This window comes from Tigriopus californicus, chromosome 9 (genome assembly GCF_007210705.1).
Source record: "Tigriopus californicus strain San Diego chromosome 9, Tcal_SD_v2.1, whole genome shotgun sequence".
Classification (NCBI taxonomy): Eukaryota; Metazoa; Arthropoda; class Copepoda; order Harpacticoida; family Harpacticidae; genus Tigriopus; species Tigriopus californicus.
Window position 1 is genome coordinate 8321321 of NC_081448.1, and position 61848 is coordinate 8383168.

At 42.0% G+C, this 61848-nt stretch overlaps 4 protein-coding genes across 7 annotated transcripts; 2 read left to right on the forward strand and 2 right to left on the reverse strand.

Annotated features, from left to right (window-relative positions):
* Window positions 1-19239: 19239 nt before the first annotated feature.
* On the forward strand, window positions 19240-22979 carry LOC131887395 (uncharacterized). Its single transcript, XM_059235990.1, has 5 exons — window positions 19240-21269; window positions 21342-21465; window positions 21697-22031; window positions 22088-22400; window positions 22482-22979. The coding sequence occupies exons 1-5, from the start codon at window positions 19515-19517 to the stop codon at window positions 22685-22687; spliced, it is 2733 nt and encodes a 910-aa protein (XP_059091973.1). The 5' UTR covers window positions 19240-19514; the 3' UTR covers window positions 22688-22979.
* Window positions 22965-27870, reverse strand: LOC131887396 (syntaxin-1A-like). Of its 2 annotated transcripts, none has more exons than XM_059235992.1 (7): window positions 27506-27870; window positions 25296-25379; window positions 25126-25225; window positions 24957-25031; window positions 24496-24890; window positions 24242-24352; window positions 22965-23512 (listed from the first exon to the last, which is right to left on the reverse strand). In XM_059235992.1, the coding sequence occupies exons 1-7, from the start codon at window positions 27536-27538 to the stop codon at window positions 23429-23431; spliced, it is 882 nt and encodes a 293-aa protein (XP_059091975.1). In that variant the 5' UTR covers window positions 27539-27870; the 3' UTR covers window positions 22965-23428. The 2 variants fall into 2 exon arrangements, with proteins under 2 accessions (XP_059091975.1, XP_059091974.1); XM_059235991.1 differs by lacking the exon at window positions 22965-23512 and adding an exon at window positions 23714-24098 and having other exon boundaries at window positions 27506-27866.
* A 1820-nt stretch (window positions 27871-29690) lies between these two features.
* LOC131887393 (uncharacterized) lies at window positions 29691-38124 on the forward strand. Of its 2 annotated transcripts, XM_059235988.1 has the most exons (14): window positions 29691-30974; window positions 32252-32365; window positions 32533-32808; window positions 32880-33009; window positions 33069-33199; window positions 33779-34036; window positions 34638-34899; window positions 34970-35343; window positions 35462-35941; window positions 36233-36297; window positions 36385-36592; window positions 36669-36823; window positions 36885-37010; window positions 37374-38124. In XM_059235988.1, the coding sequence occupies exons 1-14, from the start codon at window positions 30608-30610 to the stop codon at window positions 37584-37586; spliced, it is 3159 nt and encodes a 1052-aa protein (XP_059091971.1). In that variant the 5' UTR covers window positions 29691-30607; the 3' UTR covers window positions 37587-38124. The 2 variants fall into 2 exon arrangements, with proteins under 2 accessions (XP_059091971.1, XP_059091972.1); XM_059235989.1 differs by lacking the exon at window positions 33779-34036 and having other exon boundaries at window positions 29692-30974.
* Window positions 38125-48214: 10090 nt separating this feature from the next.
* LOC131886925 (RNA-binding protein Musashi homolog Rbp6-like) lies at window positions 48215-57616 on the reverse strand. 2 transcript variants are annotated; one of them, XM_059235387.1, is made up of 10 exons: window positions 57307-57616; window positions 57056-57096; window positions 56882-56963; window positions 56697-56781; window positions 56561-56602; window positions 56200-56292; window positions 54601-54732; window positions 54296-54395; window positions 48650-48781; window positions 48215-48543 (listed from the first exon to the last, which is right to left on the reverse strand). In XM_059235387.1, the coding sequence occupies exons 1-10, from the start codon at window positions 57384-57386 to the stop codon at window positions 48458-48460; spliced, it is 873 nt and encodes a 290-aa protein (XP_059091370.1). In that variant the 5' UTR covers window positions 57387-57616; the 3' UTR covers window positions 48215-48457. The 2 variants fall into 2 exon arrangements, with proteins under 2 accessions (XP_059091370.1, XP_059091369.1); XM_059235386.1 differs by lacking the exons at window positions 48215-48543; window positions 48650-48781 and having other exon boundaries at window positions 51937-54395.
* Between the last annotated feature and the right edge of the window lie 4232 nt (window positions 57617-61848).

The window sequence follows — 61848 nt, forward strand, 5'->3', positions numbered from 1 at the left end:
TAATGAGTAAATTTATAATGGTCCTATTTCCTAATGCACCATCTTCAATTAGATCAATCAATTGGGAGCTAAATTCAATGTTTTTGTCAAACCTCCAGCAGGTTACCCTGTCAGACCATTGCAAACATCATGAAACACCCGGTAGATAGCGCAGCCATCAACCTGTCGTATTAGAAAAAAATAGAGGGCTAGTCAGAAAAGCGACACACAGAAGATTTCCGAGATTTTTTTTGGCCCCCTCGCGGCTGCCTGGTGTGTACAATGGGGATCGGCTTTGAACACATTTAGCTGCGTGATTCCCAAAGTCAAGTTCCGAATTCAGGGAGCCGGTTAGTTGATGGCTCGTTTGACAAGCCCTCTAGTTGAAACTGAGTAACGCAAGAGAAGTCGATCAGCCCGACACCCTGCTGCCCAACTACCAAAATGTGTTCAAAGCAGTCTCAAGTGGCTTGGTTGGCGTGACTTTTCTCTGACAAGCCCTCTAGAAAAAATTACCGTGTCATAGTTCCTTGTTTTTGCTAATAGATGGCCAAGCTGCAGTAAAAAAAAACATATCAAACTTATTTTTACGCTTCTTCAATGCTATTAGGCATGCTGTGGCAACTATTTCCAACGGAGAGAATTTGGAAAACAAAAGAAAAAGTTGATAATCTATGTGTGGGTGTAACTTAGTGTTGAAGGTCAGCTTTCAAATCCAAATCTAAGACGTACTGAATTAGCCATCTGTTCTATTTTGAAACTGTCTTGCTCAACACCATCAAATCGAATCGGCCCACACCACGCCTATCTCCGAGCCTGGCCCTCAGGGTCGGACCAACATCATTTAGGAGACCCGAAGCCCTCTCTGACCACCATGGCCCATCCAATTGTCAAATTCAATATCGTTCGTTTGAGGGAGTTGAATCCGTGCCCAAATGAAGGGATGGTTTCACTCAATTGGGCGTCCCTGAACAATTCTGATGGGCCGACGACGGATGATACACAACGGACGAGCTGGAGATAACGTTCACTGATTGACCCACCCACCTACCCGTCTTTATGTGTTCGTATTTCCCAAGCTGAGAGAGGTCCAAGAGATGGGCATTAAAGGGAATCCGAAAATCCCTTGACGAACTTAAATTCATATGCTTTTACTTCGAGTCATCTTCGTCCCGGGGACCAAATTGAATCCCGTCCAATAACAATCCGCTTTTTAAAACACATTCTAGAAACTGCCTGAAATGTCCATGTCTAAGAACACCTGAATATGGAACGAGTTGCTATACCCTAACATTTCGTTATTCCTTTGATGCAGTTATTCTTGCGCTATGGAATCGTTGAATTTTTCTCGATTATCTGAGATTTCAAGGTATTTAGTGTGGGGTAAAACGGAGTTGGGAATTTCCGGATATTTTTATCATGGGTCCCATGGGCCCATCATGAATTCAAAAGACTTCCAAAAGACCAAGTGGTCTGTAAGGATCAAAAGAAGACAATTTATTTTTAATGCATTCATACTGAATTGATTATATTCAACAAATATTGACAGACGTTGTACTAGGGAGCTATTTGAGTATGCGCGATGGATCGCAAGTACGCGAGCTTGTCGTTTTGGTCTCCAAATGTTGCTACCTTTTGGGCGAGCCGTTCAGCCACACGATCGTACTTGAGTCTTGGAGCAACCAATCTTCCAACACCAGCATTCGCAATTGTTAGGCGATGTAACGAAATGTCCCGTCTGATCCCATCCAAAAGTTTCCATATTGTTGGATGCTTGCAAGAAAACATACCTTGCAACGAGTTATGAAAACCTTCTGTTGCATTTGTTGTTTTGGGAGAGCATGTCAAGGCATCCGCTGTGTGGTTCCACAGTTCCAATGGAAACCCGGGGTTTCTTGGCCTATTCCCAATCTGGACGCCCATCACGTACGTGGAACTGAAGTAAGCGATAAGCTCGTTGCAGTTGGGGTTGTCAGGAAATTGGTCGATGAGTTGCCCAAAAACATCTTCCACGTGAGGGATTGGAACAAATGCCAATGCCGGCAAAGACTTGACGAGCAGGTTGAAGTCTGGATTTGTCTCATATTCCCTCGTCAAGCCAACTGAATTTATTTTCCGTAAGACGGCTTGACTAAGATGGAAAAAGCATGCATAAATCTTGGCGTCCGGAAACTCCAATTTAAAGGCATTCATGGCTGCGATTTCAAAATCCGCAAAATTTGAAGAGGTCTTAGGCCTGGAGTCAGTTGCTTCAAAGCCTGCAGTATTCGCTTATACGTTTCCTCTGTTTTATTCAGAAGAAGGAAGTAAATTGCTGGAGGATAGCTGTTGCCTATCTTGAAATGAATGGTGTACAACTGAAAAAACATCTTCGGGACCACGTCAAAAGTTCCATCACCTAACAAAAGATCTGCGGTTATTGCGTCGAGAACTCGTCGATCTCCAAGGCCCAAGATCCTCCTCGGATCTGCTTCTCCTGAATCGTATAGAACTAGGCCGTAGTGCTCTATTGGGATTTGGAAATTGACGGATCAGGGAATTTGAACGTTTGCATAAGTATTGCGTCGGATGGCTCGCACGCTGTTTGCGATATTAGTTTTTTTCTGGTAGTCTAGCAAGTACATCGGCAGGTACCTCGTATAACTCCCGACCGAGAACATTCCTGGCAGACTCTTGTGTTTGTTTTGACCTTTCACGAATATTTGAGAGGATTCTGTTGGCCTCGGATGCAATTGGGTCGCCTTCATGGCAATGGATTTCTGGAGGCTGTGTGATAATGTTCCCCTCAGTCATCAATCCAGCTTTGCAATGAACTTGTCTCGCTTTGCGGCAACGCCAAACCAATATTTGATCGTCCCGTTCTCCTTCATTTGGATTTCGGAGCAAGTATTCGTGGCCTTCGTAAATGAGAACTTTGTTCCCTCGTTGAGACTTGGAGAGCCAAAACATTTCTCAAGAGGTGTGGCTGGCTAAGTCACGAATGTATCCAAAACTAAATTAAGTAAACTGAATACTCAAATCAAATTCTTCCAATAATCGTATCTTGAGTAGATTACTAAATGTAAACAAGCACAAGCTCAGCCAACTCGCTCTTCAACTGGTTTAACAACCATCTGCTCACTACTGACGCAAGCATATGGTCATAAGTCATAAAACTCAAAAATGATAGTGTTGAGAGTAGGGCTGGGCAAGTCCGAGTGCACTGGGATTTTGTTTACTCAATCCTTGAGAAACTAGGCGGATTCGAGGCTTTTAAGAAAGACTCGAGTCCGAAAACGTCATAAAGAAATTCTGCTGAAGATCAGACACTTTCGCTTTTCAGCTTTCTATTTCCTACGTCTAGTATCACATTCTTATATATTCTCTTAATGCATACATGCTTTCGTTATTTTTTCATCGTTTTGTCTGTTTATTTTCTGGTTTTTTTTGTTCTATTCAATCGCATTTTCAATCCAAATGAGGTCTTTTTTCTGTGAACTTTTTGCAAAATGTGCCTTGCCGCAATTCATCAGACTATTGATAGGATTTTTCATCACTAAATTATCACAACCATCTCTTGAGAAGTAAATCAACTATCGCCGCAATGCGATATCAAAACTAGGCATGAACTACATTTGAATATGAAGTTTACTTTGTTTTTTAATAAGTATCCATCTTTCTTTCCATGTAGTCAAAATCTCACACCGATTATGTTATGCAGGTTTCAAATTCTCGATTTTGGTCCAGTTTGAGAGATATCGTCAGATCCATCCCAAAGATGTGAAAATATCCTATGAAAAGATGTTACTTAGTGAATGACTTAGAATTCAATAAATATTTTTTAAGAAACTTCGCTTTCAAGTGGAAAAAAATCCACTTTGAACTGTCAGAAAAATTGATGAACTAGAAAGATACTTGGGATAAGTTACTAATGATTTTTTAAGTCTTGCAAATTTAAGTAAAACACATTTTGAAAAACATTCCAGTGAACAATGAGTCCTTTGAAGTCACATCACTTCGTTGCTGCTCAATAAATGTTTGCATAATTTGGTTTGAAAGGACATTATATCATTTTTGCTCTGTTTGGTGCTTGTTTCAAAATGCATCATTTAGGTTTCATGGCCGTTAACGTACTTGAACTTAATGAGCATTTGTGCAGACTACTTAACACATGCCTGAACTGGTTTCAAAAGTTTTTGGATCTTAAAGTCAATTACGTCGGCCCAAAACCTCCATTTGCCCCCAGAGCCTTGTCTAACTCGTTAAGGGACCTGAGTTAGTGCAGTGCCCTTATACGCCAAGCACCTCAGTGAGCTTGAACTTGTCAGTAACAGCTTAGACAGCGAAACTGCCAGGAACATTTCAGAGGCCAAGGCCTTAATGGCTAAGGACAGCTTGAAGACGGACTTGGCCTTTATTGAGAAACACTTTTGCCAGATCCATCACTCAGCTTGGGCTGACTCTGCACAACTCCCTTTCTATTGTCTCCATGACTCAAGACAAGATTAACAGCATTCCAGGATCCAAAGGCAACATTTTTAACGAGAAATTAGTGAGAGTTTTGGCAAAGAACCCTGGGCTCAAGATGTTGAAGGAAGTCGATTTGGTGATCCAGGGGCAACTACAGACCCTTCCTGCTGGCATTGAACTTGCCACTGTTGCTGCAATTGCTGCAATTTTGTCCTATGGTCTCAGTTGATGTTGAGTGCTCCTTCAGTCAGTTCAAACACGTATTTTCGGACCGCCGGTAGGGTTTTAAGGAGGATAATTGGGCACAAACTGTGATTGCAAACTATCATTTCTCTCGTCGTCAATAAACACAAAAGAGTTTGGCCTGCTTACGTATTTCGGTTTTAAATACATTCTAAATATTGGCAGTTTTTTGCGATTAAATATAATTTAAACATGTTTACTCTACCATTGGTATGGGCACGTGGCAGCGATGCCATTTTCTGCCACCATTTTCTGCCACCTGGTCAAAAATGGTTTTTAATGATTTCTCATCCCTGTTTTGAGTCCTATCTGGATCTTGAGATATGATGTTTTCAAACGTAGAACAGATGATCAGAGGATATTGGATTTGATATCTTCAATGGCTCTAATCCAGTGTGAGGGGACGGGTCAGGTTGGCCAACTTCTTGAAATGGTTTGACAAAATGGTAGTGAGGTCAACCCAAGGGCGGGTCATTGAACAGAAGTCGCACACAATGATTTGTAAGCGGATTTCACCTCAGATTTCGTTGGGTCAAAGCACGGTCGCTTCAAATTTAGCCCTTTCAATGTCTCGGAACTGTTGATTTTTAGGGTGAGTATGTGTCCAGGGTAGAGCCGTCCTTGGTTGGATCTAACCCTTGTGGCAGATGGAGCTCAACTGCAGCTCTCTTTTTTGCTGACTTTTCCAAAAAGAAAACAGAGCGATGAATATGATATGGCTTTGAGAAGTGTTAAGAAAAATTCTGTTTAGGAAAATTTGTCATGACCAAGTTTAATTGTCTGAGTGTCATTGCCAAAAGACTTCTTGATGGCAAGATCTTGTTTTGAAACATCCCCTGACGTGGGCTACATAACTGGAAGAGAACAAGATTGCGTCTATGGTTATCAATTTGTTCTAGCATTTGATGAAGAAGTGACAAGTTAATGACAATGAAGTCAATGAAATTCCTCCAGATTGGTTTTGACTGGCGTAATGGCCAAAAGACCAAAATATTCTACTTCTTAGTCCAAAACACTATTTGATGGCCTCTGCCTGGTTCGTGATTGAGTTGGTATTTTCTGTGTCCCTCCTCTTGTGGGTGTAACAATGTAATAGATTGGTTCATACATTCGATCTGTTTCCTCGCCATCCTTACTTCGAATCGGGCATGGCATGAGGAACCAACAATGGTAGAATAGTTGGTATTTGCTAGAAATATGCGTGTCAGGAGAGCGACTTCCAATGGGACAAAGGTCTCGAGAAAATCAATGTCAAAGATGACAAACAAATTGTCGATCCCATTTTGCTGTCGGCCTCCATGTAACAACCATTAACTTCCGTTTGCTTTTGTATGTAGGTATGTGCTGTCCGGACCAGTTCAAAGAGCAAAACAAACAGGATCGAGAAGGAGGAAAGAGAGTTGAAAAGACGGAAAGTGAAGAAGAGGAGAAGTTGAGGTTGAACCATCAACTTCAGATGGATAAGAGAAAGAGGGGCTGTGACTGCACCCGCTGCCGTTAAGCCAGATATGTGGCCAGAGAAAGAAAGAGGAAGAGAATCCCCCCTTTGCAGAACGTTCTCAAATGGTGCGGGAAAAGTGGTGCCTTCACATCAAGTAGTACCACGGCTCTCGTTCCCTACGTATGGACATACTACAGTGTGACGATAGGAGCTTGATCCATAAAGCTGAAGGAAAAGCAACCAGGGGTGGAGAAAGAAGGCTTTCTATTCCCTTTGGGAACGGGACTTGGCGGTCCATGTGGGATTGGGTACATGAAGGAAGGGAGGATAAAAGGAAGGAAGGAAGGAAGGAAGAAAGGGAGGGAGGGAGGAAGGAAAGAAGGGAGGGCTGGTTCATACGTATTGTTGTGAGCTGCAACGTTGAAGAATGTGTGAGCGGCTCTAATCAATACTTTCTTTTTGGGATGCACCTTTCCTCGCCTCATTCAAACAGTTGCGAGAAGAAACTCAATCCAAGAGTTCCAGTCTGTTCTATTCTCAGCTTTGCATTCGGTTTCTTTGAAATGAAAGCCGGGAAAGGACATCTTGGGAATCTTTACCACATCTAATAATAGTTGGCAAGTTAACAGTGCTTCGTTCTTTTCATTTTGATCATGTCAACCAGGTGGGCACTCAGGTCTTTACGGTTGGAGAACGTTTGCAATTTCTGCCTTCCGTTTCTTTGACAATTTTCCGTAATGAACTATGATGATCCCCCCCCCCCTCCTCTGCCTGAACTAAATAAGGCCATTGTTACTCTTACGCCAAACTGCAGCTTTAATCTTCTCTTGTGGAACAACCCCAAGCCCGAGTTTGAATTCTTGCAATAAGCCTGGAATTAGTGCGAAAAAAAACCAGATCAATTCCTTGCAAGTAGTTTAAAAAGTGTCTATTTGTGCACAACATTTTTACGTTCTAACTGATCCATAGAAAGGGAGCTTTTACGTATTGTAAGTATCTTTTGGTTTGGTATTCTGTTTGCAGGTGAGCGCTATCCCTATCAGTTTAGGATATGAGTTTTGTTGATCCACAAGTCTGATTTTTATCTTATAATTTACTTTCTGATTCTCGTGCTTTTTTCATCTACTAAAATCTGCTAATATTCAAGGGCTAGCCAGATCCGCCAACTCGATCAAATACAGTGGCACCTGCATGTAGGTATCGTCTCCGCTTATAACGTCAGTTCACTTATATCGTCGTTTTCTCAAAGTCCCACTTAATTCTTACACTTTTTTTAATTGAATTGACTCCGTTTATAGCGTCGTGTCACTCCGGATGTATCGTCATTTTAAGACAAACTTTTATGGACTAGTTTTGTTGCAAAGAACTTTCATTTCTGATTACACACCACAACTGGATAAGCTTGTTGCTTGAACTTTTGAAAAAGATTAGCTGGTCTTGTCAATTCGATCTTGAAAACAGAAACAAAACACATAAAATATGATCAACCTGTCGGCTCATTTGGCTGCTAACCAAGCCGAATTCAACTTGGTCAGGAATTTCAATGTGCCTGCGAAACGAAACAGTCTTTCTGTCAAACGAAGGAAGCTATTATTCAAGCCTAGAATGATCTTCCAAAGATGCCATTGTGCACAGCTCAGAAACCTCTATTCCCAAGAAATTGACGCTGCAGTGTCATCGGTTAGACTAGGCTCACTCAAACTGAAGTAAGCAACACTATGGTTTAGACATGGAAGCAAAGTGTCCTTGAGAGTTTCCTCGGAAATCAAAATGAAGGTTTCTAAAACTGCAGCCTCATTTGAGTTAAATATCGTTTAAGCACTCGTGTTTTAAAATTTATTTGCTTATTTTTTATTTTTTTTGTGCGGACTTTCTTACCGCTACCGGGATTGGAATCCCAGCAGTTCAAGACGAGAAGATTATTTATTTTACTTGACTTTTATTTATATATATTATTTGATCGACCAACGAATTGGAGTTGGCTGATCTGGCTAATCCTTGAATATAACGTTGATCCGGAATTTTAGTCAAAAACTTGTCCAAGTCTGACTTAAATCTTGCTACTGGATCAACCCCTACATAAACCCTACGAATATTTGAGGGCAGCAAATTGAACAATGAAGGAGCCCGAGAAAGAAGAGAGTTGGACTTCATTGTTTTAACTAGCCTGGATTCTCCAGGGCTTGAAGGTGCTCTCAAAACGCACGTTAAGCCTCTACGGTCACTAGAATTGACCCTAAATCCTGGGTTGGGACAAAGCTCATGAATGCTTTTGAAAACGTACAATATCAGATACCTTTCGTACCTTCTCTGAGTACTGTACAATCCCAACCTTTCTAACCTCTCCCAATACGAGAGCTCTCTCATATCCTCAATGTTCCTAGTAAAACATCTTTGGACCTGCTCGAGCTTTTGCAAACCTTCTGAACTAATTGGAGCCCAAATGGGAGAGGCATATTCAAGATGGGGCTGGACAATCGACTTGTACAGAGTTAGCATCGTGACACTATCTCTGGACTTAAACGTGCGATATATCCAACCACATGTTTGAAAAGCCTTACCAACTTTCAACTGGATATGCTCATCGAACTTTCCATTATCTTGGAGGACTACACCTAAATCCTTCATGGATGAGACCTGCTCAATGTCCTTACCTTCATCATCTAATAGTGGAGTGTCTAATGGCGTCGACCCAAAGGTCATTGAGCGGAATTTCATTCCATTCAGTGCCATGTTACTCGCAGCAACCCAGGAGTAGATTTGATCTAGGACCTCTAACAGACAACCGGAGTTCTGACCATTCCTACCAACTACCAATTTTGTGTCATCAGCATAAGAAGAGATACTGACATTACAACTACCAAGCTTCTGAAGCGGAGCAATGAAGATAATGAAAAGGAGAGGACCCAAAATGGAGCCCTGAGGGACATCCGACTTGACATCATGTATGTCATTAAGGGATCCCTCAACCTTAACTAATTGTTTCCTACCACAAATGAAACTTCTTAGCCAATTGAGAACCTTGCCTTGGATCTCAATCTCATGGAGCTTGTTAACTAAAAGACCATGATCTACCTTGTCAAAGGCCTTGGCAAAGTCGAGATAAACTACATCAACTGATTCATGGCTCTCTAGTCCCTCAATAACCCGCTCAATATGTTCAATCAGTTGGGTAACCGTGCTAAAATGTGCTCGGAACCCGTGCTGGCTAGGTGGAAGGACTTCATGGATATCAAGAAATTCAACAAGTTTGAACTTCATGATCTTCTCAAACACCTTCGCAATATTCGAAGTGAGAGAAATCGGCCTGTAGTTATTGGGAGTAACTTATCTCCCCCTTTGAAAATTGGAACAATATGAGCTACCTTCAGAGAAGAGGGGAACTTGCCCTGATCCAAGATGCAACGCATCAAGAACCTGTGAGCATCTCATCAGAAACTGAGATGTCACCCCATCAGGGCCAGGGGAGCTTGTGAGTCTCAAGTCCCTGATGGCCTCTAAAGCATCCTGATCTGTGACTATAAGATCATCTAAATGCTCAGCTTGACAAGCCTTGCCAGTCCCAACAAACTCATCAATAGAGCAATGGACTGTTGCTCCTAAACTCAGTGGAGTTGAAAACACACTAGAGAACTGGTCTCCAAGTATGTTGGCTATAGCCCCTACATTGTCTATGGCTTCCCCATCGACCTCAAAAGGCCCTACAGGGTGTTTGATCTTTCTCTTAGTGTAGCGGCCGAAATCAAACAACACAAATCCTTAATGATTCACTCATATTTTCGTTCAACTATCGATCAGAAAGGTCAAAGATGCAAAAAAACGTAAACACGGTTGGGGGAATTATCTGTTCTTGCGTCGTAGATTTCAAACATCACATCTATCCGGTTTGGTGCGCTCCCTATCAACGGCGTCCTGAACTAAGTTTGGGCGGGAAAATGGAACCATGAAAGCTCTGTAACACTTAGAATTTACATAAGAGATAAACGCCTTCGGATTCGACCTCACCTCTTGAACAACTCTACTTTCCTTTTTCAACTGATCGGTCTCAATGGAGGCCTTAATTCTACCCTGGATTAAATCCAACTCTCTTTCAAGGCTAGCCACAACTACTGGATTCAAAGTGCTCTGGAGCCTTTTTGCTAATTTGCAACTCCTTTTAAACAATTGCTTCCTATACTTCGGAATTTTAGACTCTGCCCCGCCCTGCGCAACACATTCAGAGATTGCTAGAGTGGAACAGACGTCCTCAAAAACTAGAATCATTTTGTCTAAGGCTACATCTATGGACGATTCTTTTTTCAGCATTGAAATAAGCTCAAGCTCCCCTAACCTTTCTATAATCAACGGGCAATGTTCATCTTTGAATTTGAACTTAGCCAGACCGACCTTTTTGGCCGGTCTTACACTAGAGCACGCCGGCTTTTGAGTAATGGTCGACCCTATCTCAAGACCATGATGATCTGACAGATTACTAGGTGTCACATGTACATACTGAATGAGATCAGGGTCATTGGAAAAGACCAAATCCAGAATGTTATTTGCTCTGGTGGCTACACCAACATGCTGGGAGAAATTGCGCATGATCGCAAACTCCTCCAGCTTTTCGAACGACTGAGACGTCGATTTCGATACGGGAGTATACACATCTGGACTAGCTTTCCACTCTACAACGCTAGCCGGAAAATTGAAGTCCCCTACAAAGAAAACCTTTGAGCAAACTGACTGGTCCAACTCATTTCCTATGAATTTGAGAGCTGACGAGAACGAGCTTACTGAACAAGAGGGGGGCCTATATATTGTCGCAATGGACAGATCAAGACCTTGGAGGTGACAAACTAACACCTTGACTTCACCATTCGACATTTTTACATGACTAATGCGCAGGTCATTTCTAACATATAGACATACGCCCCCATCCGGAAAAATGGGATTGTCAGGGCGTACTCTATCACATCGAACTAAATTGAAACCAGCCATTGCTACCTCTTCATCTAAGACCCCTGGTCGAAGCCAAGTTTCTGTCATAGAAATGTACGAGACCTGCCTATCTAAAGCTAGTTCCTCAAGAACCTTGATCTTTGTGCTGTCTTTTTTGGAAATAAGACAATGCGCATTCAAATAAAGCCCCTTTTATGGGCAGATAGCCCTTCGATGGACTACAGCTATCAAATCTTTGACAAGGCTCTCTAACCTTAAAAAATCCTGTTTTGGGACAAAACTAACCTTAGGTGGAGGATAAGAGAACCTTTGAGGAGAGGGTAAAAGGGGAGGAGAAGTGAAACCCGGTCGAAACTAAAACAAAGCTACTGTTTGAGATTGACCCGAATTGGCAATGACTGAGTCGAGTTGGTAACACTGAAGCAAAATGGAATTGGAGTGGCGGGAAAATTCAAATTTTGCCACGAAATCTTAAATCTGCAATTTCTTTCTAAAATGGTCCATGAGCCATACTTTTGTACAGACATTAAGAATCCTTAGAGTACGTAGATTTAAATGGGATTCAATTGAACATTTAGCAACATCACATCCACCAGTTGATTGCAATGCCATGGCATGAAGAAATAAAGACACATTAGTTCTTACAAATTATGGTGATCATTTCTTCCTCAAAGAACTACCAATGGAACTAAAGATGTGGGCAAGAAATCAAATACCTTGAACATTCTATAACCATACATACCCGATAGAGGCACGTCATAGTTCCCAAGAGGGCGTGGATTCGAATCCCGCTTTCGGAGAAAACCATCCAGAGGAGTTTTTTGACAAATAAGATGAAGTTTTGGAAAATAATAAGTATAACCTTTTAAGGAAAAAGCATTGTAAAACTTTCAATTATCATTGCCATTGAAAATTATTGAAATGCTTTGGATACACTTTTTCCATGCTCTAATGATTAATTTCAGCACTGTCTCGAGACCCAAGACTAAGAGTTTTGAAACTATAATCTGGTTTTAGATTAGCGTCCAAAACTTCACCAATATTCTTTTCGATTGGTTCAAGTCGAATATCAAGCTATTGTGGTCATCCGAGGGTAGGCATTAGATGCGAAGACTTTAAACATGCATCCTGTTCATTATTGAATCGATTCATTTCTCACAATAGGGCTTGTCAAGTGAACGCGTTCATTAACAACTAACGTTATTCCATGGAGCAAAATAGTAAAATCAAAGACAACATGCCCAGCTCAACCACACTGTGCATGTATTGAATTTTGACATTTATTCCATATTCCATGGATGTCTAGGCAAATATCATTGTAGTTTTGAGCCAGTGTGATAGTGCATTTACCGATTAACACCAAACATGTTCATTTTGTTGAGTTTTGTAACACAGCTCACTCAAAATCGCTCTATTATTGAAAATTCAATTAGTGGACGGTGTGAGTTGACTGTGATGTTTTTTCTTAGTTCTCCCTCCCTAAATCAGTTCGCCGGACGACATTTTTCCTTGACTTTCGTTCACTTGACATGGCCTATATTGTGGCAAAGCATGCGCAAATTTTGAAAAATTGGGCTTCACTAGCGCTGTATCTTGAAAGCGTATGATCAACAATTCAACACGCAATTTGAACCTCAGTGGCTTTGATCTGCAATTAGCCACTAGTCATTCACATTGTGTTGGAATGAGCCGAACCTCTTTAATCAGTCTTGCCGGCCATGTCAAATTGGCCTGGGTAATACTTTACAGGTAACTCAGACACAGCTGCTTTGTTATTGCCAACAGCTGACATTAGCATGTGACCAGCCTAGAGTGGACGCCGTTGGAAATTTGAGCCCCATCATTGTGGAAATTGACGAGACACTGGTTGCTAAGGCCAAGTATCGCCGTGGCAGAGCCGTCCCTCAGAGATGGTTGTTTGGAGGTACAAGGGCCCTTATTTGCAACGTCACACGGCCCAAAGAAAACGGGAAGTGGCACGGTAGATTGCTAAATAAACTGCTCTTGCCTTGCCTTAAACGCAATTTCTTTTCCGGGCATTATATGACCCAGGGCACTAACTATAAATAAGATTTTAATATAATTAGCCAAAAACAACACAAACACATTATAATTCAATAAAAAGGAATTGGCCCAATCGGCCGCCCGTTACTTGATAGAGGCCCAGTGACAAAGCGCCCTCTGAAGTGCAGAACGTAAAACATATTTCATGTAGCGTAAGGGGGCTATTGAGCGAGACACTAACAGATGCTTCATGGTGGAAGTACCTGACCATTCAAAACAAACATTGGAGGCTGCCATCCAAAGGTACATCTTGCCTGGATCCCATGTCATTAGTGATGGCCGGGCAGCGTACCAGGGCATCAATTGGTTGAATGGTGGTGTCTTTACCCATGATGTGATTGTGCATGACCAACCCTTTGTGGATCCCCAGGATGACTCCATTCACACTCAAAACATTGAGTGTACCTAGATGAATTTGAAGAGGAAATTCAAGCGTCAGTCAGGAACATCAGCCCATCTTCTCAGTGGGTAAAAAAAAGATTGTTGCTCTGCACAAAAAAGTTATATTTTTTATCACAAACTCAATTTGACAAAGAAATAAGAAAGTTGAAACTGACCCTTATGTAGGTGACGTAAGAAAGAATTCCTCTTAAAATGGCAAATCTTCCCTAATTCATATAATTGCAATTTTGTTTGGTAAGTTTTTGGTTGAACCAAGTGTGAAGTGACAATGAATCGATCTGGTAGCAACATTTAGCTAAGCTATGAGAAAGGTCAATATTGTTCAACACGCTAGACACCCAAATAACTATGAATAGGCACAATGAAGGAAATTGGTATTGACTTTCGAAATCGCCCTCTACCGGCTCAAGAGTGCAAGACTGGAGATGATGCTTAGTACACAAGCTCCGTACTTTGCTAGGATTCTTATTGATTTTCTTTGACTTTTCCTCCCCTCTTTTTAGTACCTCTCATTGGTTGGCGCATTTTTGGCAAATCAATGGGTATCCATTAATTCATTTTTCAAGTTTCTTGTTCGTCTGTCTCGCGAGTTTTGCTTAAACAAGCAATAATAGCCCAAAAAGTCCATTGTGCTCGAGTCTTCATCCATGCCATTTTGTACTCGTCTGATTATGGTCACCCAGGACAGGGTGAATTGAGAATAGAAGGCCACTTACCTTCTCCCTCTCTTTCTCCTTCTTCTCTCTCTTTCTTTTTGTCATTCACAGGGCGTCCGTTTCTAAATCATAAAGTCTGCATTTTAATTTTGCCAAAACTTTTATGAGAGCTCTTTGGGATATTGTCAGAAGTTCATATTTGATGTACGCATAAACATCTGCACTTCCCAATTATTTCCAAACCATATCGAAGCTCTAGAAAAGTATGGTAACCATCATCTGCTCTTTTGAACATATTTCCTGTGAGATGGCAACCTCGTATAAATTTCGGAAATCAATACCTTCTAAAATTGGCAAACCTTTGTTCATCATTTCGTCACCCTCTTTGAGCAAGGCCACAGATTTACACAGATCCGATATCCTGCTCATTTGTCGGGCAAAACGTGCAGCTGTTACGACCAAAGAAGTTGTGTCCAAGCAATGATTGAAGCACCTCGCAAAGTTGACCTGAGTTCAATGTAGATCGGAATGATTTGTTGAAGTTTCGTGAATACGTTGATGTCGATTTACAAAAAAGCACTCAATGCTTATTTTCAATATGATAACGAAGCTTATCTTATTGATGGCCCAAGAAAACTCGTTCAAATACATGAAGCATTACTGAGCACATGAACAGAGAAGAAGAAGTATCAATTGTCCCTTGGGAGTCCGATTTTGGTACTTTAGTTGCGTGATTATCAATTTGCAGCATTATATTAAGCGGACTCGTCAATGCCATCCTCAACATCATGAGTCATCCAAAGAAGATCAGGGGGCTTTGTTGGTTACATAGGAATGGATTGAGTATAAAGATCAAGAAACTATGTCAGATCGGTACTTGCATGGGTGAAACAAGCCCAGTTTAATTCACTGTCTGTAAATTATGACAAGCACCAACCACTATTTTCATAAGTTAATTTAAATGAACTCTTTCTCACTTCCTAAATTTAGAATAGTATTTATGACTTATCAAAAATCATTAACCATTGACAAAATTAGCAAACATGTCTAAAAACCTCCCTCATAGGAACCTGGCAATCAAAGCCTCTTTTCATAAATCCACAAGGCTTTTTGAGATCTCTGCTATGGACATATGTATGAAACTGAATATGCCATCTTCAACTTTCAACATAATGACTGGCCATAACTGTAGAACAAATTATGGGCTACTCTATTCCTTTTTGCCTATGGCTGGCCGGGTTGGACCTTGTTATTTTAAAAAGTAAGGAAGGTCATGAAAAATGGTTCATGAAAAATGTCAGGGTGATTGAAAAAAGTACCAATAAATTGGCTTCATAACCACAATTTGTAACTTTGTTTTATATTGGAGATTACGTTTCCAGCTTTGCACCTCCATCTAAGTATGGTAGATGCCAAAAAGAAACGTTATTGCTTATAATTGTGGTAAAGATTGCATCAAAGCTTCAATCCAACGCAGTACCACATTTTCATAATCACGCAACTAAAGTATCAAAATCGGGCTCCAAAAGGCCGTTTGAACAAAAAGATGCAATAACAGGCCCGTTCTCATAAGTATGCTGAAGTTTTAGAAAGATAATACGCAACCTCTCATTTACGTTTTTTAACATATCTTTTAAGTATCCATGAGAAGTTCTTTTTCAATGCATAAAATAGTCTGCTACCCAGTCTGCAAAAGCCCTTACTGATAACAAGGGCCAAACATGAGACCACGACAAAGTGATAAGTAATGAGGAATGATTATTAATGAAATTAATTATTAATTATTATTAATAATTATTAATGAAAGGTTAAGTGATTAACTTTTTTCTTACCGCGGGGAGATGAATTAGTGTCACAGGGCCGGTCGGGCACTCCTAGGCGGCTAGGACTAGTTTCAATCGTTACAGGTATGTTTTCCTTTTTTAGCACTACCGTGGCCTTAACCATGAAAGTGACAGTTTTGAAAAAAAAAATAAACTCTTTGGCACACTTTTCATCCAAAAAAGTATTTATTGCTTGCCTGAAAAAAATATGAGCGTCAAGTATGATAAACGTGTTAAATCAACGGAACTAATTATCAGAGTGAGTTTGGCTTTGCCGCTGCGATAGTACGAGCCACAGAGGAGCCAGCTAGTAGATTTAACGACATAAACTTAAAAAGCAGATATTTGACTCATGGGAAAATAATTGATATTTTTTGCCATGAAATGTGTGCCAAAGAGTTTATTCTTTGATTCAAAACTATGATATTCATGATTAAGGCCATGGTCATGCTAAAAGAGGAAAAAATACATGTAACGGCTCAAAATAGCTCAAGCCGCCTAAGAGTGCCCGAACGGCCTTGTGACTAGACTACTTGTGACGGTATTTCATCTCCCCGCGGTAAGTAAAAAATGGAATCACCAAACCTTTGAAGATCACTCCTCATTGCTATGCAAGGAAATTTGAGTTGTTTGGGGACAACCCCCCTCTCTTCAATCAAAGTCAGCAGGACGAAACAAACACGTCGGACTAGGTCAATTATCCTCGAAAAAGTTGGCCAAGACTGCCTTCTGAAGGACACTCTGGCAACTCTGTGTGTAAAGCAATGAAGGACGAACTCTAGTGTTGAGAGCGCCTGCATCAAGCAATTCCTTATCTGTAGGCTCCCACAAAATATGTTGTTTCCACGTCGTGTAGAATTTCCAGAGGTTTGACGGTTTGGATGTGCGAAAGAGCCGAAGCAAGCAATTGAGGAGAAAACCAGTTAATACAACCATCTCAAATTTCTGCTCGACATACAAACAACATTTTTTGTACGAGTCTAATAATTTATCTGTTACATCTGCTGGTCACGTAGAGACTGGTGAAATATTTTTTTTCACGTTGAGAGTCAATTCCAAACAATCGTCAAAACTAGTCTTCTTCACAGATACCTCAACCTTAACCAATTGCTTCCTACCATAAATGAAACTTTTTAACCAATTGAGAACCTTGCCTTGGATCCCAATCTCATAGAGCATAATAACTAAAAGACCATGATCTACCTTGTCAAAGGCCTTGGCAAAGTCAAGATAAACCACATCAACTAATTCATGTCTCTCTAGCCCCTCAATAACCTACTCTATATGTTCAATCAGGAGGGTATCCGTGCTAAAATGTGCTCTGAACCCATGCTGGCTAGGAGGAAGGACTTCATTAATTTCAAGATAGTCAGCAAGTTTGAACTTCACGATCTTCTCAAACACCTTTGTAATATTTGAAGTGAGAGATGTCGGCCTATAGTTATTGGGGAGAAACTTATCTATCTCTCCCTTTGAAAATTGGAACAACATGAGCTACCTTCAGAGGAGAGGGAAATTTGCCCTGGTCCAAGATGCATCGCATCAAGTATGAGAAAACAGGAGCAAAAAACAGTGAGCATTTCATCAGAAAAGCATCTTGATGTGTGACAACAGGATAATCTAAACGCTCAACTTGACAAGCCTTGCCAATCTCAAGAAACTCATCAATAGAGCTCTTAAACTCTTTGGAGTTGAAAACACATTAGAGAACTGAGCCTAGTTTTTTAGAGATAAGGATTGAATTTTAGATCAAGAAAAGATCCTACTTATGTAGTATAGTACCTTTTCTCGATCTAAGATTCACTCCTGCCCTTTAAAAAACTGGGCTCTGATCTCCATGTATGTTGTTCATAGACTCTGCATTGTTTATGGCTTCCCCATTGACCTCAAAAGGCCCTACATGGTGTTTCATCTTTCTCTTAGAGTTTGCATAAGGGAAAAATGCCTTCGGATTCGACCTCACTTCCTGATCAACTCTACTTTCCTTTTTCAACTGGTCTGTCTAAGTGGAGGCCTTAATTCTACCTTGGATCAACTCCAACTTTGTTTGAAGGCTAGCCACAACTACTGGATTCAAATTGCTTTGGAGCCTTTTTGCTAGTTTGCAACTCCTTTTAAACAATTGCTTCCTATACTTCGGAATTTTAGACTCTGCCCCGCCCTGCGCAACACATTCAGAGATTGCTAGAGTGGAACAGACGTCCTCAAAAACTAGGATCATTTTGTCTAAGGCTACATTTATGGACGATTTGAAGAATCGGACAGAACTGAAACCAGGTCCAGGTATTGCTAGATTGGAGCAAACTTCTACAAAAACTAAAACTAATCTAGCAATTGCTGTATCTATGGACGATTCCAGTTTCAGAAGTGGAATAGATCCAGTTCTTCTAATTTTCTATAATCAATGGCCAATGTTCATGTTTGACCTTGGACTTAACCAGACTGACCTTTTTGGCCGGTTTTACTCTAGAGGACTTGAATTTAACTGTCTTGTAAAAGTGACTAAATACTATGATTCGATAGGCAACTCTAAAAAAAAGCAAGTGACTAACCCGTCGCAATGCCAGTTTTCAAACAAATATGGGGGATATTGTTGTAGCGCAGTTGGGTAACTCGCGACCAAGCTATGCTCGGGTTCATAGGTTCAATCCTAAGTATCTTCCCCCCTTTCATGGATCATCACGCCTCGAATGGCGCACCTGGAACCCAACATGGGACAAGACCGAAATATACATTAAAATGGTCAACATAACCTGATCCAATGAGAAACAAACTGGCACTAAAAATTCAAAGAAAATAGGTTCCATACATAAGGTCTCTTATAAAAACGTTTCTCGATACCGTCCAAGCGGTCCCAGCTGGCCCCAGCCCTTTCGATGACGTGACGTATTCCTTGGTCGGCTGCCCGAGGGAGAAGGTCAACACGGGGAATTGCGCGTGTCACGTTTGGGTATCCAATTTCCTTAGATTCGCATGCAATAATGGCATCGAGTTTGGAGACCACTCGTCTACTTAGTCCTGGACCGTGGTTTCAGAATGCTTCAACGTATGATACTTGGAAGTCAGAGTGAGATATGATTCTACATTGAAATTCAATTTTCCCTTGATGTCTAGACTAGATCGACTTTATTTCTGAGCCCAAAGCGTAGAAGATCGTGAAACATAAGAATCAAGCAATTTTTGCCTTAGCAAACACCATATAATACTGGACTAACCCAACCTATCAGCTCATTTGGGCTGATGTTTAAGGCCTAAAACAAGCCCTCTAGGGTCTCTAGGTCAGTGCTCACACCGAAAGCGAGAGAGCGCAAAAGTGACAGTCTGAGAGAGCCCTTCCAGATTGCAACGTGTGCGGCTGTGTGTGAGTACGTGTGTGAGTACGTGTATGGAGGGAGCCAGCCAGCTAGCTAGCCAGTTAGTCAGGAAGTAATTCGGGCCGCCATCCATCCATCCATCCATCCATCCATCCATCCATCCATCCATCAAGTGGCGGCGGTGGGAGTGGGAGTGGGAGTGGCCATGAATGAGACCAAACTGGCCGAGATTGAGCGGTTCTGGTCGCGCGGTAAGTTGGCCCGCGTCAGCACCGAACTCACCAAGATCCTCCGTGACATGGGACAAGACCCACAAGACCCTACGACCGACCGGGCCACATCCCACCTGGCCACGCCCCCAGCCACTCCCGAGGACTGTCGGCACGCCCGGCAGGTGGCTCTGCTGGTGTTGCAATTGTGTCATTGTCACCTAGTCCAGCAGCAATTTGACGTGGCCTTGACGCTGCTCCGGCAGCTGAATGCGGGCATCACGCTCAGGCTGGTGGAGCAGCCCTGGTTTGAAAGGCTGTATGGCCTCTACTTGGCCGTCTACTGCCTGGGCCAGGGCGAATGGGACCTGGCTCTCTTCTTGTCCCTCCACTTCAATGCCCAGGCCGACCCGCACCCCATGGATAAACCTGACGCCAACGCCACCCCCACCCCCAGCCGCCCTTCCTATGATGATCCGCAGGTGAAAAGTCTATGGAATAACTCGGGCCACCTCTTGCTGTCACTGGGGCAGAGTGTGGTGCGATGGCATCCGGAGGTGATTCCGCACGTCCGCTGTATGACCGCGGCTCAGGCCCAAGCTCGTCTCCAACAGTTGCTTCAACCCCAAGACTCCGAGCCTAATCCCCGCCCTACTCCGCCTCGTTTGACCGTGGACCCTCGTCGTATCCTCCAAACCTACGTGACGCCGGATTCTCAGACCCCGCATGTCAGCCGGGCTCGAGTGGCTCTAAATTTGAAGAAATACTCGCTGGCCATCGTCAACTTGAATCAGATGTTGACATCGTGCCCACCCGCTCAAGTGGGGCCCATTCACTACATGATGGGCCATTGTCACGAGGCCCAGGGCGAGTTCGATCTAGGCCAATTGGCCTTTCAGAATTGTTTCCAAACCTGCCCGGGCTTAGCCGCTTTTGGGCTAGCCCGGATCGGATGGGCTAAATCCAAATTTGAAGAAAGCCACGCGACCCTAATGAAGCATGTCGTGTTCAACGAGACTGACATCACGATGTGCCAATGGCCGGAGAACTTGAAAGATCTGTTTGAAGAGAGTGACCGAGATACTTTTCATCAACTGGTCAAGCGGTTACTCACCCAATTGGAGGAGGCGTTGGAAAAAGAGCGCCAGCGAGTGACTTGCGCTTCCAATTTATGTCCTCACCGCTCCAAAAATGGTCGGTCCATAACCAACCCGGATATCAATCTTCAATTAGATCACGTGGTCATTGACTGTACGCAGGGGTGCAGCTTAGCGTTTCATGGCGAATGCGCGCCATCTGATACCCCGTTCAATTTCTCGTGTCCCTCGCAGTCATTGGAGTGTCCCGGTGAAATGAAAGCCTTTTGGATTCGACCGGAAGGCCGAGACAAGTTGCCCGAATTGAAAGCGGCCAATGTCATCCCAAATAAGTGCTTAGTGGCTACGCAGAGTAATGCTTCCGCGGAGATTGTTCACGAATCTGATGTGAACACGCCATCGGCGATCCCGAAGAAACCCAAGAAGAAGCCCTCTGCTAAGGCGTTAGCGAACCCTCCCCAAAGAAAAAAGACTGAGGTTCCTCATGGGTTCAATGATAAAGTGGCTTTTTACAGGAAAGAGACCAAACCTGTCTCAATTGCACAAATCTTAATTCAGAATGGTGTGATTCAGATCGACAATCTTATAACTTCATCCGAAAATATTTACAAATGTATGAAGGAACACCTATGGCAGCCAGGGAATCATCATCTAGTAAGTTTTTGAAAGTACCCACATGAAGTGGATCAGGGGAGCGAGTCTTTGTTCATGTCTTCTTTCACGTAGGAACACGTCCAAGAAACTAATGGGATCGAGTACCAGTCCGAGAAAGAGATGACCTATCATCTCTACCAATGCTTGAAACGCTCGAATCAATTGCTTGCTGGGATGCGGAATCAATCGCGGAAAGGTGAGATCAATTCAGAGTCACGCCAAAGTTTGTTGGTTTTTTAATTAAATAATGCTCTGGCATTGTGGCCTTCTTTTTACGCGAGGTTAAGCATTGGGCAAAGTTTGTCCCAATCGTTTATCAATCACCGGCTGACGATGAGGGTTTGTTTTTCGTTAGAATCGAAAGCAAATTTAGTTACTTTTATATCATTATCTTATTAGGGTACCTTAATGCTCATGTCTTTTCCAGAACATGTCTTACTTGCGGATGTAATGAGTGGCTTTGAGTTGTGCGTTGAAGCCGTCGTAAATCATCGTAAATTTAACCCGGGTACACATGAAAAACTCGACCGATTTTCGAGCTTGCTTCGAGCCTATTGCCAAGAAACATTTCCCAATTACCCCAATATCATTGAACCTCGAAAAATGCAACTGCGCCAGGTTTTAGGCCTCCTTCCCGAAGATCAAGCGATAGAAGACGTGAGTGTACCACCATCACAAGTTCATGCCACTCCAGCGACACTTGTACCTGAAATTCCGCAAGGCATCATCGATTCGGCGGCTTTCGTGATACCGTCTGACCAGGTGAGATCTCGGCTCTCTCAGTCCTGAGACATTTTTCCCAACTGGTTTTCTCGCAGGACTTGGAAATCAATAGATTGCATCGACATTACCCGGATATGGATATAGGCGAACTCCTAATGTTGATTGAAGATACGAGGCAGTTCCACCAAGGATCTGTGACCGAGGAGGTCTTACACGAGGCCATCGAAGAATTTCGCCGTGTTGAAGGTTATCCCGTTTCGGGCTCGATGGAAAACAACTCCCAGAGCCAACACGCTGGGGAAAAATTGGCCCCCAATATTGCGCATCCGAGCACGAATCAGATGGATGGTGCTGTTCACGACGTCTTATCAAAGTTGTTGCTAAATATTTCCTCCTATCAACCTCAAGGTAACTAACTCGTCGGATTGGTTGTTCCAGCTTGTCGCTGTGAGTAATTGACTAATGGGTCGTTTTCTTGGTTTTCTTTAGTTGATGTGGAAGACATTAATGCAGAGGATTGCACAGTCTGCCTTGAGACTTTAGGTATGACTGATTTGGAAACCTTGCAGCCATGTCAACATCGTTTTCATCGAAAGTGTATCCGAGATTGGCTTTCGCAGCAGAGAGATTGTCCTCTCTGTCGCAATCATATTCTCTTGGATGAAGATTTCCCGAAGCTACAAACCCAAGATTAGGCGATTCTCTCTCGATTTGCCTTGATCGAAATATCAAAGGGATGAAGTTTGGCGATTGCCTCTATCAGAATGAGGGCTTTGAAGGCGTTTGCTTACGTTCTTGAGATGCTCTCGACAGTTTCATTCCGATATGTGATAGTTTGCCGAAAGGAAGCACACATAAGATTATGTTAAACATGTTTTCCAGGAAATAACTTGACGAACAGAGTCCACTCGCTTGTCTTCGGGACATTGTAACCATGATCATTGTCAGCGTAATAGTAAAGGACTCGCAATATATTGGAATATTTTACTCGGGATGCTTTATTGAACACTATGCGATTGAATGACGGGAAACAGCAATGCCAACCATTGTAGTGGTATGAATTAATAATAGAATTGTAGGTAGTGTACTTAGCAATAGTATTAATAATTATGATAATGATGATAATAATAATAATCATATTAATAGTAGTAGTAGCAGTAGTAGTGGTATGTAGTAATAATTATAATAATAATGATGCCGATTTAAGTAATAGCAGCAATAAGGTTTAACGATTTCGATAGATTCCGTATTATTGAGAGTGAACAACATCCCATCAAGATGGGCTATTTGTTGATTGACCGGAGTAGTCCTTGCAGGAGCGAAAGTAGTCCAACTTCAATAACTACCACTCGTATTTGGGTATGATGCGTATAACGATGACCAAACTCGATTGCTCTCGAGGGAAACGGGAGTTGTTGAGGATCAAGTAGAGTACTTCACCATAGTTGTAAGTAACCTCCGGCCCACCAGATGACGATGGCACCGATGGCAGCGCCGCAAAGAAGCATCATTATTTTTTTCTGAAAATCAAACCACCTCATGACAGGAAACGTGGAACAGTTCATAGATAGAGCGGTCTCTCTCCCTAACCCTATAGGCCTACCAATCGCTTGGTACCAGCATAAGAGTCATGTCATCATCGAGAGATGAGCCCCTCCAAAGAGCGAACGTAAACAAAACCAATAGGATTAGGATGGATACCAATTGGTGAACAAAGGAACTCTAATGGGTCAATGATTTATTCGAAACTAATTGAAAACGAGAGGAACAGAATGAATTGAGCCTATGATAAAAGGATAATAAAGGTACGTTTAGAAGGGCATCATCATATAGTAGCACACACTTGCGCCCGAGAATGTAAACAAATAATTATAAAAATAATGCAAATGACGAGGATAATAGAAATAATAATGGTGATAATGATGATAATAACTATGATGGAGATAGGAATAATTGTAACGCAGGAAAAATAATCAAAAATATAGACTAATGCACCGAACCTAAGAATCACATGGTTCCAGATAACTGATTAGATACCATAATGACAATGACCGTCAATATCACGACAATGGAAATCACGAGGCAGAACAAAAGAATAATCTTTTTCTGAAACGAAAGTAACAACTCAAAAAATTAAATGAATCAAATCAAAGCGCACAACTCGATAAATAATCGGGAAGGAAATAGTGTCGTCGACCAAACCTTCTACCAATTACATCAATTATAAGGCTACTTGCATGCACGCTTACCCGCCTAGCCTTTGATTGGTATTTAAGAGCCTTCTTTGTATCTTGTGTCGCAGTTTGAACATAGTCGACAGCATGTTCCACGTGGTACTCGATACGATCAATCATTTCACCCTGCAACAGACCAAGACAATGAGGAAGCGTCTGAGCATTGCTCTATGGATTGGACTTGGAGCTCCTCGGCCCTTTCACTCTAACAATACCGTGGGATAGATAGACACAGAGATAGACGACTCCTCGTGCTTCTAGTTGCTTACCTGACTCTCGACCAGCATGGCCATGTCCATGAACATATCATGGAGCTCTTTAATGGAATGCTCCAACTTGATAATGTCGGCATGTCGTGCCTCGATATCAGCCAGAGTTTGCTTGGCAGCAGCTGTGTCCATGATGATGCCTTGAGTAAACACTGCGGAGTTGCCTTGCTCCAACATATCTTCGAGTTCGGCATCGGTGGTGGTGCGACCCGCGATCTCCATTTGACGTTGGATGCGGTTCTTGCAACGCTCGCGATAATCTGTTTGGGTGCGGTTGTACTCGGTCATGACTTCGACAAATTTGCGAGAAAGGGTCGAGTGTTGGGTTTTTCGGATTCGCAAGTCTGCCGAGGCCTTGTTGATATTCTCCTCGGCTTCGATGTTTTGTTCAATGACTGGAAAACATGGAAAACATGATTGGGGCAACTACGAGTCTCCAGGAGAGGCAAGGAAAGACTCACCCTTGAGTTTGGCTCGCACTTTATTCGCGGTTTTTTTGATATCCGACATGAGATCTTCCAGATCTTGCTTCATCTCTATCAGGGGTAGGTGGAAAACATCGGCGTTAATTCAAGAGGCTGGCAAGCATTTCACCTTCGATAGACCTCAAGTAATTGCATGGGAACTTACTCTCGTCATTTTGGGGTGCAGAGAGGATCGAGCTGTGCTTCCTCTTGACCTCCTCAACGTTGTTCTGGATCTTGTCGATGTTTTCCCGAATCTCTTCCACCTATGTGTGGGAGCAACATCTGAGTTCGAAGGCTATGCCTTGGACTGACGAGCATCTGATGGGAGCTTACCTCTTGGAAGAATTCGTCCATTTTACCCCCCTCCACATTGACCGCCATGTCCTCGCCCCCCAGGTCATCCTCGTCGCTCTGAGCCTGAAACCCCAAAAGGAAAAGAAGAAGTCAAAAGATAATGAATTTCAAGTCTGAGCTATATCATTATTGGGGTGATTTTGAATGACCGCTTGGAAATACTGGCGAGAGGTTGGACATTTCTTATCAAAACTAGCTTACACCTGAAACGTCTGGATTATGAATGGGGAGGCTAAAATTGAAAAAAATTGAGAAAATAGTCGAATTTTCAGTTCGAACGAACGAATGGGTCACAAACTTATGCCCTCTCTAAGCTCACAACATTTGACTCAGTCTTTTGATCAAGCTGAAAATTGAAGCCCGTCATTAGAGTAAATTGGGGCCAGCCTCATTTAAAGAAGAATATAATTCATTGGTTGGAATCAAAGTTCTTGATGCTCAACTTTTGTTTCTCCACATTGCAAGATGTTTAATCAAAACCTTAGGTCGTTGTGTCTCTTCGGTCTGACTTTTGACGACATTGTGAAATATATACCTGGATTCTGCTGTATTATTTTTAGCATTGACAAATTCGAAATGACACATCTCAATAAAACCTCGCAGTAGTCAAAAAACAGTACTCTATCATTCAATTATAATTTTATCAAATAACTAAAATTATGCTCCAAGACTGAACAACCAACCTTTCGCCTCTGGAGCAAAGGCAATTCTTCTGAAAAGCTGGGCCAGGCAGCAGACCTAGCACTTGAATACTCATTTGAATAGGTAATTGTTTATATTTCTCGAGCTTTCGTTGTTATCTTTCATTTTACACAACTCAACAAGACACGTTTTGAATCTGAAAGCATATTTCTTTTGCCTAGAAAAACCTGGGCAAACCATTTAGCTACCAAAATACCCATCCTTCGCAAAACGATGGCCTCAATATAGAGTCCAGATTTTTGCGAGGGGTGGAATTGGTCAAACTCTTTGTGACACCTTACAAAAAGTATCTTTGGGTCAGGCGAGGTAGCTGGATTCTAATTTTGGATTCGAATTCTCTTTTTTTCTTGTACGTACTGTGCATCAAGAAAACAAAGTACTTTAAGTGAGCTATTAGTATCTAGGAAATGTGCCAAATCCGAGCTACATGGTACGGGAAACTGTCACGTGCATTTGGTATTTGATCCGGTACACGAGGCCGGCGGTAAATTCATCTTTAAGATGGACCTTTGTGCTGTTTCTGTTGTTACTCTCTCAATTTTTATCTTAAGGCAGACATTGGTCAACGTCATTGCCTAAAGATATGTTTCAAATGTATATGGATGCAGTACATCAAAGATTTATATTTAAAGGCATTTCCAAAAAGTTTTGATTGTCATTGAGCTTTATGGAGAAGATTGACCCGCCCAGTGTGTTTGATTATCCTTATGAGGTACAAGAAACAGAGCACATCTTTCTTAAGAAAATGATCTTAGGCAATATTGAACCTAGTGTTGGATGAAAAACAAACAAACTGAATCAATCGTGTTCTTTGGCTCTTAAAAGCTACTAAATTCTCGTCATATTTCTCCACTTTTCTCTTCAATTCTTCCAGGCCAAAATCAAATTGTAGAACCTTACTCTCGGATAATCCGGAATATTCACACCCGTAAGAGAAACGCGAAGTTGGGAGCCCCATGTCTGGATTTTTCATCAGTCACAATTCTACTGTGTAATGTTACTATTCGAAAGCTCGAAAACTGTCGGAAGCGATACATCCCATGTCGCCTTTGGTGGCCAAAATTCATCGTTCATCATGTTCGAGGACAAATTGATCGCGAGATCGGTAGATGGGTGCGAGTTTATTGTTGATCACGAGGTTTCATTGACTCGTTCTAAGCATGGACCAAGCAGGCTAGGCCCTTAACAGGCGGGGCTGGATGGAACCAACCAACCAGCCCGTCAGCCAGCCAACCAGCCAGCCATCCAGCCAGCTAAGGAAAGAACGATAGGAAAGGAGACACCAGGGGCACACTACAAATGGAACTTTAGGTTTCATATTTATCGGGACAATCACATATCCATCTATTTCGTTGGTTGACGTGAACTCCCAAACCTGAACCTCCAGAATTCTGTAGCTGCCTTTCGTAATGAACCGCGGCAGAAGGTGGTCAGTCTCCGCCGCGTTATTTACGGCATGTCGATATCGATGTTGTACGTATACTTACGGCTCGAAGGGCCGCCAATCTGTCTTTGGGCATGGTGTCGGATGACGGTGTGGCCACACGAGTCCGATGGTGAACACTCCCTTAGTCAGTCACTGGGTCCGTCCCTTAACACCAACACGCCCACAATAAGGTTGGAATGGACTTCAATGAAGACACACCAACACCCCCGAGGTGATTTCCCTGAACATATCCCCACCCAATGCCAATGTGGAAGAAGCAGAAGAAGTAAAAGGAGCCAAAGAAGACGAAGAACAAGTAGGAGAACAAGTAGGAACAGGCGGATCGGCAGGGGCTATTCTCGAGTGGGACCGGACTGTCCTCCGTCCTCGATCGTGTAACTACTCCTTCTTTCCTTCCTCCCGAGGATTCTTTCTCCATCGGGGACGGCGGATGGACGCACCAAGTACCAAGCACCTAGCTAGCTAGCACCTTGCCCTCAGCACCACCCAGCGCGGAATTTCAGGCATAGACAGAGGCTGCTAAGCAAGTTGGGTTTTCCTTCTAGTTTGATTGAGTTGCTCGGGCCATCCTCACTCATCCATCCGTCCATCCTCGGGTTTGCCCGGCCCCCCTGGAAGGAAAGACGGGAAAGAAAGAATAAGGGAGCGAGCCAGCGGGCCAGCGGGCCAGCGGGCCAGCGGGCCAGCGGACCAAAGTGAGTCACTGACTTGCCAGGAACGAGAGAAAGAAGGCCCCCTTCAATGCCATCCCAAGGCACTATGGCCTACCAAGCCTAGCGCAGAGAAGAGGCCGAGATCCGACTAGTATTATATTAGTGTCGTACGCGGATCTAGCAGGCGAGTGTACAACCTTGCTCATATCGGTGATGTACCCCACTGATGAACTGGGTGGTTGCTGGCCTACCACACATGAGGCTAGCTTGAGGCCACCAAGTCCCAGTTCGAACGAACTGAACAGAACGAAGGGCACAGCTCCCCGATTCCAAGAGTGAACGACGGATCGGGGCAAACGGGGCAAACGGGGCAAACCCTTGAGGAAGGAGAAGGAGAGGGAGAGGAAAATATTGACGGGCACAGCTGATAAAAGGCTATTTACTACTAGCTAGCTAGACTACTTTGCTAATGCCATTATTTCTCCCATGGCTGGGCCGATTTGGCTAGGCTCCATCTCCTCGGAAAAGGGATCCGGAGAAAGGGCATTTGTCGTCATACTTGGGACGGCGGACCCTCCAAAAACTAGACACAACCATAATATGACGGCTAAACTAAACCGTCTCAATGACGTTTTGTCACAGGTTCTTCCGATAAAACACCATGACGATTCACTCAACCTGTCATTCAATGGTTGTTGGAACCATATTTTGTGACAATTTTAGGGCATAGGTGCCATTAGTGCGTGGCCTGCAAGGCATATTTCATTTTTAGGCAATCGTCCATCATTAACAGTTCACAGGTCTGTTCCTCAAGATGATGGAAGTTAAGATGCATTAACTGAGCAACCACGCATTGCTTAAGAATTGTAGTGAGTCATGAAACATTACTCTTCTCAATGTCAGTTGGAAAATTGATCTGAGATGAGTAATTTTTTACGAATGTGCACGTTTTGGGCATTTTTGTTCCTGTTGTAAATTTCGAGCATTTCAAGTCGACCTGACACGTGACAAACGATCCACTGACAGGTTGTGACGAGTCCTCTCTGTTCTGAACACCATTCATTGTGGGCTCTTAAGGGGCTCAGTCTCGAAAGGTAGGAGAAGTACACGAGGGAGGCCCCATTGGTCCCTGGCCGTTGTGATGTGCTCATTCAAGCATGCAATATATATATATATATACATACATACATACATGCCGCCTTACATACACATATACATACAACCACACAGACACTCTCACATACCTCCAAACAAACGTGCTCGAGGTCTTTCCTTGGCGCTCATGGGGCATCGAAATCCAATCTTGTATCGCATATAGCCCAATTCGCCGCTGCCCACCACCATCCAAGGACATTCAGCAATCAGTCGTCTTGCTCGGTTCAAACAGGCTCCTTTGGTTCTCTTGGAACAGACCAACGAACAGCCTTTAGCTTCTCTCTCTTTCTCTCTCTCTTTCTCTCTCTCTCTCTCTCTCTCCTCCTCCTTCTCTTTAGTTGACTCGCCAACTAGATTTAGCGTGTCGTTGCCCACAAGGCCAAATGGTCGGCCTTGGCAGTCTTTTGGCGAGGCATCATGGGCCGTACCAAAGGAAGATCCAAGTTGGAGGGGAAAGCTTTCCCAGAGTTATCGATGAAAAAGGATCCTGAGCAGAGAATTTGATTCCCTAGTGCAAAAAATGACTGACTGGACGGGTTAGATTAGAGTGTGTCGTCGTGGTTGTTGCTTCGGAGGATTGCCATCTCCGTGGCCATTCTTACTTCCCTGGCTTTAAACGACTTTGAGCGTAAATGGTGTTTATGTGGTGTGGACGGAGGATGGCCCTGTAGCAACTTCAGCATCTTCATTATTGCTAGCAACAACAAGGTCGTCGTGCTTGGTTGCTTTTGGCTTCATCTTCTCCCAAATGATGGTGGTGGTTATTGATGATTAGTGTCTTGATTGCGCAAGGCCAGGTGGTTTCCACAGATCGTCGTATCATTGTCCCGGTCAGCGGTTGGTGGTGAGGTTCTTGAACGGCCTCATTGGGAGGCGTTTTGGGTGGTGTCATTCCTGGTGGTGGTGGTGGTGGTGGTGGTTGTGGTGTGTTCGCGTTCTCCCTTCCTCCAACCTTCCTTCTCTTCCATTGCTGGCTGACATGATCCCCGTGTTTTCGGGGAACGAAGGGTTGATCTGCTCAAACTCTGAGGCTGTTGCAACCGCTCTTTCATCCCCGACATCGTTATCTCCCTTGCCGGTGTCCTATTTCCCGTCGTTGTCAAACTTGTCGTCTTTGTGGTTGGCACTTTCTCAAGCATCCCTCAGTGTGGAGCAGGCCCTCGGGGGCACCGAAGAAGGGTCCAAACCGACAACAAACTGGAGACTTCAAGTCGTCGTCGCTGTCGTCGTCGTCGTCGCCCACCACGCCTATCCATCGTCATCCTATGTGGCGGGTTCAACATTGTCCCAGCTAAAAAGTGTCTCTCAGTCCAATCGAGGGGGACGCGGGGGGGATGAGGAGGCCTTGGGACAGTTTTCTGGCAGCGAAAGGGGCAAATACATGTCTACCGAGTTCACCAAACGCAAATACTGGTTCATTTTCTACCGCATCATCCAAATCCTCATCTTGTTATTCTCATCTGCCTTCAAGTTCCACCTCATTCCTGTTGCACCTCTTCGTTCTGTTCAACTTGATTAGTCGCCCTTTGGCTAGTGAATCGCCCGATCGAGACTGCTGCGAGCCACTGTACCCATTCTTTCCGACCACAGTGACAGGGGCCACCGTCATCATACCGAGTCGCGAGCCACAATCAACCGTTCCCTCGTCGCCCAATCAACTTGACCATAGGTCCACCACGAAACTCTATGGAGACCACAAGGGTAAGTAACTCAAGGAAGAGTAGCTCCACCAACTTTTGCTCCACATCAATACCGTGCAAGGCCGGAGTAGTCATTGAATTGAACTTGCGTTTTGGAAGCAACACGGGTCTGGTCCCAACATTTCTGGGCACGAATAGAGAATTCTCCAGCAAAGGTTGCAATACTTGTTGCCCATGCTAGAGGCTGGCTAAAACACATACCAATCTAGATTGTTCTTCAAAGGCTGGAGAATCATGCGAACTTTGAGTCTGATATATTTCTGTGGAACTGAGTTACATCCCAAAGCTGGGCTACTCCTACTCAGGCGTCCCTGTCTAAAAATACCCTCGTGATTAGCGATTGAAACAAAAGCCAAGAACCGATCTTCTAAGGACGTATTTGTTGTCAAGTCTAGAAGGTTCATCATACGTAAAGTCCACTAAAACGTGAAAGTCTAGGAAGGCGTTGTCTTGGCAGAATACGATAGTGGAACAAAGGGCTGGACCTACCGCTATGGGTGCTAGATCGTATCGGAGCCAGTCATTGCTTCACGTGCAGTACATACAAAACAATCCTTTTGGGACGTAAAAATGGATTACTATCCATAATTATGTCAATAAAGGCAGGCCATTTTGAGTAGTCATGGTTATCAGAGGAACACTAATCTCAGTCTCTTTTACCAAATGGACTTGCGTTCCCGTCTAACTCCAAGTAAACTTGACCATGCCTTGACTCATGGGGAATATTCAGGGAAAGTGCTTGTACTCGTACGTACTTCGCATTTGACATCGGCACACCCTTTGCATTACAACAATTACTTGTTTTCGTTGGTTTTTGGCTCAAACCAGATTGAATTATAAATCATGCAAGCACAACACGATGCTGATTTTCAGTTAATATGGTGGGTGGCCAATAGTCCATCTTTCATTTCTCAGATTTCCTAATGGGAATCGTTTACCATGGAGTCGATCATAGAATGTGATATCATAACAACAGTTATTATAGCAAGGAGTTCTCACTAGGGCTAGCTCTAGGTATGTGGAGGGTGTGACTCTACTTAATTTCGATACGTGGATCAAGTCTCTGAACCCCAATAGTGTTTAATGACTGACGCTTAAACTACTGAAGGCTGTGTGTAGTTGCTTGCTGGCCTTCTGAAAAGAGTTGTTAATCGATAATCCATTCTAACCACGTTTTATTTGATGCTGCCCCCGTGAGCTTATTAATTCTCGTATTGCATGTTGTGAAGTGTAGATCCAAGTATCCTACTTAACCTGATTCTTCTTTTCTCTCTGTAGATCGAATGGATCGTTTTCCGATTTCCTGCCAACACGCAAAAAACTCTTGTTTTGCTAACGACTTTTGCAATCAACTTTTACAACACTTCCCTAGGCTTTGTGGGATAGAGCAAGGTAAGTTAGTGTCACGCCACGTTGGTGTTCAATTAGGACCTCAAGTTCTAAAGGTCTTGCCTGAGTTGATCTCATCCTGTGAGAATCAATATACTGTACTATCAGTATGTTGTATCAGTGCCCCTGCCCTGTTCATACTCGATCCTGGTTTTTTTATCCTTTGATAGTAACCTGCTCATCGCCAACACTTACAAAATGTGTGGCCACACTCCAAACACTTCGCTCGTTCCAAGACTTTCAAGGGAAGTGCACTTGTGCCTCAGATTCTCGTGCTGCCGCCGTCGTTGACGTTTCTGCTCTTTCCATGTCCTCATCCTATTCCGATCCCAAATCCAAATCCTATTCCTCCTCTTCGAACAACTTTTACTATCAACCGGAGTGTCATGCCTTCCAAAAGCTTTTGTACCAACATCCGTGTGAATCTGCGGCTCCAAATAAACAAGGTGGGTTCGTCAGTCTGAATCGCGAGCTCACGCAAGCCCAAGCTACTTGTCTCTTGACCTCTTTTTTGCAGAAGCTCTACCTACGTGTATCCACGCTTATGAAATGTGTTTAGCCAATGAATCCTGTTCCGGAACACTCAAACTCTTTTTAAATAATTGCGATGAAGATACTAGCCAAAGCTGCCACTCGGAGTCTGCGATGTAAGTGTTTCTTCTTCCACCTTTTCCATGACGAATGATCCCTTTCCCTCTCCTTCTAGAAACGTTTGCCAAGAAACCTGGGACCGCCTTAAGAAAACGCCTTTGTACGGATGTATTTGTCCAGTAAATGTTCAATTTGCCAAAAAGTGCAAGCGCATATTTAGACTCATACATGAAAATCCGTGTTTGGGTAAGTGATTTAGCTAACCAAAATCATCACCATCTTCCTCGCTTGATTGAGTGGTTGTGTGAAGTTGCGCATTTAACATCGTCTTTCAACGTGCAATAACCGTCCGGCCAAAGGGGAGTGAGTAGGGGTTCTAAGCATTCGTTAAGCGCTAAGGGATACGAGAGTCGTGGTCTGCTAATTTCTTCTTATTTGTGATGACTTGACAACTCGCTCCAAGTCCACGATATGCTTTTCATTCTACTTGAAATCTGACTTTGGATCATCTCTCAAAACCCACCCGTCCTTGAGGACAGAGGCTGCAAACCAGAATACAGTACTTAGTAGGTGTAAGAAAACATGAGCACGCCATAGGTGACATGCTATGAAATAGAAAAAAAGTGTTTGATGCATTTACATCAGTAAGTAAGATTAAGATTAGTAAGATTAAAACGCATTAGTAAGAATCTGCCTTTTGATCAATATTCTCTTGCATGGCTTCGGTTTCGAGCTATGGGATACCAAAGAAGTGAACCTAGAAAATTGCTGATCGAGATACTCCATCTGGAAAAACCCAACCCGTTTGGAATGATTTATTTGCAGATTCGCTGGACGCTTTCCCCTTTTCACACTTCCCAGACTTTGATAAAAAAGTAACGTTTTGGAAGCATTGGTTTAACGCCAAGTTTGAGATAGCGAATATAATAGCAACAGCTTCTTCTACAACCACTACTACTACAACAACTACTCCTGAGGCAACCACCACCACCAAAATCTCCTTTAACCCCACCCCGGGGTTAAAGTACAGTTATTGGACGGACAATCAACAATCTGTAGACATGATGCGTACCAGATACAAAGGTAATCAATCGCCAGCAACAATCACAACCTCTTCTGGTGTCGCAAGACAACAGAACAGTGCCTAACAATCAACCATAACCTCAACAAGTTGTGCATGCGGGGGCTGAAGTTGGCTCTCAAATTACAAAGGAATCACTAATTCTGGGTCTAGGGATCGGCTTTCGTTCGGACACGCAGTAAGAAGAGTCCAATAGAGAACCCCAATTGTCTTGAGGGCAGATAGGGGAGGGATATTGGAAAGTAAATATTTGGACACCACAACTATTGTAGAAACAGATAGGCTTGAAAATCGCATTGAAGAAGCACACTTGTTTGTATGATATAACTTAAACCGCCACAAGGACATGGCAATCTCTGGGTCAAGTGGTTTACTGCTATAGGGATCCTAGAATGTCTGCTCCACCAGGAAAGTCTTTGATCTTTTTTCTTACTCCTGTGACAATTTTGTTTTTGTTTTGAAATGTCTTTGTATCCATATTGACCCATACCCCCTTGGGATATTTGACCGCACGCCTCTGGGGCGAGGGGTGGGTTTGTGTTTTCTTAACGGTCGCTGGCATTCTACGGCCGGGTACTTGAAATGCCTTGTTACCCATTTCAGGAATTACTAAGCCCCTCTATCCCTCGACCGAAGGTCCTTTACGGGAAAATCAAATGCCAGATGTCACTGCACTGCGAAGTACCTGCCACATTTCCCTGAGCAAATGTGAAGGAAATGCCAAATGTCGGCTATTCTTGGAGCAAATCAAGCGAACTTGTGACACGAAAACCTGTGATAAACAAAAATGCATGAGAGCCATACAAGACATGTATAAGAGTATCCCCTCAGACATCGGACTCGATATTGCCTTCTGCCTTTGCAAGTAAGTCATCTCCTAGATTTTCGGAGGCAACCATGTGTGAATGTGTTCAACCTCTTGCCCGTGTTCGTAGGAATACGCCCAATCCCGATGAGGTCTGCCTGCGAGCGCAAACTCTTTTGCATCCCACGTGCGCCCAACAACCGGATGTGATCCAGGGGACGTCGAGGGGCGACCAGACTTTGCCCGCTTGCCATCACATTGCCAAAGACTGTCTGCGTCAAGCCGAGTGCCGCGACAGGCTCAAGAACTTCGATCAGTTCTGCTCCGTGTCCAGTGACACCAAGCGGTGTGCTGGAAAGCCGGAGGAATGCCGAAAGGCCATGTTGGGCATTCTAGGGACCACGCTCAGAACTTCTTGCGCTTGCACTGGCACTGGAGCTGATTTTCGAGAACTCTACGACTGCATAGGATGGCACCGACTTCTCTGGGTGAATCCATGTGTGGGTGAGTTCTTAGAATCTAAAGTGAATCTAAAGCACAGTGTGTGCTACTAGTGCTTTGAATGATTGAATGATTGACTAGCCACACATTGTGGGTGCTTGACCATTTCTTATCTCTTTAGTCGAAGCTCAAAAGGATTACCACATGCTAAATGGGTACAGCTCTCCCCACAAACCTACGACAATCCCACATTTCGGGGGTGGTAGCTTCGACATTTCCACCTTACCCACTCATCCGATCGAGAATAACTATCCATATAACCGAGACAACAACAAAAACAACAACAGCAAAAACAAAAAGGAGGACAAGAACGACTTCAATAACAATGACGATAAGACGAAAGAAAATAATAATAATAATATCAACAATTATAACCTTGAGAATCCCAATGTCTACGGGGGTGGAAGAAACCCTTACGACAACGTTGTGATCCCCAACACTGACTATCAATACAATCAGACATCGGCTAAGCCAATGTTGCCAATCCTTCCGACTCGACGACCTGTTTACTCCACGCCTCCGTGGCCCAAGTTTTATACCACTCGAAGATCGACCTGGGTTTCAACTACCACCACGACCACCACGACCACATTGCCACCGAGTAAGTCAGTTAGTTGTGCATGATTCACACTCATCTTTGCTCAGGAACGCCATCTTATGGAAACAACTCGGACCAATGATTTTTGCGAATTCATTGTTTGCCATCGGCATGTCTTGAAAATTCCTCACGGAAAGCACACCGTCATTCATTATTTTTGTTAAATAGCCGTTGAGTTCATGTCGAACTCAAGAGACGACGACTTTTTATCGAAATAATCAGGGCTAAATGCCCGGTTCAAAATGCTTTACCACTCTCCGGAAATTTCAAGAATCCAAATTTTGACCTTTTCAGAGTTTTGTTTGCTTGAACGTCCAGGACAACCGGTCAAATATATTCGCGAAGGCTACAAAAAGCGAGTAAGTTCCATGGAACCGTTAGTGGTTGGCCCCGTACAGTTCACTAGTCAGTTAGTCAGGCAATGAGCCGCTAATCTCGTCTTTCAGTTATACAAACACGATGATCCCGAATGCTCCGAGTTGTGTGAATGCAAAGTGGGCGAGGAGCTCTCGTGCAAAGTGCTCTCTTGTATCGAGCGAGATGCTTGCAATACGGGGGTGGCCTTTTACAGCCACGCCTCGCCTTTCTATCAAGCCTACCGAGGCCAATGTCTGTGTTATTCCGGATCGTTTATTTGCTCAAAGCCAGCCAAAGGTACGTATACAACACTCACCTCTGCAGAGACTAAGTTGGATATGAATGAATGATGTTATCTTGTGGCTCGATTTAGAAGTTGATTTGGACTTGACCGAGGGTGTATACTTGTTCCTGGGGTACAGTGAAAAAGACGAGCAGCTCTTGAAAGCTGTCACCGGGCAAGGTATCTTGGAAACCATCGGTGAAATCGAAGGACTCGTGAGATACCATAATATTAACAACAATAAGGTTTGTGCATTTGACGTGATCCAGTTCAAGGAAAGCAATCGTTAAAGTTCCTTTTCAACAGAGTGAATGTCGCGTGATACCTCATAAACAATCCGGCGAAAACATGATCCTTCAAGCCGTAATGGAGGAATTTCAAGAAAACAGAGACAGTGGAAATTTGACAAACTATCTGCTTAACAAAGAAAAGGTTAGTATGCCTTAGATTTGGACTACTTACGAACATCATTTTTTCTCCAATTGAAAAAAAAGAATTGGAAGAACCTCTCTTTTTTTGTCGATAGAGAAAGCTTTGAAAATCGTCAATTTCCGTCGCAAAACAGTAGCAATGATATTCTTCTTCCTTAGAAATGTCTCGCTGCAAACGTTCTTGTATTTATTCATGCACAGTTGTAGACTATTTAGGATGATTCCCTTTCCAGCAGACAAGAGATATGCAGCCCATACGAATTAATTAAACGATATGGAGGTGGAAAAGTGTCGACAGTTTTTCGATTATACAATATTTACCACGTATTCACTTTTCTTATTGCTGTCATTATTGATATTGTAGGAGGAATGTTTTGAAGCCCTGGAATCCATCAGCCAAAAGATTAATACGAATGATGCAGATATGCGCAGCCACGTGATCTTGTCCATGATCAAAGTCTCGTCAGCTTATGCCAACGTCCCAGAGTTGAAGGACGGAGCGAATCTTGTTGAAATCTCTTTCTCACTCCTAACTTTCACCACCTTTTATTCCTGCGTGGTGTTCACATTATCTTGACCAAAACCAACTACAGGAACAATAACTTTTACCAAAATTACGGTTGTAATAGGAGAGTTCGTTAAGGCTCCAGCTGATACCAAGACTGTCGGCCACAATCACAACAACTATAACAACAGCAACAAGCCTTTTCGCCCAATCACAACTGCCACAGCAACTGAGAGGGCCAAGACTCCTGCTATTACCATCACTTTTCATGCTATTACAAAGTCACCCATCATTTCCCCTTTATTACGTTATACGTAACAACAATGGAAGAGGTGCTATTTTTCAGCTTGTTTCTACATCTTCCCTGTGCAATTCATATAATATATTGTTGAATTATGGTTGCTCAAAATAATGTATAGGAATTTATTTATTCATAACAAGACACAAAGTGTTGGACCATTTAAGCACCTGAGAGAATTCCGAAATTGGTTTTCCCACAAATCTGCAAATCCCACAAAATTGACCGTAATTGACAACTACCGAAGAAGAGGAGAAAATTGTTGTTGGTTATGGTATCATAGAGGAAGCAAGGCCTAGAGATTGCAATGAGAGCTAGCTAGGCGGACTCGTTTTCAGAGCACATGGACGTGACAGCTGAAAGGCTGATTGTAGAGGGCTAGCTGATTTTTCAATCGGCTTGAGTAGCACTTGTTCATTCATAGTTGCCGATTCAGCTCCAATAAAAAAACCACAACCAACTCGATTTTTACTTTTCTATGTTACTTCTTCTATGATTGTTCGACCATATTTTGTACCTGTGCTCATCATCGTAATGTTGATTTACATCGATTCCCACGTGAAGTACGTTGAAGCTACGTAAATTTGAGCGATTTCTACGAACTCCAGAATTCTGCGAGAGAATATGATGATACGAGATTAAGTTCTTATTCAAAATAATTTATCCATCACCCCAGGGCCACCACTGCAACATCCTTTCCCCACCCTCTTTACTGTTAAAGAAAACAGAATAGGGGGAACGCAAATGTTGGCCGAAAAGATCCGAGATATCAATCGGGTTAAATGCAGGTTTGAGCCGCATGACGGATATAGTGTACCTGGTTTGACAGTCTTTTCCACGGTAAAACACTTTGAGGCGCGGCTTAAGCCGTTACAGGGTCTTTGTAGGGTCTGTCTGTTAAGGAGTCATTAGGTAAAGACTAGTATGCGTGCTCAAGGAATAAAGAAAATAAAGTCTCGGAATAATTGAACGTTTTTCCGAAAGCAGAATGCTGCGCCAAGGGTTAGGTTGTCACTGGTGGTATAAACGTCATTTTACCATCCCTATTCATGTTGTTAGGACTCCAAAGTACGGTCCAAAAAGCTTGATTTATGCCCTGTTGGGCGTTAAAATCCCGAATCTTTAGATTTACTTCTCCCTAGTGCTTTTTTCACACTGCCCACAACCACAATCTTCGATAGCGCAAACGAGTCGTGGGTTTCTCCTTTAAAAAGACCACTTTGAAAATATTTGTAGACCTAATTTTGGAAAATCATGTCCCACATTGATCATTGTTCGTCCTGGTATGATATCATATTAACGCGGGTTAAATTAGCGGCAGTCAAATTAGAGCTAGCTTTTGGTCACCCATTCATACTAAACAACAAGGTCCGCCACTGTTTTCTTGCAACATAATATAAAAATGAAATCTAAATTCGAGAGGGTCCCAGGCCAAATCATGCCTTTGATTTCATTTTCAGATAATTTGAAAAGTTGTCATCGGCCCAGCTCGGGACTTTGCATGCCACCAAGTATCCATATGAGTTTAGATCAGAGAATTTTGAACATTTTTGAAAAGCAAGGATTTTTTAGGGAATCATTTCAAGACGTTTGCGTAAAAGCTTTTCATTTCAGCATATTTTATGAATTTTATATTCATTTGAGAATATTTGGCTCACCTAATGCTGCACTGGTATGAAAGAAGGGCAATGTTGTAGATCAAATAGTTTCTCGCCTCAAGTGACGAAGTCGAGGCCAGTTTGACTCTCGGGGCCTTTTCGTATTTCTGTTTTTTTGCGGCTATACTGTGATCCCTTTCTGAGCTTTAACGTTTTAGATAAACTCTGTCTTGAAATTTGACCCAACATCTTCGAGCGAAATGGGTGGAGAAAATCCAAATGTTCGATTTTTGTGGGAATTTCTTCTTCACAATCTTTTTTCGATCATGTCAGTTGTGCCTGCCGCATCTTATTGTTTTTGCTTGTTTATTGTAAGTACCACTGATGGACATAATGTGAATATAGAGTAATGCTAAAGGAGAAAAAAGGAAATTGGAGACAAAATACAGTAAGGAGTAGGGTCACGGAAATTCCGTTGCCAAGATGCTATCAATACCATTTTAGAAAAGGAGAAATGTCAAGACAATGAATTGCACTTTGAAAAAAAAAGAACTAGTTAGAACACAGGGTAGTGATAAATGGAGCATCCCATGGGCCAATGGTCCGCATTGGGAACGAAATGCAACGGACGGAAGTCTTTGAGCGCGGCTTCTTCATGGATATTCATATCGGTGACACACCAACATATTTTTCAGAAACCAAACTGAGAGGAGCATACTCCGAGAACAAGTTCTTTACTTCAACGCGATTACAAATAGCTATAATTGAAAGAACCCCAACAAATCGAAAAGAGGGCAGACCCATACACGAAGGCTCTAGGAGCAAAAAAAACAACGGGTCTCCGCTGGAAGCCTTGTCATTCGCCTTTGACTTGAGTCCAATCCTTAGAGCAGAAAATAATGTGCCCGACGATCATCCCCGGACTTTATGACTCAATCTCCAGCACTTATTTTTAATGCCCTGATGTGAATGATCTTCTTGGCCTCTCCAGTTTACTCGAAAGAATTTACCCAAGCCCTTTATAAGATATCACCTTCCGTTGTCGATGGCCTTGAATGTGTAAACCCGCACAACACCAGCTTGCGAGTTGGCTATCCCATCACTTTAACGGTTCAAGGGCACAAAATCATTTTGCCAATTTGAGGGCACAACATCACAACACCGACAAAAACACGGAAAACACCGGATTTTTTTCAACTACGGTTTTGGTAGGAGTGTTTAGGAGGGGAGTGTTTCTGAGAAACAATTCACAGAGAACTAAGAACAGGAAAAACGTTCCATGAAAAATGTCTTTTCAGTTATCACACCCCATTTCTCCATTCTATCCGGCCATTTCATTCCTTTGTCACAAGTGACGTCACAATCGGTTATTAACAGTGTATATAAACTTAACTAGAGGTTGAAGTAGTTCTGGAGGTTGAATTAGTAGCTCCTCTTGAAAAAGAGCAGGATAAGACACTTGTGGAGAAAACAGTTTGCCCTGTTTATCGAAAGCAGCCTTGTCCTGATGAAGGAAAAGGCTGTCAGTTTGACCACCCTATATGGTGTCAAAAACTTCTCAAGTTCGTCCTTGAGAAGTACAATCAATAGGAAGAAGGGATGTTCAAAGGTAGATTGTCCTTTTTCCACCCATACCTGTGCCGTCAGTCCATGAGACTTAAGACGTGCTTTAATATACGGTGTACCTCCGTCCACGTAGAAGGGACGCAAAGAAAGGCGAGAAATAGGATAGCTCAGTTTCGTATTTTAGAGCTGACCCTAATCCTAAACCTAATCCTGCCCCACCCCCTGCCTTAACCCTTTTAGCTTCCTCCCTCCCTCTCCTCCTACCCCCCACCCTCTCTCCCAAATCCCTCCTCTTCCTTCAAATACCCAATCCACCCTTACTCCTATTAACACTCTCCTCCCTAATATTCCTTGCCCCACCCTATTCCCAAAATTTGTTCCTATTCTAATGTACGCGTAGCTGCCCAACCCATTTCCCAAACCCAACCCTCACCATTAGTTCATGCTTTGCCTTCAGTCGAACGTAGCTTTGTTGATAAGCGGGATTTTATGGTTGGAGAGAATGGTCCAAGATCTTGTGAAGTTGGTCCGTCAAAAGAGATTTGAACGTGCATTATCTGATTTGAACCCGACCCTATTCTCCTTTAATGTCAATGTGACACCTAGTAATCTGTCAGATCATCATGTTGTTGAGATAGGGTCGACCATAACTCAAAAGCCTGCATGCTCTAGAGTAAAACCGGCCAAAAAGGTCGGTCTGGCTAACTTCAAGTTCAAAGATGAACATTGGCCGTTGATTATAGAAGGATTAGAAAAACTGGATCTGGTTTCAATTCTGAAACAGGAATCGTCCATAAATGCAGCCATTGCTAGATTAGTTTCAGTTTTTGAAGAAGTCTGCTCCAGTCTAGCAATCTCTGAATGTGCTTCCAAGGGTGGGACACAGACAAAAATTCTAAAAAAAATAGGAAGACTTTGTTCAAAAAGAGTTGCAAACCAGCAAAAAGGCTGAAGAGCACTTCGAATCCAGTAATTGTGGGTAGTCTCCTAAAAAAGTTGGACGTAATTCAGTGTAAAATCGAAAATGACCAGTTACAAACTGAGAGTAAGGTGGTTCAGGAGGTCAGGTCGAATCCGAAGGCTTTTTTCTCTTATGCGAACTCTAAGAGAAAAATGAAACACTCTGTTGGGCCTTTTGAGGTTGATGGGGAAGCCGTTAGCAATGTAGAGACTATGACTAACATGCTTGGAGATCAGTTCTCCAGTGTGTTTTCAACCCCACTGAGTTCAGAAGCAACAGCTCATTGCTCTGAAGATGAGACTGTTGAGATTGACAAGGTCAGTCAAGTTGAGCTTTTAGATGATCTTGTGGTCACAGATCAAGATGCATTAGAGGCCATTAAGGACTTGAGGCTTTCAAGTTCTCCTGGTCCTGATGGTGTGACATCTCAGTTTGTCTCAGCAAACTCTAGAGCATGCAGGACAATCTACATTTGAACATCCCTTCTTCCTATTGATTGTACTGTACTTCTCAAGGACGAACTTGAGAAGTTTTTGACACCATATAGGGTGGTCAAACTGACAGCCTTTTCCTTCATCAGGACAAGGCTGCTTTCAATAAACAGGGCAAACTGTTTTCTCCACAAGTGTCTTATCCTGCTCTTTTTCAAGAGGAGCTACTAATTCAACCTCCAGAACTACTTCAACCTCTAGTTAAGTTTATATACACTGTTAATAACCGATTGTGACGTCACTTGTGACAAAGGAATGAAATGGCCGGATAGAATGGAGAAATGGGGTGTGATAACTGAAAAGACATTTTTCATGGAACGTTTTTCCTGTTCTTAGTTCTCTGTGAATTGTTTCTCATTTTCATAGATTTCATAGAAAGTCAGCCAACGCACGGAAGTGGGTCAACTGACTGCACCATTGTGGGTCCTATTAATCAGTTTCCATCCAGCTTCTTGTGGGTAAACATATGAGTAATCACAAAGAAATAGCCAAAGGAATGAGTGATTAAAATGGGCAGAGGAATAAAATAGCTGACTTGAATGTGATGTCACAGTTCTTAATGCATATTTTGACAGTCACTAATAATTGAGAAAATCCCGTTTCCTGACGAAATTCTCCAAAACCCAGCAAAAGACTTGACTCGGACTCACTCCAATACTATTGGCTTTGTTGGCTATGTTGGTCAACTTCAGAAGGACAAGTCAAAGTTTGGTGAGGTCAGTTTTCAGATAGAAGACTTAGATGTTTATTTATCCATTAATATATTTGTGCCTAAATATTCGTGCTATAATTCTTAGCGTGAATATTGATTTGAAGGGCAGTGGTAACGAAATTACAGTAATTTGTTCCTTTTTTGGACAAGGGAGTTGTAATGGCATTACATTTATTGAACCTTGAGAAGAAACAGCTGCAGGATTAATTTCTGGAAGATAGCCAATAGATGGCAGTACCTTGAAGGTCAGCAGCACAAATTCAGATAGGAATCATTAGGTAGCTTTTGGGACCACATAATCTCCGATTTTACTAAGATGCGATTGCAAAACTAGTTTCTGTTTGTGCTAGGGGACCCATATTACATTTTCCACTCAGTTTGAGACGATTGCATTGATTATGACAAAAAAGTAATGACCTTTTAGATTGCTTCTAACGTTGAGAGATTCAGCAAATTTTTTGACGATCCGTCAAAAGCAGTAATGTGAGGTTATTATATACCGAGTCCTGCTCCTAGAACCTATCAATGAGGGAGAAAATGGTTAGAAATTCAGGCAGAAAAAAATATGAAAGCCCCAAAGAAGGCAAGAAAGAAGCTAAAATTGCATTTTTTTGGCAAAAGAATTCAAACATCTCTATGTCTTTATGGGTTAACTTGAATCAGCCTAGTGTAGTTTGCTTAACAACTCTTTGTTTTAGGTATAAATGCCATATGAATAAACATATTTTTTGCTCTCTTCTTCATGATCTTGAGCAAAGTAGACCTGAGAGTATAGGTTTACTGATCTGAAACTCATGGATAGACTTGAATGTAACAAACTCCAAATGAAGTACAAACTGGCAAGCAAGAAGTAAAGCCCTTTTTGATTCTGAAGTTTTTGCTAGATTTTGACACGTCTAACCTATTTCTTGGTTTTCCTTGACACTATGAGTGCTGGCGCCAAAAGACCTTAAAGTGAGGATCATTTTGGCTGGTATGTCAAATGTAATCACAACCCCATATGTTTTGAGATTTTCATTGGGACTAAAATATTTTCTTGCCTTTTATTTCAGGCCGAACTGATAGAAAACATTAATTTCCCTTTAAAAAAATTTTCTAGGTGTAGGACCCGGAATATAAGGACCTCTCATTTCCGCTCTCGACGGATCGTCAAGAAAATTATTGAATCATTCAACCTTGTAAGCAATTTAAAATGTTCATTGCTTTTTTCCCACAATCAATGCAGTTATCTCAAAATGACTGAAAAATATAGCATGGGTTCCCTAGCACAAATCGAAACAAATTTTTGCAATCGCATCTTAATATAAGAGGAGATTCTGTGGTCTCACAAGCAACTTATCAATGCCTATTCGAATTTATTCATGGACATTTGGGGTATTGCCATCTAGGGGTTATTTTCCAGAACAGGATCCTGCAGCTGTTTCTTCTCAAGGCTCATTGTAACAACCTAAAAACCCAAAATTTACTCGTTACCTGGTCCATTTTCGACCTGCAAAGCGGCTTTTACTTTATCATTTTTTCCTGATAACAGAAGTAAGTTTTGGAGCAATTATCCTTTCGGCAATAAATAACCACCGCTTATTGGCCAAGTGAATCTTTTGGATTCTATTTTAAGTCACAAAGAATTGTGCTGTTTTCGATAGCTTTGTATTTTTGTGAATATTTGTCAGATGGGTTGCACTTCCCTTATATACCAACATTTGGCATGTTTTGGGAAAAAGTCTCTTCCCATTTTCCACCAGATGGATAAAAATTACAATTCGAGCTCCAGCATAAACCCATGAACGTTTTGTTCGTACAAAGCGATTAGACAATCTACTCAAACCCCTTTTATAAAGCGTGCCAGAGCAAAGCTATTGCATGGCAAAGGCTTGCACGTGGGGTATACCCTATCAGAGAGACCTTTAACTAGAGGACTGGACACCATCGGAGCTAGGCCGATTTTTTTTCACAGATCTTTGACAGAGTCATAAATGGAAGCACGCAATAAGTTACTGGTATTTGAGACCAAACTGCACATCTCTTATTATATTCATAATTGCCTATTCTTAAAACTCTAGACTTTTTACTACATAAACCAGATATTTTCGATTTTTTTCATTTAAAGTACAATAACTCAACATTTTGCCATAAAACACGATTTTTTTTCTTTTACATCGCTTTTCCATGATGTATGATAGTATCCCTTGTAACTTTTTGGGAGCTGAAATATTGTTATCACAAAATGGCCTATCTTGGCCAATTTCCATGTCCAATCCTCCTGTTGAAAATATCCTTGACCATGGTCGTCAGGATTATCTCGAGTGTGAATTGAACTTTTGAACCCCAACGACAGCTGAGCTGACACAAAAACAAGCGATAGCAGCGCCTTCGAACTATCGATATATTGAGTCACGAGCTTCCCGGCAAATCGGCCTGATCTTGGTCATAGCCATTCTGAGCCACTTTTCGAATTAGAGTAAAAAAAAGGAACGTAGATCTCTTCAATTAACGGTAGGTCAATTTTATATCATTTACATACAAGGTCGATCGTTTCAAAGTTATGTCGTCAAAAGCTTATGTAGCTGACCGAGAGCAGGCCGAAAACTCCATTTTTTTTGTAGTGTTTGCTACATATCTTTGAACATGTCTCCTGAGTTCCCTAAGCATAGGTTTAGGCTCAAACTTGACTGAGTTCATCTATTCAACAATATCTTGTGGTCGTATAAAGTGCTTATTTGGAATAAGATGAGCGGTTTAGGAGATACGATATTTTGCTTCCGTTTGCAGTCCATATCTCTAGAAGTCCGTGATTTAGTCATGGAGTACGGCAGTAGTGGAGTGGAAATCTCTTTGAAACCTCGCTAGAAGATGTTTCAGTTTTGCATTAGTCATAGCAATTTCCATCCATGCAATTCAACGAAGACTTTTTAGAAGAGTATTTTGGAACTAGGGCAAGACGATGTGATTTCTAATTTGCTTCAGTAAGCTTCAACAAGCTTGATTCTTAAACATTAAAAAGATTGCAGGTTATTTGTTCATCTTGTTTTTAATTCTGTTCTCGAGAAAAATTTCAGCAGTTTGTTTTCCTCTTTATTCCAAAACTTCAGGCACTTTCAGCAAAAATTGCTTACGGCTCATGCAAAGAAAAACGCAAACAAGTCACCATTTCATGCGAGGAAGAGATGGCAAGGTAGCATTTTTCAAGAAAAATAATCAGTTGAATTTGTTGGTGTGATACACTTTTACATAATGCATTTATGCTCCAATCAGTTTGTTCCTTCTTGAAACCGAACAATGCCCATTTATGCATAAAGACTTGCCTTGAAATGTCAAAGCTCAGATTTAACGCCGTTAATGGCTTACCACATTGGTGATGGTCAATTTACTCACAACTAACATTCAATATTACCTTTTCCTCAAGCAATCCTACTCCCAAACAAGAAAAGCGAAATTCTTCGTGTTATACTTCATTCTTTTTTGAGTGAGCTTGTTCTAGTTCGTGTGTCATTCTATTGTCTGATGAGGCCCTAAATGATTTGTTGCACCCTTCATGGGTATTGGTTTGTGTACCGTTTTTCTTTATTTTTTTGTTATTCCGAATCCGCTCGGACTACATATTCCACTTAATGTAGGAGTTAGTTTAAGAAGCCTTGGTTAGTAACTTGTAATTTATTTTCACCTTTCTTTGATCACAATTGTGTTTCTAAACATAGGCCTCCCAGGCTCTTCTCTCTAACTCTTTAATATCAAGGGATTTGCACCATATATAAGGGTTCTTTAACGCAAAACGATTCCAATGGTACAATCAATCAGAGCAATCAGAATTCATGAGCTGAGCAAAGATTATTCGTCACAGCCACAACCACAGAATTGCGAACATTTGTACCGATTATTATCATACCCGCTTTTTAGAGCACAAGGGTTGCACAAAAGTGCCAGAAATGAAGGCACTCCATGGAAATGTTATCTCCACATATTTCCACTAGCAAATTAAAAGGAATATAACAGCTTCAGGTCTTTCGGGCAGATTATCATGTTTTGCTTCAAAATGGCTCTCATCTACATTTTGAGATTTTGATCATTTTCCACTAATATTTACTAAGTTATGCTATTTCAATTATCTCTCTTCCTTGGTCGAAAGAAAAAAGTTTACCCTTTTATTCACAACTTTAGTTTGAGTGTAGGGGCTGATCTTTGGTCAAGAACTTGTTCAAGTCTGATCTAAAACCTGCTATAGGATCAACACTTAGGCGTATATATTTCCTACGAATATTTGCAAATTGAACGTTGAAGGAGCCCGAGAAAGAAGAGATGAGGGACTTCATTGTTCTTACTACCCTGGATTCTTCAAGGCTTGAAGGTGCTCTCAAAACGCACATTAAGCCTCTACGGTCACTAGAATGGACCCTGAATCCTGGGTTGGGACAAAGCCCATAAATGCTTTTGAAGACGTACATTATCAGATACCTTTTGTACCTTCTCTGAACACTGTACAGGTCCAACTTTTTTAGTCTCTACCAATACGAGAGCTCTCTTCCCTCATTCCTGTGATGTTCCTAGTGAAACATCTTTGGACTTGTTTGACCTTTTGCAAACCTGCTGAACTCATTGGAGCCCAAATGGGTGAAGCATATTCAAGATGTGGCTGAACAATCGATCGACTTATACAGAGTGAGCATTGTGATTCACATTGTCGATGATCTGATGATTGATGATGATGGCGATGATTCATATCTGATCCCTGATTTATATTTTTAGGTAGTAGCCATAAGAAGTATCTGTTTCAACGCGGGTGATGGTATCGTTTGTACAAAAATGGCGCATTATTCTTATTGACTGAAGTGAAAAATTGTAAAGTTTGGAGAAAATAGGGTTGATAAAAACTTCTCAGGGGATCATAGGGCATCATTAGGGCAAATTTTGTCCCTCATTACTAATAGCTACCAAAAAAAAGACGGGTTTCTCAACAAGAACTTTAGATTTCTTGAAAAGTTAGTCAAAGTGAGCTTATAAATGCTTTGCCACTCTTTTCATCATGCCTCTCGTATGTAGATGTTAAAAGCTGGCTTTCTTTGTATTACCAGGATTTGAATTTTTCGAAAAACTTCAGAATGTTTATTAATGCATAAAATGACAACAATTGAAATAGAACGGTTTTTATCAATTAACATGAAATAATTCGATGAGACGAAAGACTGAATGAGTGATGACGAATGTTGTTGTTGTTTTGGTTTATGTACTAATTCGCCTTGGGCTCGCCCAGGAAAATCACTTCTGAACTCATCTGTGGAACAACTCGAAAGTGTTTTGTGGATCGATACTGTTTCTTTTGGAACTAATGACCGAACAAGGAGAAGTTGATGAAATCTCCCACTGTGATAGAGGGATAACGATTGTCGGTGGACAAGAGACCAACCATACCTGGAGGAAACAGTGATGATATAAACAAAGATGGCGTGGCTGTCTTTGAAAGTTGAGATGCCAAAGCCATCCGAACTAATGGACCATCCGTACAAGAGATAGATACCTGCTGAATTGGCAAATGAAGTCCCTCCGAGGTTGGGGGTTGGACCTGCAGTGAGGCCAAAATGTGGGAAGCCTTGATAACCACCTCTACCAGGGGTTCCAAACGCAGTGGCAAAGCTGGGAGGAGCGATCCCTGTAAAGTAATGAACAAGGCTGTCTGGAGATCTGCCCTTGGTTCTCAAAGCAGAATTCTAGGCACCCAACCGGCACCCAACCGGCACCCTCGTGCGCAATCCTCCCCACCATCATAAGGTGGAGCTGGTCTCTGCGGTCTTCATCAACGCCCGTGCATCGAAATAACATTGTATGGGATACTATTGACAAAGTCTTAACGACCCGTCAATCGATATTTCAGATTCAATTACTTGTGTACCGGATTTGCAATATCCGGTAAAGCGCTACAAATCAATATTCTGTCGTTCAAAAGGACTTCAGTTTGACTTAGGATATTGCTTGCCAAGTTTTCAAATAAAAGACTATTGCTTTATGTTTTTTCAATGCGCCATGTATGTATGTTTTCGCCTTTTGTATTTAATGCCATTCAAATACAAAATAACGACATTCGTTAGTCAAAGCATTGCCAATTGATTGGCAATTTCTTTCCTATGAAAAATATTCAACCCTCGCTGACAGAAACAATAAAACCACAAGCCTGCTCCGATGGCTGAGACCTTTTCGTTAAAACCCTTCAAGGCCCCCTGTGAAGAGTTGGAGCCCTATTGGAGGAACCACGCCTTTTGTTTATAGTTTAGCTTTTGGAAAGAACGACATATTCCACCATCTACGAAGTAGTCCTTTTCATTGAGCGGAGGAAGCGCCCTCTGCTTCGTCTACAGGTGCGAACAAACAAACGTAGAAACGAGAGAATATGCTCTAAGAGTCCAGACTTCATCAAAAAATTATTTAGTGAACAATTTATTGCCCAAGTACTGTGACGCAATGAATAAGCCCTCAACTCTTCTGGGAGAGTTCAAAGTTTATATGGGTAAAATTCCGAGTAATTATGACGAGTAAATCATCATTTTACATGAGCTTCTATACTGTATGATGGACAACGCGTTAACACTTTGGCAATCATAGTTTCCAAGCAAATGTTACAAGGAAAAGTACAATTTCGCAACTTTTTGGTGACTAACCTGAAAAGCATCACTTTTTTCTAAACTTACCATTGACTTTTTTTAGCCCGATTTAATGGAAAAAGATGATGATGAAAACTAATTGGTATGATGCAAGTATACCATAAATAGTTCTCTGTTTATCACTATTGATGTATAAAGTGTTTGTGATTTTAACCTTTTAGGATTTGAAAGGTCTCTCAGAAGGATTGGTGGTGTATATATGGTGTCAGAATAGATTAGCAATAAGTTGGTCAACGAAAAATACCTTATTAAAGCCAGGCATCATAGAGCATATTCTTGTATTTCTCCGTTCGTTTGTCCGCAACCAGAGGAGGGAGAGGAGAATGAAAAGGACTATAGTGCTGGCCATGAGATCAATCCTTGGCCATTCAGGATTTTTTTGATGGGCTGCGGCCCTGTTGGCCATGGGGACTTTTGGATGTGGCTTTTCAAACGTCATAGCAATACGCAAGGAGGGTAACACGACTAAACTTAGAAAAAGAAAAAGAAATTGCAATTGATCAAGAACCCCAGTTGTTGAGATAAACGGTTTGTTCGATCTGACTTTCATCAATGATATCAAGTCAAACACGTCTGTATGTAATATGTCACAAGCATTTTAGAAAGCAATTATTTTGACAAATTTTTACATCCCATTTGAAGATTCAATTTGGTATAATTAATTATTTCTTGTTTGAAACGAAGCGTTGCAGGTATAACATAAAGATACATACTGGTTGCCTCCTGCGTTTTCCAGGCTCATTTTTGTTGCGAGATCTTTGTCCCATAATCTAATTTTACATACTCAGCAAAATTTTCTAAAACTTGACTTTCATTAGCTTTTTACTTTCCTGGACATATTGCTTTTCAACAAGTAGATTCAATCAGCGTTCCTCACAATACCATTGTTACAACTTACTATCTTTAAGGGTGCTTTTTGATTGACTCGGGTTGTTTCGATTTTCTTCACGATTCAGCAGTGTGGAGGTACGTTACGTATCTAAGTGAATATCTATTATATGTACTGCAATACGTTTAAAGAATTTCAGTTGATTTGCCTCCGGACGTGCTGAATGGATTTTTGTCGTCCAGGCGGCTTTTGGCGAACCGTGATTTGTAGACCAACGCAAATATATCTCGTGTCCTGGCATGAATTCCATTTTCTCAATTTTAACGGTTGTGACTTGTTAATCATTCTCCTGTGCTCGGGTTATTTATTTTTTCTGAACGGTAAAATGCACCTTATTTTACACTTTAGTACCCATTCATTTGCTCGAAACTCCGGCTACACAAAGTGTTCCATTTCCCCAGGAATTTTCCAATCGATTTTTTTTTATATTGTCATCCTAAAGATTTCCCATCGAAATGAAAGATCCATTGTTCGTTTAAAAACTAGTAATAAATGTAGTCCTTTTTTCAATCGAGTTGAATCGCCAGCTAATTTCATGTTTTGTTTCGAGTGAAAGCAAGGGGCTGTTCCGAAAGTCGATCAGTAGAAAAACCATTCAGGCTCAATAACAGGGATATACGGTACATATCGCCTGATGTGTAATGTATGACAAAATATGACAATTGAAGGTGCGAATTGTCGGCGGCACAAGAATAGCAATGTACGTACACACACGCACACTGACAAACAATTTTGTCCGCATATGTATGAACTGCGTTTGGGAATAGACTAATATCTATGAACTACTAGAACATACGTCAAGACTCAAGACTGCGGGTCTTGGTCAGGGTTAGGTGATATCAGGCTAGGGGGATCGGGACCTAATGGGATGGGTTGGGTCAAAGGCGGTTTCTACAATGGCTGAGATGACCATGGATGGACACATCGACGACGACAAAGACAACTGAGTGGGTGACGACCACATCCGAGGTTGTGTCCTCGTTGTCATCAGAGCCCTCTCGAAATGAAAATCCGTTACTGAATCAAGGACAACAATGATCACAAGGGTTGGTTGGTTTGTTCATGATGATTGATGACAAAGAAGAGCAGGATCAGGAGCAGAGGGAGTAAAGGAGGAGGAGGAGGGTGGTGGTTATAATGATGATGATTGTCATCATCATCATCATGAAAATGGACATGTTAGCAAGGACAGCGGAGATGCGAGTAAGTGGAGGAGAATGAGAAGAAAATCAAGTTCCTAAATAAGACACACACAAACAATCAGTTTCTCATCATGATTAATATATTTTCTCAACCATGTTGGTAGAACAACAAAGGACAGTGGCATATCGTTATCAGTAGCATCATCTGTTTACGGTCTAACTAGTAAAAAACCAAAATCAAAAACAATCATATTAATGTTAATGTGGGTAATCATGGGAGTTCTTATTGATTTCGTATTTTTGCAAAGGATTCGTTAGGTTTGGCAAAAAATTAACCACAGACGAAAATGTTTGTTGGCGTGAGGAATCGCCAATGGGATTGTAGGGGTCATTTCCGGTTGTTGGGCGCTAGATACATGATCATCAAGCCAATTGCAGAAGGACAACAGCAACATCTTTAGTATTTCTAAATCCTTTCCTAATGTGGTAGTTTTGATCGTATCGCTTCGAATTGTTAGTTCTGAACAACATGGGAACAAGGTTGACATCTCTGCTTTGAGAATTTTCGATCTCAAAGTTCCTGTCAGTAGCACCAAAATTGACGATGATTGGCTTTGTTTCATCGCTTTTTTTCTGTCATCAGATTTGTTCTCATTGGTTTTGAAGCAGGAATGTACGTTATGATGGGGTTCTCACTCCGTGGTCCTTGATGACCACCTTGCTTGACTTGGTGTTAAGTTGTGTAATATGTATCAAACGAAGGTTATGAATAGCTCGCCATTTTGGTCAAATGGACTAGCGATTGTATTGCTTCTAGTCCAGGCATGTTCTAAGAAACTAGGAGAGCTTGCATCTCGTGGGCATATTGCACACACGCAAAAATAGTCTACTGATATTTGTGACCTCATATATAAACTTATCGTCTTTCAGATATGGCCTTGATTGACGCAGATTCCAAACAAACAGGGTCACTTGAACAGAAATTATCAGAGGTGATGCAAGTATTGGTTAAAACCTTGCGTTTTGAACATAAGCGGTTAGTTATGATTCCAGATCAAGTTGGGGCTCTTTAGTACAAAAACTCAGACCTTTCAAAGGCTATCATGAACCAAGGATGAAAACCCAAGTATCAGAACTTGAATAAGTTAGTGAATCAAATTCGTTTTTTGCGGTAGGGACTTATGAGATGACACACCAAGCTATTTTACATGCCAAGCAATCCAGCTGACCGTCTCGTAGCTTTTGGGAAGTAATGAGAATAGTAATGATGATGAAAATAGTGTTAATAGTAATTCGAAATCGTCGATGCCAAAGGGATGAAATTTGGACATTGATGCTAGTAATACAACTAACAACAATGAATGAAATGAAAATGGAAATCGAATGAATGAGACAATGAAAGCATAAAAAGACAAAGACAAACGAACAGACCAACAAGAACAAGAGGGCCAACCCAACTGTAATCGAACCATGTCATTATAAAGCTTCATTTTGTTCGCTGCACCTCTCAGTACTGTGTAGTATCGGATTACAATATGTGATCACATTGCCAATGTTGAGTTATTATTTTTGCGCTTATACCTAGCTTCAATTTCATTATTGGTGTTATTGTTATTATGTTCAACAATGACAATGCTCAACGCCTTCATTGTTCGGGAAGACAAATCTCAGAGAAATATTGGTTTCAAAATAATCGTGGCTATTATTAGTTATTATTGCTCATGAATAGTTGCAGTCGTTTGCAAGTGTTGCTGCCAAAGTGAAAGAAGGGTCAAGTTAAAACCTGACCGGCATTGCTTTAAGGTGAAGTAAGTTGTTTTCATTCGGCGAACAATGCGTGCTGGGATCCATGGCGGAACTCAACTCCATCATGCCACTCCCAACACCCCCTTCGCCCAAGTGCTTACTTAACCGTTGTTGTTGTTGCTGCTGCTGCTGCTGCACCTGATGATGGTGATGTTGCTGCTGCTGCTGCTGATTATGATGCTGTTGCTGTTGTTGCTGCTGTTGCTGATGATGATGATGCAACAAGTGCTGCTTGTCATAACTCGCTCCTGCACAATGCGGCTGGGACGTTGTAGGGGTATTACTCGTGGCAAAGTTTTGAAAATGAGTACTTGCGTGATGAAGAGCTATGTCGGCCAAAGACGAGGATGAACTACTTCCAATCTGTCCTGGAGAGTTGTTCATGGAGGACAGGGAATTGAAATTAAGTACGGGGTTCGGGGAGAGGACACCGGCTGTTGCCAGGGCCATTTGGGCTACGGCAGCTTGCTGCATGAACATATGGTTGGGTACATGAATGGCTCCCGAATTGGCCATGGACATAGTGTGAAATGAGGCCGCTGCAGCGGCGGCAGCGTTGGACCCCGTGGTGTCGAGACTGGAGCCCGTGGCACCCAATTGCGGCAGGGCGTACGGGGAAAAGCGAAAGCTGGCCAAAGGATCGGCATTGCTCTGGGGCAGAATAAACTCACCGTAGCCTCCTCGAAATGACGCCATGGTGGTGGGACGACCACGGCCCGTGGGACAAGCAGGCAGCATCACCTCCTTTGGTTGAGCTTTTTTACATTCCACCTGTTCAATGCCAAGAAGCAAGTGGAGATCAGTCAGTGATGCGTGTCTCAAACCATCATTTTGGATCTGAGCTAAGGTGTCATTCAATTGTTAGGCAAGAGTCAAAGGCCTAATACCATCAATAACGAGACAAAATGAGACTCAAAGACCGCCAACAACAGTCGTGTAAAAGTTGAGAAATGGACGTGATGCAAAGGGTACTCACCATCTTGTTATTGATCTCATGGAAATGAATTTCGCACACTTTATCGACGATATCTTCATTAACAAATGTTACAAAGCCAAAGCCACGGTGACGGTTTGTTTGCTTGTCGAACATGAGCATAGCATCTTCGATCTGCAATGAAAGAATAGTCGTCAGCTTGGTCGTAGGGAATGTAAATTTCGAGATGGATTTTTTACTGCACGATTGGAGGAACGCAATCCACTTTAGTGTTGCAACTTTTTATACGCATTCAATCTAACGTTTTGATCATGAGTTGTTGATCGTTGTATTATAACCTCAAACTTCAATACGAGGTATTCATAAACCACATGATTCGTTCCGCTACTTGTTTAATCTTACACTCATTAGCAATTTTAAGTTAAATAGTAATTCTCTGAAATAAAAAGATATCAGAGACATGTTTTAAAATGGTGCCCAAGGTACCGTGGAAGCATAAAGTGGCCAATTTGGACTAAAATGGGGCCAACAAACTGGAAATAGCTATTATACATAGAATTTGAACTGAAAGTGCAAATAAAACCCAAAATAATTTTGATTGCTTAAATTGTTTTAAACTCTGTGACGTGAAATTAAATGTGTTTTAAGAGACATAGTACACCTTAAAAAACCGTCTTTCTCTTGATTTGCAAGCAACTAAGCACGTCTTTGAAAGTCTAATGGACTAGAGAATATTTAAAACTTACCAAGTAACATTTAACACCGCCCTATTGGTTCTTGTAGCAAAATTTCAAATTCATTTTATGGCTACTTTTATTCAGTTTGCATGCACGAGATTTTTTTTAAAGCTTTTTCTGTGAATCTCCTAAGAATCGAGTCCAAATTTTGTTTTTACGACCAAGTGGCCCCTAGGTGTCGAGTTATGGGACGTTTTTAGACTGTTTACATCCATAGTCCCCACGGAAGTTCATCTTAAAGCTCGATAGGATGAATGAGAAAAGTATGAAATCGCTTAAGGTTTGGAATTTGTATTATTTTGATTTTAAGTTGAGAATAATTTCAATTAATAAACAGAGATCTGAGTTATAGAACAATAATTCTAACATGCCGGAGTCAAAATCCCAGAATTTGGTCCACTGTGAGCTGCTTTTAAAATGGCTAACAACTGTCTGATTTTGAAGGTTTATCATTCGAGTTTTGAATTCAATTAGGGCAAAAAATGATCAGCGACACTGGAGGGATTGGGGCCGAATGTTAATGTGCCCAAAAGCAAAGCACACACACGAAATACCCATGAAGCTCGGGTGAAAACGCCCCCTGGGAACCCAGTGGTTCATGGTTCAGTTGATCAAAGAGTGCTAATGTCATGTTTTTGTTCCTTCGCTTTTCTGTCGTTCTAAATTTGTCACATAGGGGAAACATTGAGACATCAATGTGATAAAGCTCGATGCCTCTATTCCTATTTCATTGAAGCCTCTATATCCTTGATATTTGGAGAAAGGTTCAAAGAGACAAAACCCCTCATGGCTTTTTTAGCCTGATGTTCCTAAAACCCGCGGATTTACATGCCTAGACTGATATTGACATAAAATTCCATGAGCTAATATTGATTTTGGCCAATCCAAGGGTCCCGATGCTCACCTCTCCAAATTGTTCAAAGTATTTTTTGATATCTTCCAAGGATGTTGTCGCTGATATTCCTCCGACGAATATCTTCTTTGTTCTCGTCACAAGCTGAAATAGGGTCAGTCTCGATAATGGTTGATATTACGTAAATTAATTGTCCAATTTGGAATGATTTACGATAGTCCACGCTTAAAAAGAGGTACGTACAATAGAAATATGTTTTCGGCCTTTAGGGGAATAAGTTCAGCCGTTTGAATCTCCTTCATATTGTCTCATGTTAACCTCAAAGTTAAAGCAGTGTGCCCAGCCTGGAATCCATTGCTGAATTGGAATCCTGTTCTATTACACCTAGAGCGTAGTATATTTCAGTACTTACCTTGGGATGGGTTCTCCTAGGAAATGCTACTTTTGGATCAATCTGGAAGACAAAGAAGAGACTCTTCCTCACTGTTTGTGACTTGTTTGACGAGTATTGTTAAAAGATTGTTTCATCCATCCCTGAAAGAACGCACCTTTTTACCATCTAAATCGTGAGGCCCATGGGCTAATACTTGGTCCACGCTGTTTGCATCGGAAAATGTCACAAATCCAAAGCCTCTGTGAATGAATAAGAATAGTTGAAGGCTACTTTTGTCATCCCAAAACTACGATGACGATTTGACCAGCAAAGATTTAAGTAACTTGGTTGGACCAATACCTGGAACGTCTTGTACTCGGATCTTTCATGACCATCACCTCAGAGATGTCTCCATACTTGCCAAAGTATTCCTTTAGACCCTCTGAAATATAGAAAATGGACGTATGATGGATGGTTTTGAGCCCTCGTTTTGAACTGAACGGGTCTGATTTGGTGGTGATTGCACCCACTTACCCGGTGTGGTTTGCCAACTTAAGCCCCCGATGAACATTTTCCTAAAAGAAAACAAAAGGACTTGAACGGGTTCGAAGTCAGATTGGGGAATTCCTTGAATACCCACAAATGAAACGACACTGCCAATTAAGTATGATGACATTCTATTAGTTTTTTAAGGCGTGCAGTAAAAAAATACCCACGTGATGAATGTGGAATGATCTTGGTTTGTGGAACATAAGTGGCAAATCTCACTTCGACACCTAACTTACCCTGGATCATTTGGAATGTCCTCGGTTTCGACGGAAAGCGCAGACTGAGGGTTATTGACATTAACTGGTATCAAATCCATGATCCCCGGGCCCACTGGAACCAATCAAACTACGGTGAGATGGTTAATTTCCTAAGGAATCCACCGAAACTAAACTAGAAGTTGTTTACAGAGTTGACTATCATCTATCTTCTACCAGAGCAACTAGACAAGGTGCATGCACTCATTCACTCACTCACACTCACACCCACACCCACATACACTCCGCACAGTACGTACTCATACCAGCACTCCCTCACCATCTAGGTGGTCCTCCAATGTATGTCAGTACCACTTCTTCCACCACCACCACCACCACCAGTACGGCTACAACCATCTTCGTCCTCGTTGTTCTCCTCCTCCTCCTCCTCCTTCTCCTCCTTCTTCTCCTCCTCCTCCTTCTCATCATCATCATCCCACCATGGAACAACGGCCGACACTACCAACCCACCCACCGACCGACCGACCAACCGACCGACCGACCGATCAACCAACCATTGGACCACCCTACCCAACCAACATTGAAAGGACTGGCCTGACATCGAGCTTTGGCCTCTTTCATCCACGCTCTATTCCTCCGTTGGGTCGTCCGTCCATTCGTTCTTTGGTTCCTTCCTTCTTCACGGGTCCATTTACGTACGTATCGCTCCGCTGTATCTCCCCTCTTCCCTTCTACCCTCTTCTCTCTTGCCTCTTCCCTTTTCCCTTTTTCCTATTCATCCTTGGTTCCTTGGTGGTTCCACACGTTGTCGAGTGTGCTGCTGTCTTGGCCAGAATAGGCGCAAGGAAACAATGAAAGTGGCCCACAGGCAATCGGCCAACCCACGACCAAGATCTCGCTCTCTCTGCCTGGCTCTGTCTCTTTCTTTCCATCTTTCCTTCTTTTCGCTCTCCCTCTCTTGGGCCGTTCCGCTTCTCCTTCTTTGGTCCATTTCTGTCTTTGCTTTCGTCTTGAAGCTACTCTGTTCCGTCGTCTTGTGGCCCAACCTCGGTATCTTGTGGATCTATTTTGGTTCTTTGGCATTCGTTCCTGCTACACACATTCATTTAGCCAAGCACAGCATAGCAGAGTATAGGAGGATAGGACTTCGTAGGCGCAAAGTGGTAAAAACGTGCGAGGAAACGGTTGCTGGCTTACCTACCCACGCAAGTGCGTTCCATCGATATAGCCCGACAAGGGCATTCTTATTCACAACTCAAGGTTTCTTTATGTGGGTGGGTGGTTAGTAAGCGGGGCAGAGAAGGGAGAATGTGTCACTCGATCTTTATTACAGCAGGTTTCTGAAGTCTTGTACAATTACTAAATTATTATTCAAAGCTCAGATCAGCTCATTTAGGTAGTTATGTTTAAGGTATGCTAAGTGCATGATTACTAGAGCTATAAAAAGGGTACAAAGCCTTGTTTTCCCTTTTTTGTTTTTTTTTGCCTAAAAACGGTTTTTTGACATTTCAACATTTCCAACATTTTACTAAACAAATATTCTCTTTTGTTACAAAGCCACTAGCAAGCCTGATAAATCCCTTGATTTTTTTTTAATTCTTAATGAATTGGAAAATCACGCTTCGCTCGGCCATCGAAACCAGCCATCATTGACCAGTATGATGTAGTGTTCCTTAGAGGCAGTTTCTCGACTGTATTATTGAATGATAATTAAACCATCTGTGGGTGTGGTCATTGTCTAAATTGTGATTTTTGTTCAGATTTAGGTGGAAATTGAATTGTTTGGATCAAAAAGACAAGACATTTTGGATTGGATTAGGTTGAGAACATATACTTTTGACAGAAGAAGCTAATTTGAGTTAGGGTCGGGCAGGATGAACAATTGATGTTTGAAATAGATAACCTTTCTGTTCGGACGTTTAGACAAGCTCTAGATCTAGCAAACAAACCTGTTTGCCTATGCCAGTGATGCAAGCAAGTTTTCAGCAAACTGACCTTTGTTCGCGGCACTGAGAGGGAAGGGTCTGCTGTACCGTACATCCTTGCCTATGCCAGTGATGCAAGCAAGTTTTCAGCAAACTGACCTTTGTTCGCGGCACTGAGAGGGAAGGGTCAGCTTCCCTGAACCGTGTTGAAAGCGTCAAATTTGCATCACTAGCACTGATACCAGCTAACAAACGTACTTGCCAGGACTAGCCTACATGTTCCCATAAAGCCTTCTTACAAAGTCCAACAAGACTTAGCCATTCTGGCCCATTTCTTTCTCTTTAACAAGTACGCTTTTGGTCATATTTACTTGCCTTTTATTTACAATCCAAATAATTGCCTACGCAACGCACCTGAATAATATTGATGGCCCAAGAAGACGGTGGTAGCACATCTTGAAATTAGATATTGTTAGGCATTGAAAGTTCGAAATGCTAAGCTATAGGTATAACTTGAGGCCGGAAAATGTATATATTGTCCCCAATTCATAGGGGTTACAATCAATCGACCAACCAGTTCGAACAGTTTTGAATGAGTGAAATTCCGTACAGCAAGCCTCTGTTTTTTAACGTTTTGCAAGAAATTAGCGATAAAGCTCAACGCTTGGCCATTCTCGTACAAAAGATGCAGTCCACGTACAAAATTTGAATGACTTTCGCGGCAGAGATACTCGCCCAAGGATCAAGACTTACGTCAGCCATTGTATGAAGTTTTTCCGAAAGCCTCTTCCCAAGAAGGCCAGAGAAACTGAAGGACCGACAAAGTATAAGAAAACGAAGAATACGAAGACGGCCGAGTGAGTGAGAGAACAAAGGTACACTATCTAGTGCACGAACAGCTTTCTCTTTTGGTCCGTTTGACATCCATGGTGAAAGAAGACGCGGGAGAGGAAAAAGGAAAGAGAGAACGAGGGAAAGGAACCAAGGTCCTCTCAACCTTTAGGAGGCCACGAGATTTTGCTTCTTTCCCTTCTCCTCCTCCTTCTCCTTCTCCGCCTTCTTTTACTTCCTTTTCTTCGGGTCTGTCATCATTCTTTCCGTCCGATCGACATTTCAAGACGGGCAAGACGAACGAAGGAAACGAAAAAGAGAACGGGGTTGCTCGTGACGGCGAAGACCACGAGGACCACGAGGGCCACGAGGGCCACGAAGACCATGGAAACGATGAGGACGAGAATCCAAAGAACGATAGACTTGAAAGGGAGAGGGGGACGAAGAAAGGGGGAAAGCTTTAGAAGCTGACGGAGGCTATCCAGAAGAGACCAGGAGGGTAAACTACTCCTCAAATCAAACGGGCCGAAAGGCTGAAGAGCGAAGGCCCAAATTAAACAAGGTTTTCTTTTCATTTTTTAATAGGATCTCTTTTGTCCTATTTTGTTCGTATTATTTTCCCTAGTTCTTTTTCAAAATATACGATTGAACAGAAAGCTCCGGTTGTGAGCGAGGATCATGACCTATGTCAGCAGATTTTAAATTTGTCTGGGTAGTTCAGGACCAAGGTTTTCCGGATTTCAACTCGCAACGGTATTGCAAGGGTCTTCTATTTCAAGGGGACTACGTGAAGGGCAAAAAGGCAAAATATTGAAGACTTCCTAAGATGTCAAATGATATATTTGGTGTCTTTGTTATATTAGTTGCTCATTATTGTCCGACTCCTAACCAAATTCAATCAACGCCGGGTGCGTTCAAGGGATTTGTTCAACTTTGAGTCAAAGAAATAACCAAGAATTTCACCATCTACATCTTGACAATTGAATTTACAATGTCGGATCATCTGCTCTTCATTTCTTCCATAGGCATTAAACGTGCTCCATGGTGTCACAATTTTAACGATCCACTTTACGACGTTAACTATTAGAACTGAATAAAAAAAGAACTTATCATCTGAATCCATACGCTTTGTACGGTTTGTAGTTTGGATGCTAGCGAAGAAGTAATTTCCAACTTTAGGTATTGGCCCTCTGGCCATAGAAAGCATCAATGAAAAGACAAATAAGTGAACATGCTCTTTGTTTCATATTTGACCCCGTACCTAAGCAATTTTTGATCATAGCTCTCCAAAAAGCCCCATCATTTTTATCAAAATCCAAAATGTTTGTAGGGATTCATATTTATTGCGTCCATCCAATTAGCACTAAGACTCGATAAAATCGACGAGTTTTTTCCAAACTGTTGGATTCCGGATAAGAAAATCATATGTAAAGGAATTATTATTGTAGAACAAACATTTTACCTTGCAGTCTTTTAGTACAAGTTTTCCGTTCGGTCAACTTGTCTGATGTGTACGTAGTGTTTTCGGCACATACCATAACCTTTAGCTCAATCTATCCTTGTGTTGTACATATATTCATGATACTCATACATCCAGGAAAACAATGAGAGACAGATTGATAGGTTATGTTGGTGTTTTTTCGCCTTAAAATTGGAAACCATGCCCAACTTTATATGTTGAATCAGACTTCAGGCATATTTAATAACCATACGATGCATAAAATGATTTTTAACTTTGCGGTCAGAATAGGAGTTTGACGATATCGATGGAGCCAAAACCAAAGCTGTGCCATATAGATTTGGGAAT

What these genes read in the sequence shown, in the direction of transcription:
- LOC131887395 (XM_059235990.1), top strand. Translation starts at nt 19,515, where the DNA reads ATGAATGAGACCAAACTGGCCGAGATTGAGCGGTTCTGGTCGCGCGGT. An exon ending in GCGGAATCAATCGCGGAAAG is followed by an intron (nt 21,466 to 21,696) that starts GTGAGATCAATT and finishes TGTCTTTTCCAG; the next exon opens with AACATGTCTTACTTGCGGAT. An exon ending in TCGTGATACCGTCTGACCAG is followed by an intron (nt 22,032 to 22,087) that starts GTGAGATCTCGG and finishes GTTTTCTCGCAG; the next exon opens with GACTTGGAAATCAATAGATT.
- LOC131886925 (XM_059235386.1), bottom strand. Translation starts at nt 57,386, where the DNA reads ATGGATTTGATACCAGTTAATGTCAATAACCCTCAGTCTGCGCTTTCC. An exon ending in GACATTCCAAATGATCCAGG is followed by an intron (nt 57,097 to 57,306) that starts GTAAGTTAGGTG and finishes GTTTTCTTTTAG; the next exon opens with GAAAATGTTCATCGGGGGCT. An exon ending in AAGTTGGCAAACCACACCGG is followed by an intron (nt 56,964 to 57,055) that starts GTAAGTGGGTGC and finishes TCTATATTTCAG; the next exon opens with AGGGTCTAAAGGAATACTTT.
- LOC131887393 (XM_059235988.1), top strand. Translation starts at nt 30,608, where the DNA reads ATGAGGAGGCCTTGGGACAGTTTTCTGGCAGCGAAAGGGGCAAATACA. An exon ending in CACGACCACATTGCCACCGA is followed by an intron (nt 35,942 to 36,232) that starts GTAAGTCAGTTA and finishes TGACCTTTTCAG; the next exon opens with AGTTTTGTTTGCTTGAACGT. An exon ending in ATCTGCTTAACAAAGAAAAG is followed by an intron (nt 37,011 to 37,373) that starts GTTAGTATGCCT and finishes TTGATATTGTAG; the next exon opens with GAGGAATGTTTTGAAGCCCT.
- LOC131887396 (XM_059235991.1), bottom strand. Translation starts at nt 27,538, where the DNA reads ATGCCCAAAGACAGATTGGCGGCCCTTCGAGCC. An exon ending in AGTGCGAGCCAAACTCAAGG is followed by an intron (nt 24,891 to 24,956) that starts GTGAGTCTTTCC and finishes CATGTTTTCCAG; the next exon opens with TCATTGAACAAAACATCGAA. An exon ending in ACCAATCAAAGGCTAGGCGG is followed by an intron (nt 24,099 to 24,241) that starts GTAAGCGTGCAT and finishes CTTTCGTTTCAG; the next exon opens with AAAAAGATTATTCTTTTGTT.